The sequence below is a fragment of the Taurulus bubalis genome, assembly GCF_910589615.1.
Source record: "Taurulus bubalis genome assembly, chromosome: 20".
NCBI lineage: Eukaryota > Metazoa > Chordata > Actinopteri > Perciformes > Cottidae > Taurulus > Taurulus bubalis.
The window spans coordinates 13,449,706-13,521,794 of record NC_136608.1 but is presented as its reverse complement, the minus strand read 5'-3'; the positions used below and the strand labels follow the sequence as shown (position 1 = coordinate 13,521,794).

General features: G+C 42.8%; 2 protein-coding genes across 2 annotated transcripts; one reads left to right on the top strand and one right to left on the bottom strand.

The window, feature by feature from the left end:
• Nucleotides 1-9,986: 9,986 nt before the first annotated feature.
• Nucleotides 9,987-11,495, top strand: chrm2a (cholinergic receptor, muscarinic 2a; the record flags this gene model as incomplete). The annotated part of the gene is made up of 1 exon (XM_079235841.1): nt 9,987-11,495. One exon carries the CDS (start codon nt 9,987-9,989, stop codon nt 11,493-11,495), a length of 1,509 nt encoding a protein of 502 aa, XP_079091967.1.
• Nucleotides 11,496-18,301: 6,806 nt separating this feature from the next.
• On the bottom strand, nt 18,302-57,129 carry ptn (pleiotrophin). Its single transcript, XM_079236327.1, has 5 exons — nt 57,041-57,129; nt 29,823-29,917; nt 28,923-29,096; nt 26,239-26,400; nt 18,302-19,079 (listed from the first exon to the last, which is right to left on the bottom strand). Exons 2-5 carry the CDS (start codon nt 29,914-29,916, stop codon nt 19,024-19,026), a joined length of 486 nt encoding a protein of 161 aa, XP_079092453.1. The 5' UTR covers nt 29,917; nt 57,041-57,129; the 3' UTR covers nt 18,302-19,023.
• Nucleotides 57,130-72,089: the final 14,960 nt, after the last annotated feature.

Sequence of the window (72,089 nt, the reverse complement as noted above, 5' to 3'; positions counted from 1 at the left end):
TGTCCCGTCTGAGTGACGCCTGGCTCGACAGGCCCGTCAGGTTTGAACGCTTTGAGTTTTGGTCACGGCGCACATATTACGCGGATCAAGGTCGACTCCCTTGAATTAGCATCCGTCAGATTTATTGACGGCAACACCACCGGGCGTCAGGGCGCAAGGTTGCTGACAACGATGCTGATGGCCGCTCGTGTGTCGGACTGTGGCACATTGTGTTCCCCGTCTTATCTGACTTAGCTGAAGTTGCCTCTTTACAAAGTGTGACACAGAACCCCTTCTGCAAGTGAACAACCACAGAGATGCTTCATACATCAGTGGTTCCTGGACCGCAAGTCCCTTAACGCTCCACTGACAGTTCGTTATAGTCTGCTGGCTTTTGGTTCGGCGGTTGCATTTAAATAACACAGGAAACTAAAGTTTGGCGATGTGAAATTGCTCTAAACTAGTAAAAAAAAAAAGAAGTTAGACAGGCACGGAATGCAGCTCTAGATGAATGGATGTTGTGATGGAGATCATCTTCTGGCCGACTGCATCATGTGAGAGCTTGAACAAGTACTGTAAAGAGAACAACCTGTCCAAGGGCAACATAGCTCTGCTTTTTGTCACTAAACTTACAAGAGAAAGATGGAGTGTGTTGGGGATGGGCAGCCACACACCGAAACAATGACGGGGAACAAATCCAACAGGCACAGACTTTATCTCGTTCCCTTCGCCTTCCCTGCCTTTTTTTTTCTTCCATTTTTGCTATCTTTCTTTATCTTAATGAGCACCACAGCTTTCTATCGAGGGACGGTGCCAGTGTGATACATCACAGGCAGGACACATGCAGGGGGAACAAGCACAGAGCTGTAGCAGGGTGACGGTGATGCTGGCAGAGCGATTAAGAGTGCTTAGACAGGCATGCGGATTCACAGAGTGCGAGCAAAAGAGCACCATTTTGCTCAGGCAAGTGGCACCCATCATCTCCTCAAGATGAAAATGGAAAAAGGACTTCACGTTGTATAAGACTTAGCATTAGGTTGTTTTTTTAAAGCAGGCGCAGACCAGGAGTCATGACCACCTGAGAGGATTGCATTTCAGTTGAGATCTAAAAGCAATGAGCTCAAGTCAACACAAAGGGCAATTGTATTGAACTCTGAAACCTACATATTATTAAAAAAAATAAAAGTTCAAAATCAATCTGCAATCCGCGTTGAATGTAGTATTTAAATAACCCATGCCCTTTAAAAATCCAATCCAGGAAAATTTAATGGGCTGAAATATAGACGGCAACCTCAGTATTATTTGAAGAATCTACAATCGAACATAACAATTGTGCATGTAGTGGCTTTAAATGGCTTTCTTCAGTAACTTGACTCGCCAGATGGTTTGCTTACACAGAACCATCTGAAGAGCCGTCATCAGAAACTGTTTGGAAAAGGGTAGGCACTTAAAAGAAAAATTCTTGGCAGTTGACTGGAAGAGTCATCTGTTAATAAAACTCTTGCCGAAGCGAATCCGTGTCGTTCTTTTCTCTCGTTCGCATGACTTGAAGCCCGACGAGATGGATTCTGGTGTGATATGAGATCCCGCGACATGCGTGATCTCCTGGTATTATTGCGAGAATCCAACTTTTCGGGCTTCAAGTCATGTGAGTCTGTCCGGCCAGACAGCGGACGGACCAATCAGTGACCTGTGGAGAGCAAAGAACGACACTTTTCCCAGACGTTTTTACATCTCCTGATATTGCGAGAATCCAGCTGTCGTACAAGGTAATTTCTACAGGTTAAATGACCTAAAGCTACCATATTATCATGCGTTCAATAGCATGAATTCCTTTTTAGTAGATCAATCAAGAGTTCTCTTGAGACTGAAATTGAGACCGCAATGAGGCTCGACTATACAGTCCAGGTCTGTGTGTCGTATCACATGACCTTTCTCCACTGATCCCCACTGCTACAATACTGACAATGTGCTCGACACCTTTTTGAGAAGCAGTTCAACCTTTCTCACATTGAGAGTGACATCAGCAGGCTCATGTTCTTCCCACCGAGCACACTCGAAGGGTTAGTTGTAATTGCTCATGGCCCGAGTTAAAATGCCTGGTCATAAAGGCAGCCTGCCTGGAGAGCTGGTGGCACGGTTCGTAGCGCTCGCTGTGCAAAGTCTGAGAGCTCACTTGCATAACACGATCTCATTACTCAAAGGCAACGTTACGCCACATTAATTGAAGGTGACCTTTCTATTTGTTTGCGGCTGCGTCAGTTTTTTTTTCTCCTTGCCGTCTCAAACTCCTCAACAAATCAGAATTGAAGCAGATACATTTCTCTATATTACACCTAATCCATTCCTTTTATTCAAAATTTCCATACCAGGCGATGCGACACTATACTGTTGTTCTGTGGTGGCGGCGAAGAGCAGGGTTTAATTGAACAAAGCCCGGGAGAGGAAGCCCCAGAGCAGCAGCAGCAGGGCTCTGCTTCACCTGCGTGAGGCGATTACTGAGCCACTACATAAATGCAGCAGTTCGGTGGAGAGTGCCTCCATGTCTATGCTCTATGTGAAATCGGTAATAAGCCAGCAACTGCCAGGAGAGACTAGTGGGGCCAGCTCATTGACATGCATAGTTTGAAGAAGCAGGAACAGCAGGGGACTCCCGGAGGCATTATAGAAAAGGAAACAGGCTACATTGTAATTCTAATGGTGGTGTACATTACTTGGGGAAATGCTCGTAGCTGATCGCAACAACAGGGTAAGACATCATAATGCCACATACAATGAGGTACATTATAGTGTTACTGGCTTCATCAGCAGTGGCTCTATTTCCTTTGTGTTTTATCCGAATCAGAGCCTGGAGGTCTGTCAAAGATAAACCGTGAGAAAGGCATTCACTGTAAAGTGCAAGAACATTCATCAATGTTCTAGTTTTGCCCCATGAGAGACAGCTTAGATAATCAAAAATGGGCATCTATATAAGAGAATAAATGAAAATGGAAATACACTTATTCAAGCTGAAAGGATTTCCCTACACAGACGCCGTTGCATTACATTATTACATCCATAGAATTACCCTTTCACAAATATGCAGGCTGTCTGCTGCTGGCAATGTCCTGCAACATTTCGCCAGGGCAATAGTTAGCTGCCAGATGTTGCTTAATAAGTCTGTCAGTTGACTTGTTTCATGCCTACTATAAATGCCCTTGGTGCCCAGTGGAAAAATGTTTGTCATGTTTCAGCTAAGCGAGACACCTCGGTCCATTTCAATGAGGATAAAGTAAAAACAGGCAATGTCTTCCGAGCCGATGTGCATGAGGGTTTTAACTGTTATGGATTTTGTTTTTTAAGGCCTTTTAGATCAAGGTTGCTGATATTGCAGATATTTGTGCTGATATTGGAAGCACAGCAGACGTTCCTTAAACTATAATAAGACACTCTCCATTGAGATTCAGATTAATGGAATAGTACAAGGTAGGGTAGCAGCTCATACGTCTACTTCTTGAGAAGCAATTAGGATTAGAAATGTGGAAATCTGCTAATTAAAGCCAAATCAACAGTTGATACAAGGTGCAGGGTCGGGGGTACGTTTTCTGTCTGAAATGCAACGTTTAATGTGAAGTGAGAGGCGAGATAGTGAGCGTTTGAGGAGGTAGCGTGACGGTGTTTGTCAAGTCGGCGCTGCTGCAGGGTCTCTCTGGATGACAGGAGAAAATTGACTCGTCTCCCTTACTTTCCCAGTTCGCTTGAGGACTGTTCATTCATTCATTACTGGCTGAGCTCCAGTGTTGTTGTTGTTTTTTTTGCAGCCCAGAAGGCTGCTGATTTTTTTTCCCCAGACAGCGCGGCTTCTGAACTGTCATCAATGGTCAGAACTACGAAGGTCCCATTGACCTGCGTCTGTTCAAAATAAGCCTCGCCATTTTATATGCTCGGCCAAAACTCCATCTTCAAGTTGTGTGTATCTACCAGATTTTTCGGGATGAATGTGGCAGCTTACAGTGAATCAGAGTTGTTGGATAGGCTGCCTGGCAGAGCTGCAGAGGTCGTATATATGACACTGTCATTTTTCACAGATGGCGTGGAGGCTGAAATAGCAACAACAAAAAAAGCAAAAACTTGGAATATCAATAGGCTGATCTCTGAAGAGGGGAGGAGGGGGTGTAGCTAGATAGAGGGCACCTTAAAATGACATTCCTGTAATGCTGAAGATAATTTGCGGTAAATCAGTATGAATGTAGTTTCTATGAAGTGGCACCTAAAGGTCACATTGAAAGAATTATGAGCATCTTGCTGTCATGACGCAGGACAATTCATCTAGAGAAATAAAGAGGGAGCCGAGCAGTCACTTGGTCTTGATTTGGTTGACCATATTGAAATGGAAAATAGAGAAGGATCTGGCCAAGACTAGTATTCACACACCCCTCTTGCTGTATTCATAATCGAAATATAGCCATGCAAATTCTCCAGTGTACGTTTTGATCTCATTCCACTCGCTTGGCTCACAGTGACACATGGCCACCTCCAGGTTCTCTGGGGAATCTCTGGGGAGTCTGACTGTTTGCTGATTATCATAGTTGTTTTTTCCAACCGCTTGAATGCCATTTCCTGCTCGTTAACTCTCCATTAACTTCATATCCACTTAACTCGAGCACTGCCAGAGAGGTCTGGGTTTGAGAGTCGGTGTCACACCTGCAAAGAGGTTGTACTTCTAATTGCATAATTCATTACATTAACATTTAATAATAAGGTCATTGTTAAGTTATTCTCCTGGTAGGGGCATGTGTGTGGGAGGGCGACCAATACCAACTAGAATCTAGATGGAATTGGGTTGATCTCTATCTGCAGGACATGCTGTGGAAATAATACCCAAGGACCCAATTGAGATCCACTGTGTTGGATGAGTGGGACCCATGTCCATGTTGTTGGTGATAGATGCATGCGTTCTATGTGGGCTTTGGGCTGTCTCCAGTTGCCAATCTGTGATTTTCATATAGAATCTAAAAGCACTTTTTGCTACTGATTCAGCGACAGGTGTGCAGCAAAGTGTGAAGCAGCTGGGGTGCGGGTTAGTACCTCCAAGTGTGAGTCCTTGGTACTGTCCTGGATAATACTGGATTGCCCTTTTTTTCAAAGTTGGAAATAACTTGCCGACATCCAAAGGAAGTTTTTAGTGTAACCCCCAGCTCATTTAGGTTGGAAGGAGCCTGTTGTTGTGACCTGAATGCCTCTTGGGGGTATTCCCCGTGGTGGTATCCCGCTACCAGGTCGCGATCCAAGAGGACACTTTCACAGACTTTGCTGGAGCAATTGCATAATCTTTTCTGGGCAGGGACCACTATGCTGGAGATTAGAGCTTGGGTAGGAGAACGTATGGCCCACTTTGTTTAGCCCACTGCCACGCTGACCCAGTACCCAATTATATGATTGAAAACAAATGCAGAAATAGCTTTGATCATTCATCTCTGTATGAAATATTTACACTGAATTTCTACTGGCATGCGTCAAGATCTATCCCATACAATCTTATGGGATACCCCTGAGACAGTTGGGGGAGCTTGAGGAAATTAATGCAAATGTGTAATTATACTTCACCAGCTACAAGATTTGGATCATTTTGTAGCCATGTTTTATCAGAACACTGAGATGGCTTGTGGGTTTGATAGTTATCGGAACCTTTTTCATTTCCTGCTCACCATTTTTTTTAACCATTTTTTTGTGTCTGTGTATCTCAGCGCTTTGTCAGTCTCCCTGTCTGAATAACGGCCTTGTTAGAGACTAGTGCGATAGGATGAGCCAATATTTACCTCAGCAGGAACTTAGCCTCACCACAGAGTGCAAACAAATGTGGAAGAAGAAGACCTTCCCCAATGTCATTTTAAATTGTGACTGTTGTAGTTACACCACTTCTCTTATCATTTGTCTAAAAATGCTCTTTCTCTACAATACGGAAGCCTTGGGCTTTGGATGAGCAAGTGGAGTGGTGATATATTTTTCCTAAAAACGTCCTTATATTCATGAACCGTAATATCAATTGAGAGAAGAAGCACGGAATGGATCTGCACCCCATGTGGAGCAGCTGTTCTGCAGCAGTGATTGGTTTTACATTCCAGTCATGCTTCTCTGCAAACGGCAAGTAAACGAAGGCCTAACCCTGCACGCTCCCATGGAGAGGGCCAGCAATGAAAATGCATGTAATCATTGAAAGCAGGAGGCAGGTGCCCTGGGCTTTTCCTTGGATCAGTGCTCAGAGATGGGGAATGGGAATCTGGAAACAAGGAAGACAGCCAAATGCATCAGTCTCCAATAAAAAACAAGGTTTCTTATATTTCTGCTTGAAGCTACATCAACAGAAAGCTGACAGCTGTTGTCTTCCCCTGACGAAACTGGTGACCTGTGTAAGTGGTTATTTAGCTTCAGATAAAAAGCAAAGCAGTTGTTGTCATTGGAACAAAAATGCAACAACTTAGTCTTACTTCGGCACAGTTTTGCATCCGACCCTCATGGAGTCCACGACAAAAGACAGCGAGGACAGAAGTTGTGGAGAAGAGGTTGGACGTTTTTCTGCTTCCCAGAGGGCAGAAGCAATTTTCAGCTCTAGTGAGCCAGCTCCAGGAACACCGAAGTCTGAACACAAAACAATATTCAAGCTCATTTATTCACGTCCTCCCATGGCAGCCACTGACTTGTCTGACTTTTTTCTTCTTCTAATACATTAAACAAAAAGGGCAGATCTAGGATTGCAGAATCTACCGACGCACATTTAACTCGGCGCCCGAAGTTTAAGAATAAGTGCTGTTTGTGTAAGTTAGTCCATTAAGAAATGCGATGAGGAAAAATCTGAATATTCATCTCTCTCAGGGTGATAATAATAGAAGTGTCACTCATGTTGTGCTTGTGCTCTGTCAGACGCACTGGCGCTGACTGCAGTAGTACTGAGACTTGCAGGTACACGCTCCATGATTGATAGCTATGCTAAGAGTGCCACTGCTGCTCTCCCCAGGCGATGGCAACTGCACTCGTGCTCAGCAAGCTGGCGTGCCAGCATATTTCTACGAGTCAACGCTGAAGCGAAGACATCTTCCTTCTGTTCAGTACAACTTCCCTACTATTGCTCACTGTATCTTAGGGATATGATATAAAGTGTTTAAACAGGAATCCAACGTTCAAAACTGTAAAACTACAGGGTGTCCTTTTAAAGCAGAAGGGTATGTTTGCAGCAGACTACAACAAAACTGTAATGTGAATTACGTTTCAAGGGAATGTATTTTGTTGCGGATTAAGTGCCTTTTTACTTATCGCAAACGTTTCTAATGATACTCCATGTAGGGAGTGGACGGGGTGGATGGGACAAACAAACATAGGGCTTTCATCCAAGAGACCACTCTTAAAATAAAAAGTAAATATGCAGTTATTTTAATTTATGTCTGTATTTTAATACGTCGCAAACGCAGTAATTTGTGTTGCCTTATCCTAACGAGGTAGTTTTTGTGTGTTTTTGATTTACAATTTTAACTGCGCGTTCAAAACTGTGACCTTAATGCGGCAGCGATAATCTGTGATAAAACGTTTCCCTTGAAATGTAATTGAGAATGAAGTTTAGTTGTATAAGAACATCATTTTGTAGGATGGTTAGCAGAAGATTGATGCCAACACGGCTCACAATATGTGGCTTTAAAGTCTAGTCTCCCCCGAGACATTTTCAGAAAACTATGGCTGTTCAAATGAGCTGGAAAGGATTACTGCCGGGTCGCAGCTTCCGCTGTGTTGTGGCAGAGATTTCAGGTGCGGGACGAGGCTTATTGGAGCTGGAGGTGGACAAAGGGCACTGGGTAAGTCATCTGCCTGCACTGTGCTATGGCCATCTACGCTGATCCACTTTACTTTTCTAATCCACTTGTCTCAAGCGAGCTACAAGTGTGTCCCATTTGTATTGTTGGTGTTTTTTAGTATGAATCGGTGGACTTAAACATTTTATGGGGATTAGTCCAGCTTAGCTCCATGCCTAATGCAATGATTAGGGATTTCTGGCAAAGCAGATAAGTGAATGTTCACTAGTTACTCAGCAACAGCGCTCAACTGTTAAAGACCTTAAGCCGAAATGGCAAAGTCTTGGACAAGACGGCTCTCCAGCTGCAGTAGTGTGTCACCCATAACACTTCATTAACTTTGGCTACGGGGTGATAAATCGATTTTCACATTGAAAATCTGAGGAAATCTATTGTCACCATCAAGTGAGAAGGTTGCATACAGCATGTTGAGGAAATGGTCTTCTTTGGCAAATGAGTCGGCTTTATTTCCAGGAGGTCTACCCTTTTCAAATGTAGTGTTCACCTTTCAACTGATCAGACAAGTTGGTTCTATTGTGCATAAATAAACTACACATGTTGATATATGTACATGGTTTCTTTGTATTTACTTATTTGACAGCATATTGTTCTTTCTCAGCCGAATATTACATCCAAAAAGTTTATGATTTACAGGTTGAAAACCACAGGCAGAATAAAGTTTGATTACAAAAGAAGGAGCTTGAGGAAAGAGTTTAAGCATTTCTCCAGCCTGATGACTTTATGTCAAACTGACAAGTGATAAGCCTCCAAAATGTACCATGAAATCTGACCTACAGCACCAGAAACTGCTCCGAGAGTTGTGGCCCAGCTAAAGACTCGCAGCAGACAAACTGCATTACTCCTAATACCAAACGGCTTGTGAAGCGCAGAACTGAGCAGTGTACAAATCAAAGCCTTCAAGGTCTACAACACAGGCGAATGTTTAAGGTTAAAAGCGAGAACTAGTGGGTCACTTGGGGATCAAAAGAATATTTTATAGGCCCGTATGAAGGGAATTTTTGAGTGCACGTTGGAAATGGACCTTTGAAGTCAAAATGTCTGCCCCAATTGTGTCAATAATTCCTTTTAAAGATTTTTATTAAACTCTTGGATATATGGACTGTGTGAGTGTGTGGTGTGTAATTACACTTTTCCCTCTCTTTTTAAGAATATACGTGCATAGTTTTAAAGAAATATATATATTCCCGGTAGAGAGAAGATTGCATCAACCCTAAATATAAGGGCTTGGGAACACTTTCAAAAGAAAGGAAAAGACCACAGTCGAGTCATTAGGCGTTATGTGTTAACAAATGGATCCATCAAAGGGGATCGGCATACAAAAGCATGGAAAGAAGAACAGCTTTGAGCACTTTGCATGAAAAAATAAAGAGGCAAACGCATATATCATACATCACATGGATTTCTACATGGAGAAATTTGTTGCAAGTGAGAAAAGATTCTCTTTCTCTCAATGGTTGAAATAAATTGTGCTTGATACTAATCTTCATTCTGATATTTGTCTTTGACTTGTTGCCTCATTTCCGTGCATCTCATCTTTCATCAGCCATTCATTTAGATCGTGCTGTCCCTTTTTAGTGCTGTTTCTTTTCTCAATAATGAAGCAGGTGTCTAATGGGGAGATGTTATTCATGCACTAATTGTGAAAAATATCTACACAATATTGTCACTGTTATTTGATGAATTGCTTTTAGATTAGCTGAAAGGTTCCATTGCTCATACGGTTGGTTTGAAAAGACAATATAGATTAACATTTTGTATTGTAGCTCTGGAGCATCATTAATCTCCTCTCACACCATTACACGTTGAAAGATGGCATCACTTAAGTAGCAAAATGAACAGATTTGAAGGAATGTGACTGAAACAACTAACTGAATGTTAAAGTGCTGTTGATATCCTACGAGAAGGTTTTTTTCTGTTATTCTGAGTTTTTGTCATTATCTCTCTGAAATGTACTTGCCTAAATTCTTGGCTTTCTGAAGTGAGAAAGGTGAATTATTCCTTAATAGCATAATATAACCATAGTGCTTTACCAATGACCCTCTTAAATGTGCCATTCAGTACTTCTCAGATGACTAAAATATTTTGTACCTGATTGCAAATCTTCTCTTTTTGTTCTCTTGTGTAGGTTCCGTCTGAGTAGGAGGTGGCAAGAAAAGATCAAATGCCATGGATGTATTCAATTTCACCTCCTGGAATGCCTCCGAAGGCAACGGCACCGAAGTTGTGGGAGAAAGTGAAAGCCCCTACAAGACTGTGGAGGTGGTGTTCATCGTGTTGGTGGCCGGTTCCCTCAGTTTGGTTACAGTTATTGGAAATATCCTGGTCATGCTTTCCATCAAAGTTAATAGGAACTTACAGACTGTCAACAACTATTTTCTATTCAGCCTTGCATGTGCTGACCTAATTATTGGACTGTGCTCTATGAACTTGTACACCGTCTACATCGTCATGGGGTACTGGCCCCTGGGCCCGGTGGTGTGTGACTTGTGGTTAGCCTTGGACTATGTCGTCAGCAATGCGTCCGTCATGAATCTTCTCATCATAAGCTTTGACAGATATTTCTGTGTCACCAAGCCCCTTAGCTACCCTGTCAAAAGGACCACCAAGATGGCGGGAATGATGATTGCAGCAGCCTGGGTCCTGTCTTTTGTCCTCTGGGCGCCAGCCATTCTCTTCTGGCAGTTCATTGTTGGTGGGCGGACTGTGCCGGAGAGGGAGTGCTACATCCAGTTCTTCTCTAACGCCGCAGTCACTTTTGGCACTGCCATCGCCGCCTTTTACCTGCCTGTCATCATCATGATTCAGCTCTACTGGCAGATCTCCAGAGCAAGCAAGAGTCGCGTGAAGAAGGATAACCGCAAGCCGTCTGGAGCCAATACAGAGCCCCTGTCACCTGGCCAGAGGGGGAACAACACACCGAAACCCAACAATAACAACGTACCGGGGGAAGAGACAGCACGTTTGCAGAGCCAGAACGCTGACGATGGAGCTAGCCAGCATGATGGAAAACTGCAAAATGGCAAGGGGCCTTCCTCGACCACTGCTGAGGGAGATCCCGAAGGAGACGACGTGACGAGGGAGAACTGCACCCCTGCAGAGGAGAAGGAGAGCTCCAATGATTCAACATCCGGCAGTGTGGCTGCGTCCAATCAGAAGGATGAGGAGGCCACACCCTCGTCCGCTAACGCCAGCGCCGAGACCAGCCAGCCACTCCCACGTCAGCGGGCCAAGGCCGGAGGCTCCAAGCTGACCTGCATCAAGATCAAGGCTAAATCGCCCAAGGGCGACTGCTACACACCGTCCAACGCCACCGTGGAGATCGTCCCGGCCTCAGAGCGGCAGAATCACGTGGCCCGGAAGATTGTGAAGATGACAAAGCAACCACCCAACAAGAAGAAGAAGGCGCCGCCGTCACGAGAGAAAAAAGTGACCCGCACCATCATGGCCATCCTGGTAGCTTTTGTTGCCACCTGGACTCCTTATAATGTGATGGTGCTTATTAACACCTTCTGCTCCAGCTGCATCCCCAACACAATGTGGACTATTGGATACTGGCTGTGCTACATCAACAGCACCATCAACCCGGCCTGCTACGCTCTGTGCAATGTCACTTTTAAAAAGACATTCAAACATCTTCTCCTCTGCCAATATAAGAATAGTAGATCAGCCAGATAAATATGGGCCACTTAGAGGGACGAGTTGCCTGTGTGTGCCATTCATGTATATGTGTGTGTGTGTGTGAAAGAAGTCCGTGAGCAAGACTGCAAGTGTACATGTGAAAATACTTTCCATCATTTTAATCCTTTGTTTTCCAATTTCTCTCTCAATAACCGGTTGTAGCACTTTACACACATTCAACTGTTGCCAGTTGCTTTGAGATGTGTCGTGCAAAAGCAGCATAGATTACAAAGGTTGGGGAAAAGTTGAGCCGTGAGCTCAAAAGAGGAGGGAGTATAAAGTAGGGAGCACTTAGTAGTGACACTGAGCAGATTTAAAAAAAAAAAAGAAAAGATAAAGAGCGGAGGAAGATCTGCACTGTACGAAAACACAAGAGTTCAAAAGGGAAAATAGGGCTGACTGAATTTCCAAACTTAAAGCTGTTTGAAGTTCAGTGGACATACCTGTAGATAACTGTACATATCAGTGTATACTCAATATTTATGTGTGTGCACATGTGGGTGGGTGCCGGCTCGGAGTGTGTGTCTACACCCACCTGTGCCCGTCTGCCTGCCTTCTTTCTGTCCGTCTGTGATCCTCTTCATGGCACTTCCAACCAGCAACATGTAGAATAAAGTGAGGTAGCTCGTGTCTCTCACCTGGAAGCTATCCCATCTACTAATGAGCCCATGTGGGAATGAGTTTCCATTAATACAGAATAGATGCATAAAAATATTAAGGCTGCACTTCAGCCAAACTACAACAACACATTTTCTCACTTACCTCTACTGGTGGTGTTTAACTGTGCGTCTTAGGTTGCCTTTATTTAGCCAAGTATGTCTCCACATTTCTGCCGCCACCTTATTAATACATGAATGCAGTTGTGCTCGCGGCATTTCTTTACAGAAACAATGTCCTGACTACGCAGTCGTCACTGACAAGAATGTTTCATTAGAACTACTTTCTAATGAAGAAATAGTCCCCCTCACTTAAAATTCACAATAAGTGAAATATACGTTTTTTCTTTATAGGCTATTTTGTGCCATAAAATGTTGATCTAGTGAATGGAAACACACTCAACTACTATTCTGAACCCCCATTGGATTTGAAGGAACACTTCGACATTTTGGGATATACATCCATTTAATGTCTTGCAGAGAGTAAGATGAGAAGATTGATACTACTCATGTCTGTAGATATGAAGCCTGGGTACAGTTAGCTTAGCTTAGCGTAAAGGCTGACGGCAGGTGGAAACGGCTAGCCTGGCTCTGTCCAAAAACCGTAAAACAAAATCGGTCTACCAACACTTCTGAAGCTCACCCGCGTTATGTCTCGTTTGTTTTATTTGTAAAATAACCGACGTGCAAAAGGGTTTATGTGTGGGACTATTTCTTTTCTTTTGGCAGGGAGCATACATTGCCTGAAGTCTTGTCGTCAATGTGAGGAAATCACTGCACCCCGGCCAAGAAATAGTCCTTCACGTAACCATCCTAAAACCAGGATTTGTTGTGTTCACATTTTGGATTACAACCAGCCGTATCATCGTAGAGAATAACCAAAACGCTGTCAGAACAACGGCGAGAGTTATGACTAAATAGGAACGGGGCGTGAGATTGTTCAGTCACACTCTTTGATTTGCCTGCCGATCACATGACGTCCCGTCAGCTTTTACAACTGCTGACGGGACGTCTGATGTCTATTTAATGGTGGTTTATGAAGACGCCCGTGTTTGCTTCCTCCTCGGTGAGTGAAACAGGTGGCTGGAGCTCAGAGCTGTGGCGCATTGCTGTTTGTGGGAAGGCATTGTGTGGCGTTTGTGTGGATGAGGGAGACATCGTGTGATTCTGCTGATTGATGTCACAGCGTGTACTGTATTTACTGTACTGATGATGATTGTGAAGGTGTGTGTGTGTGTGTGGGTATACATACTGATGTGTGTTTGCTCCAAGAGTGGAGTTTACTTCTAATCACAAGTCACGACCTTGTGATTTTAAATAAGGGCTATTTCCGCGTGTTAACTGTTCATGTTTTCTAACCCATCACCTTTTTTTTTTTTTTTTTTTAAATAACAGCCGTGTTAATTATCCTTTTCGATCATTCTATTTTTAGATTATAAATAATAAATGTCATTTAATTTGGAAATAAATTTGAAAATATCTATTTACTGTAAGACACGTTGCGCGTGTCATCCATCATTTCAACCCATTAGTCAATTCTCAGTTGCATTAATGTATGCTCACCAGTCGGAGTGATGAATATGCAGGAAGTGTTTGCCATCATGAGGTTGCCACAGTGGCTGGTAGGGGGGCTTTGCAAAGAATTACGCCTGCACCGAGTAGCTCCTTAAGGCTGTCTCCTAAACAGAGATCTGGGACAGATCCTATAATGAAAACTCACCATGAGGCTGATCAGATTATGGGACGATGTGGAACACCTACATTTGAGATTAAAGATTGCCCATTACACGCTCAGCTTGTGCTCGCATACTACGACCATGCCCCACTTAGTGCACTCAGTCCTGATCCTGTTATAGTCTCTACCTCATATATGAGGTCATGAATGTAATGTAAATATCACATATATATATATATATATATATATACACATTCGCTTGCTCTATTGTTAATTATCTTGCTCCTGCACTCATTCTCGCCTTGCTTCTTGCTACTGCATATTGCGCTGTGGAGCTCCTCTGTGCTGGATGAACAACCTTGCCCATGCATTCAAATCACAACGTAGCATTAAGATAGCACACTGATATTAACATTTCTTTGCTGGAGACCTACAGCAAAAAAGCTGTGTTAAATTACCAGGAATCCATAAACTCTGGATGCATCTCCAGCATATCGCCGAAACCCTAAAATGATACTCAAAGTATACCTAAATTACAACGTAGCACTACCTTATCACAAGTAAACATTTTACTGTACCTAATCTGACTGATTTTACATGTTTAAGTCAACGTACTATCACTTGTGTTTTTTCTTATTAAATAAAACTTAAAGGGCCAGCGTGCAGCATTTAGGGGATTTATTGGCAGAAATGGAATATGATATTAAAAGTGTGTTTTCTTTACCTGAAAATCAGAGTCATTCTGTTTTCGTTACCTTTGAATAGCATCCGGCGGTTTCTACAGTAGCCCAGAACGGACAAACCAAACACTCGCTCTAGAGAGGGCTTTTCACGTTGCTTAGGTTTCCCCTTCGGCCGCCGCAGTATATCCCTCCACGCTTGGCACATGGGAGGAGTTCCAGTTTGCCTCACCTCGCCTGATGCCTCCAAATCCCACACAGTGGCCATTTTTAACAATCAACAACTCGGCCAACCTGTTTCATCAAGTCCGTGTGGACGTGGTTTGATCAGATATGATTGTTAGCAGTGGCAGTTGATGGTGGTCTGGCAAACATGAGCAAACAATCCAATAACAGTCATCCAATTTGAATATATTTTTAATTCTGACATCCCACCGAAGAAAATGGCAACACTTTGAGTAAATGTACTTTCCAGCACTCTTGCACGTACTGTTTGTGGACGGTCGTGTTTATCTATCCGAGCAGTTTCAGGCGGCAACTGAGGCATCCATCCAAGTCCGACATCCAACCATCCGTTTGGGTGATAAGTGGAGCCGTGTCTGTCTGACATCCGTCACACGTCTCAGTAGTGGGTAGAGAGCCTTCCAGAATATCTGATTAATCTTTGCTAAGCTGTCGTTTGAGTGATATCAGCAGGAGAGTAAGTGGCTTGCAGCTCCAGCGGTGGTCCAGGGGTCCCAGTTTGAGCAGCTGCTTAGGTGTTTGATGGAAGGTGATGGCAGTTTATCGGCTCCTGGAGCGGGGGGATATATCTACGGCATGCACTTTAAACCTCCGGAGCGAAGTTCTCGCTCCTCCCAAACTTGTGTTGCCAATTCGGTGGACAGATGAGAACAAAAAGACGTTCTTGTATCAGGCGTTGTCGGAGGGAGGGGTGATGTGAGAGAATGTGGGCTTATGATAGAACAAGCGTTCTTTGTTGACAGCGAAAGAGAACGGCTGTCATGCATGTGAGGGAGATAACCCCCAAGGTGTACAGTTTGTACGTATGAAACAGATAAGCTTTCCTTTGTAGTCATGGCTTCAAGGGGGGAGGAGGTGGAGGAGTTGGTTTGTCAGTGACAAAATCCAAAGCAGAGCAGGATCGCGCCGCATGTGGAACCATGTTTGGAGAAGTCACAGCCGTTGCTGGCGGGTCAGCCAAGGGTTCCCGCTGCAGGAATTTGAGTGTCCCAGACGAAATCTGCCGCCTGGTGTAAACACAGCGTGACGCGGCGCTGTTTACCATCCCTCCTGTGCTTTTATAGCGTCTCATTCCGGTGTTGTGCAAACAGAATCCTCCACCTCTCGCTTTGCAGTCATCATCACCTTCACCATCATCATCATACCGGGTCCATTCTAATGCACGCATGCTCACGCGTGCATGAACATGTATTCCGGCGTTCATCTGTCTCGTATGACTCGCATAAACATCGTCTCTATTGTGATCAACGGATCATAATGTGCCGTCAGAGCCAGCTGGGCTCCTCTTCATACGGCTTATGTCAAAGGGCTAAACTCCTTCTACGGAGTATACGTATGACATGTAACGTTTATCAGAGAGGACTTCAAATGTAAGGTTTCTCTGGCTTCGCTCTTGGCGGCTGCTGCTGAGAACAATCTCTGCAATCTTGTGCAGCCGTGCAGAAGCGAGCGCGCAGCGGTAGCTCGTGCACGCGGTGAGAGTATTATCGGAGAGGGGAAAATATATATCGCCAGATTGTACGGAGCAATTTGAAGTGCCTTATCCAGAGTAACATAAGCAAATTGCTCTTTTATCTTTAAAACCCCCCGCTGTGTGTGACGTGTGTCTGTGCAGAAAGTGGTAGATGGTGCTACAGTGGGATATAAAGGATATTGTGTTTCTCAGCTCTGAGCTCCCATCACTATAATTTCCATCCTATCAGCTGTCTGATTGCAGAAGCAATGGAAGTGTGGACTGAACAATCTAAACCCATCATCTCAATGCCTTTTGAAATAATTAATTTAAAAAAGAAACCTACAGAACAGAGTCACAGCAGTGACTTATTTCTATACATCCTGGAGGCCCTTGCGGGCTATTTCCGGAGATTTTTCCATCCAGTATGTGTGTGCGTGTGTGTGTATTCACATTTGTCATACATGCTTTCCGGTGTGTGTCTGCTATTATAAAGAGAGCAGTGCTGACATTGGTCTGTGTGTGTGTGCGTGTGTGTGTGTGTGCATGCAGCTTGCTGTGCGGTGTTTTATTTTTTCTAAATGGCCTCCTCAGCATGAAGACATCAGATTGGCACACATCAGGGTAGATGCACAATGTGTGGTTGTCTATTCGTGTCATAACTCCCTCCTCTTTGAACAAGTCTTTCAATAGCAACAGGCTTCCAAAGACTCACTTAGACACATCTTTGCGTGGTACTGGGACACATAAATACATTATATTGTACATTTTCTATCACATTTATCAAAGCTGTTTCTTTTATCACTGTACAAAGTACAAATGTAACATGACAAATTCAAATATGAGCAGTGTACAGCCAGAGAGTTTCTCTTTTTTGTTTTTAAAATGTATTTGAAATCTATAAGGTATGAATATTATGGGTATTGGAAGTGTTTCAAATAGATTATGAGAGTAGAAGGTATACATATAAGTGCATTTCTGGGGGCATGATTTACTAAGAAATGGATTCTTGCCTTGAAAAATGAGCGACTGGATCCAAACGTTTCAACTTGGGAGCAGCGTTCAAGGGGATTTCAAGAGTGACTTTTGCAGCCAGGAAAGGGGAGGAAAAAAGAGCAAAGCTGGAAACCCGGACAGGAGGACTGGAGCTAAAACTATTTTCCAGTGACCCAGAGGCCCAGAGGCAAAGGCTTCATTTTGATTTCACCTGTATATGTATGAGGCCTCTTGCTCACCTTGGGAGGAAGCTGGCCGTCTGCTATGTAACTGGACACACTTTATAACTTTTGCAATTGTATCATCCTGGGGAAAAGTTTTCTTTTTTTTTCTTGAGGAGCAACCAAAGTGTCGAGGGTTGAGTTGTTTGACCCGTTTTCAGCTTCAAGGGTCACAGTAATCATGTGGATTTGAAACAAAATCAGTAAAAAATAAGAAAAAAATGAAGAAAAATCTGTAGCCTGCTGCAAGTGATAAATGTACATACAAGTGCAAACATTTTTCATTTGCTTATGTATGTAGATGTTCTTTGTGTATTCACTCACTGTGGCTTGTGGCTTCTCTTGCAATAGGAACAATACATTTGACAGTCTATTGTTTGCATTGTATATATCTATATGATAATATATTATATGTAATTCGGATGCGGTACATTTGTAATGTACATACACGTCTTTAATAGCTACTATCTGAATGTTTCCTCCACCCAAAAACCCCTCATTTATTCTCCTCTCCCCCTCCCCCACTATGATACTTCCTGTACAGTAACAATGGTATTGATTTCCTTTTTGATGCATTCTTGATTGATTATTTGTTCTGGTCAATGAATCTGAGTGTTATTATCGCTGGCCACCCATGACACTGTAAGATGAACTGCATTAAGTGGTTATATTGTGCCATTTTCTCTCAGAATGGAATTCAAATAAAGATATATTAATGTGTTTTAATTCTTTTGAAATTTCTTGTTTGTTTTGGAATGTGAGGACGCACAAGGTAAAAGAGAAATATCTTTTCTGGCTTCTATTTTTTATTCCTTTATATTTTTGGAAACAGGAAACAAAGGGATTGTTAACTCCAATTGAGGACTACAATTAGGGAGCACTTTTATTTTATTTTTTTATAGCCAAGAGCTGGAGAGTATAATCAGAGGGTATAAATTGAGGTACAACAGAGCAGCAGGAGGAAAACACACTAAAAACAGTAGTAGTTTGCATACTTGTACATATGCTAAGCATGCAGCCTCCAGTCAGATTACATTTATTCTTACTTGAAATGGAAGAAAAATTTCATAAAGCATAGAGTAATGGGGGGAAGCATTAACCATTAACTTGAGACACTTGAAAGATTGCAAATGCATTTTTTTTGTTGTTGCACAAATTAATTAAGTGAAGACGTTCAGAGCTTCCCTTTTAGCAAGCTGCTTCATTAAGGCGAGGCATGGACCGAAGAGCTTTCCAAATTAGAGTTAGGCTATGCAGCTGTAAAACAAATCCTATCCAATTTGTTGGTAAGAAAATAATCCTAAAAATGACATCATTAGGTAAGACACTAGAAAACAAATATCTTCCATTTTTCATTATTCATCCCTACCGCTGACTATTACATCTCCTATTGCAACATACAAGTTGTTTCTTATCAGGTGCTAGAAAGAAGAAAAAGTAAAACATGTTGTCACTAAAAGTCATGTTTCCACTGGTTTTGTCAAAGCTCTATAGGCTCCTACTGTCAACCTACAGGACACACAAAGAGGAACCGTGTGGAAATAGGGCAGTGGACGTCTTTCCACCCTCTTCTTCCTTCCTCCCGGGGACACACAACCTCATCAGTCCATTTGGGTGCGCTCTCGCTTCTTGCCTTCCTTCTTTTGCTTCTTTGCATCTGCAACAAACAGAAAAGAAAGAGTTGCAGCACACTTTCTCTGAACAGAGGTGGTGTGTTTTTGTGTGTGCAAATAAACCAATCCCATTGTCTCCATGAGGAGCACATATAGGCTCCGCTTCAGATTGTAATAATCAACCGTATTGACCGCGTGACACTGCATGCGGTCCCTACTCTCTCCTGGGGATTGATTTGTGGCCTGGTGTGCTTTATCAACTTCCTGCAAGAGTGAATTGGTACCTGGCAGCCATGACAGGAGCCACGGTCCATGGCTTTCCCTTCCGCTCTGGTGAACAGGAAGAGAGCACAAGCTACAGCGGTTTGGCTAGCTAGCGCCTGGCTAGCTGTTTTGGTGGACTGTCAATCTGCTGGGCTGTTTGTGTTTATCTGCACACGTGTCTGTCCGTCAGTTTTATTCTTCAAACGTATTACAAGTTACATGAGGTTACATGCCTCAATCGACATTTTAATTAAGTTGAATTAAATCAAATACAATTATGTTTTGGGCTGAATTGAGATGATTACCTTCGAACCAACCACTTTTTCATGGAAGGCGTTTTGATATGTCACAGTATAGGAAACGAAGCAAAGTTGTAAATAATAAAGTTAGCATTGGTTGAAATTCATTCCAGGGTCCTAATAATGAAGTTATGCCTTTCAGAACTCAGTTCTTACTGTTGATCACTAAATGGGCTGACAACACATCCTCCTCCAGTCTAGTTTCAATATGAATGTATAATACTCAGAAATGTTTCAACATAAAAACATCAAACTACTACTTCAACACAAAGTACGCAGTATTCATTTCAAGATGGTCCACATTGGGCAGATGGAAAGTGAGGTATAGGAATGGATCAAACAAACGCAGGACTTTCACCAATGAGACAGCTGTTCATGTCCTGTGTGTAACCAAGTCAATTTGACTTATTTACGTATCTTAACCCAAACCCAAAAAAAATTCTAAGCCCAACCAAATAGTTTTGTTGTACTTATATTAGAAGTTTATTTTTGTATGTATGTATGGAAAGAGCAGAAACTGAAACACCCTCCCTGACACATCCAAAACTGACGGTAGACAATTCAAATTGGGTGCTGGAAAAAAGTGTTACTGAAAAGAAATGTTATTAAAAGGATGCGCTAGCAACTTCTGTACCTGTGTTTGACCATCTTTAAAAAAATATATTGTAAGGGTGACTGCCACAACTAATCTCTAACTATAAGCTTTGTTATAATGACGTTGTTTCAGAAGTAAAACTAGTGGAGGTCAAGCAAATTTAATCAAAATGCTCTGACAAATACAAGTAATGTATGGAAAAGACATCTTGGTTCATTTAAAGAAGAGATACAGTGTTAAGACCTGAATTACTTTTAGTTTGGAATGGATTAGCTTGAAAGGACACTTCCACAAATTCTCTAATGGCATGCTGGCGAGCAGTTCTGAACAGCGACCAATATGCTTACTCAATGAGGTTTCAACCTTTTAACATTCTGACTGTGCACTCTGAGGAAATCTTTTTAGAAATCTGTTCTTGTCACCTCCGCTGCACACTTCCACGAGCATTACGATTTTGACGTGCAAAGCGCTCTCACCCATGCAAATACGGAAATGGCTCTTCCGTCCTATTTATTTGCTTGTTTTCATTTGTTTGAATGTTTTTTCTCTCACACTGTTGTTTCCGTCAGCATATTCTGCTCCCGGGAGAGAGATGGCAGAAAGGATTCACTCTCATCTTTCTCCATATGTGAGATGTGGGACTTTTCAGGCTGGAGTACTTTCTGCTGCATTTGCACATCACATGGCAACGCTCGCTCTCCTCTCTGCCTCTGACACACAATCATAATCAGGCCGTTGCTGCCTTCACTTGACCAAATCTGTCCTGAACCAAAACACGAGGACTACATGTTTAGCCAAAACTGAGTCGAGAGCAGAGCCTAACTTTTTATTATACATTTACTCATGTACAACTGTGAGGTACTTGTACATTTACAATTCTATGCCACTTTATACTTCTACTTTCCAACATTTCAGTATTCCAGTTAATGTGTTTGACACATGTAGTAACTTTTGCGATGCGGTGCTAACCTTCTTATATTGATCACAGTGACAGTGATCAACAGTATATATGGATCAAAAAGCTTGAGACAAAATCATTCCTATGCAAATGCTGTTTGAACAATTTTCCAATAGTAATCAAGAAGTCCGCTTACAGTATTAATTTTCAAACTTGAGAACATACAGTATAAAAAAAACATTTACACTTTAGTCCCATAATGCTTTGCCTAGTGATAACTCCCCTGCTTCCTGCTGGCTACTTGGTGCTAGTGCCGTGTGCAAACAAAACAGCCTAAAAAGAGATTAAATGAAGCTATTACAAGTTCATATATGTTACAAAGTTTGGCTGGCCAGCTTGCAAACGTCAAACCTTCTTTTCTTACATTCACAGCTTCTGCAGTTACGGCTCTCTGCCGTTTTTGGTAAGGGCAGAAATCAGGAGTGAGCGAATAAATAATCAAACTCAGCGTGGCTCTGAATCTTCGTCTTTGACTTAAAATCCGAACACCACCTATCTGTCCGGGAAGAATGACGCAAACAAAATTGCTCCAAAGAAATTCAGAGACGCCAGATTTTAGCTACAAACGCTTTTGTTTCACCTGAAACCAACTCTGGCATCCAAACACTCCAAACGTGCCGCTTTCTCCCGTTCTGCAAAAAGGAGAAGGCGGGGACCTTGAGGTTCCTACAGGCATTCATAATGTTTCATTTCTGTCACTCTTTGTTCTCTCTTTCGCTCCACGGGGGTCTGTGTTTCACCTGCGCTGGACAGCAAAGACACGCAACTCTGAATCTCAGATCGCTCCCAAGGCGCCTCTTAGCATTGTCTCCTCCGGAATCTGCAGGTGACAGATTCTGCCTCCATCGCAGCAACCTGCTGCAGTCAGGGGGAAACCTATCTCCCAACCCAAGGTGGCTGTTCAGAATTGCAGATTTTGGCCGATTTGGCAGATCTCCACTCCCTGCCGGGCGGTGGGGGCTCTCCTCTCTCTATCGGAGTCACGCCAAAGCCAAATGTTTCTGTTTTTTTCCCATAAGCTCTATGATCCCGCTGCTGTGGACTGTATCTCTGCCATCCCTCGACACAGAAAACCATACACAACTCCCCTCTCTGCGCACACCTCATTGTGCACAGCACCCCCTCTTTCTTTTCCCCAGTAACCCCTTTGCTTCCCAGAGCTTATCTTCCAACTGGCAGACGTAGAAAAATCACGCCACGCATCATGCAATCACATTGCTCCGAAAGCGAATCTCTCTCTCTCTCTCTCTCTTTCTCCGACTGCTTCCCTTCATCTCGGCCACTGTCATCCTCGCTCTGCTTCTCTGCTGCCCTCAGCTCTCACACCTCTTAGGCTGTCACTTTGCATCCACACATCTGGCCTTCATTGCAATTGTTTCACGCAGGTACGCAGCGTTGCAAACCAAACACCTTTTGACGCACACATCAGGTATATGAATACATACATTTTATTTACATTTTTAACATGATAGGTTCATGATCTACATCTATTCCCTGCATAATGTAACGGCGGCGTAATCAAAGTGTAATGTGGATGCATTCATGCATCCTTTTTAAAGGGATTTCAATGTGGAGCTTCTTGTCTTCACACGAGAGCAACTAAAAGGGTCTGATGATTAAATTCATCAAATTGACATCAGGTTCTGTATATTCACTTTATCACGCTAGGATAGCAACAGCAAAAAAAAAAGACTGATGTATTTGAGACCTCTCTACAAAGCAACATTCCTCACTCTCGCCCATTGCATTATGGCATAGGTTCCATCCCCCACAGCTCAGGACAGAATAAACCAATGTAGAAAATGGATGGACATTAAACAACCAGTCCTCCAAATTCAAAAGGAAAATGTGTTGTTTGTCATTGCCCAAGAGTGATGATTTTGGTTTGGGGTGCTGATGCTGTTGCTTTTGTTAGGAGAACTACAGTAGCAGCCCATTCTCACTCCCAACTTCAAATTGGCAGCTTTGTCAGTGGCTTTATGTGTCTAACCATGACTCTACGTGGCTGTAATTATGGTGGGGTGTAACCTGTTGAGCCTTTTATATCAGGAAAATCAAGAAAAAATCATGCTATAAATCCCCCCCCCCCAAAAAAAAAAAAAAAAACATGTTAGGTATCAAATTAAAGATAAAAATCAGGGCTACAATAATATATAATCCCAATGTACAACCTCTAGACACAACTCAAATAATAAATAGGATTAGGGGTTAGGTTTATTAGGGTTAGGGTGTGGGCTTAAAGGGTTTTAAGGTGAAAGTCAGGGTTTTTAGTAGAAAGATAAATGGATGATGGGTGGTTGGGTTGAAAAACACAGGACTTTCACCCAGGAGGCCGCCATTTGTGTCCTGAGTGAAACCAAATGTTTACTTATTTTAAGTTCCGTGCATCGTTATTACGTCGCATAGTTAACGTAGTCTGCATTTCGACCAAACCCACATTCTTTAAAAAGTTATTTACTGCTCAAATTGAAGTTTAGTATTAAAATAACGAGCGGAAACTGACCCGTACTGTACAACTGAGGCTAGAGGGGTATGTAGAGCGCCACAGTTTGACCAAGCTGCCATATTTGCTAAGTTGGGAGTGACCTAAGTTCCATTCGCGTCTCTTTATATGTTATCGACAGCATCCTGTACTCTCTATTTGCTAAGAGTGGGACAGCCACAGATGGCGATTACGGTACAGCGCCTCAAGAAACTTCTTCCTGTCACAATGCATTAATGATGTGCTACCGAGTGAAACATTTAACAGATTCCTCCTTTGAAAGTCAAACAGAGTTTTGGCACAACATCTTAAGACAAACCGTCGAGCAGACAGATATGTAACAGTTGGCAGCACTGCAGCTGCAGACATCCTGTAGTAAAACAATAAAAAACAATAAAAATTGCAATGTCTGGCTTCACCTGACCTTGGCTGTTTGATGAAGTGACAGTAGGGTTAAACAAACTCCATGTGCAAACCTCTGTGTGCATACATGTCATCTGCTGAGTGCGATAAGAGGCGCAGTTTATGACCGTTGGCAGAAATTCGGCACTCATTATAATCCTGTTTGGACAATGGGACAGTCACAGCGGGTCAGATACATCCTTGCTTACAGAATTAACAAAGGGCATCGCTTCACTTGGAATGAACCAAAGGCTTTCTTATCACCACTTTTACACCAAGCAGAGGGTAATACATTCCACATGGTGGTTATAATTCTTGTTAATATTCTCCTATTAGCCCAGATCTTGTGCATTAGCCCAAATCTTGTGCCGACTCCACTTTTTTGATAACTGCCCATGTCCCGTAGAATGTAGGAAGTAGGAGCTCCCTGACTTTGATTTCTTTGTCGTGACCAAAGGACGCTAAAAGCATGTAATTACAGCTGAATAGCGGGTTAACCTATTCACCTCTGCTTGAACACGGACACTCACTGCTTCGGTTTAGCACTTAAGTAGGAAGATTTCCATCATGCTGATGTGAATGTGACTCACAGCTGACATTGCCCGGGATTACAATAATTCGCGAGGGTTTGTGGGATAAAGATGCAGTCAATCTGCAATGTTCCCAGGAGACCGGATAAATACATTCATCAGAAAGAGAAGACGGCATCTCTCAAATGCACGCTGATGAATGTACTGATGCTAATTCATCATAATTCAAATATAATTCAGATATTTGACCTGTATGTTATAGCTAAAACACATTCAAAAAGCGGCATGAAATATCCAAGCTTGTCACCGGGAAGCAGTGAAGCAGTTCCTCTGAATACACAGAGACGCATCAGTGGTAAACATCCCTTCAGCTATAATTAATTAAACCAACCAACCAATGTATCATTCCCTGTAACTGTTTACAGTGATTTGACAGTGCAAGAAAGTACTGGAGCGCTTCTTCATGTAAATCCCGACTTTGTCTTTCTTTTGATCCAAACCGACTGACACGTGATTTCTCAATAAAACGAAAAAACAAAATAACATGTCCAGCTTTCAAAACTAGTCCAAAAAGACAACTGTGTAGCATCAAGGGTGCGATGTTAAGTTGCAACAAACCCCCTGAGAAAGACATTTCGAGTCAAAAGTCTGCGTTAATCGAAGGCTTGTTTGGGCTGTTGCTAACGCAGTGATTGTTCTGCGGTGTCTCGGTACCGTTTGTGAGCAAACCCAAACAACCCGTCTGCGCAGGCATTCGTTCAGATGGACTCAGGTGATCAACAGATTAACATGAGTGGGAGAGGATTGTCTGGGCCGTCTGTTTGTTTGACATCTGGGCCAAAGAGAACACACAGGATATGCGGAATAAAGTCGGCAAAAATACCAACATTGATGATGTTATAAGAGAGAGACTGCAGCAAAAGAGCTTCGTACGACTGTAGATCAGTGAATAAACTGCGACAGCAATATTTCAAGGTACACAATTCCTGACAGAAGTGGCAGCGCTTACAACAAAAAAGTTGAATTTGCTCTTTCTTCTTTATAGCGAATACTTCATTTATTTTTTGACCTCTAAAATGTGTGCACTCTCAAACCGAACCAGACTAAATAGTAGGAATAGGTTTTATTAGAGCGCTTTATAATATTTTGCTTTGTCTCAGGTGAATACTCTTATTCCGTCTGTATATTTCATTTAAAATTGCTACTGTACTCTTCTCTTACTGTTTTTACTACTGTTTATTGTTATCTTATGTATATTACTTGATTGTTTTACTATGTATTGTGTGCAAGGCTGCTGTAATCCTGCAATTTCCCCACTGCGGGACTAATAAAGGATTATCTTATTTTATCTTATCTTAATGTCATCAAAGTTTGGTTTAAACAAAGATCAAAGTGGTACTTGGATTTCTTTAATAAATGTAATTGTGCCAATGTGTTTACCTCTCAGGGCGCACAAAAGAGTCAGTTGGTACATTAGAAGTTATTCAAGGCATCAAGTTGCCATCCTTAATATTCTGACTCCTGCTTCCCACGATCCCATCCCCATCTTTTGTTGGAGTGCTGAGAACCCCGCGTCATATTTTTGAGGATGCGGTGATTCATGAACTGTTGCCGACAGCATGTCCGGCGAGAATTTCGTTCTATCGAGTGATGATTCATTCCTCTGGGTTTACCTTGCAGCTTAGTCTTGGGGATTTTCCCACAGGGCTTGGTGGCTGTGACGGTGGCGGCGCAGGTCGCATCCATGAGCGCTCGCTTCAGCACGCCCGTCCTGTTCTTCTTGCCTGTCGCCAGATCGCACTCCCCCCATGCCTGGAAGTCGTACTTGCACTCCCCTGCAGCACACACAGAAATCAAATACTTCATTAGGTACTTTTTGTTCAGTGAAGTAGCTTTGAGGAAGCATAGTACAGGAGAAATCAGGCAGAAAACCGGGTAAAATTGGACACAATGCAGCATCTAGATGTGTGTTTAAAAGAAAAGCAGTCAATTGCAATCAGTCAATGAATCAACCCCTTAGAGCCAGAGGACTTGTGAGTCATACACTTTGAATGGCTGTTTGATGAATGCTTTTTAATTAATGCCGTTATCCCCTTCCTATCAATAGAAACTGTCCAATAGCCACAAGACCATATCATGAGACACTCTTATTAAAATCAAAATAAAAGATGCTCATAGCTTTTTCCTAATAGCAGCAGATGGTGCTTCGCTGTTCTGATTCTGTATTTCCTATATATATATATATATACATATATATATATATATATAATGAAACCTGCTAACAGATGAATGCAATCATGGCCTGGCTCCTGTACATCCTGGAAATAATAAGCTGATACAATCTTGGCAGCAGAGAAGTGAAAGTACTTTTATCAGCACCTGTAATAAATTGGCTTTCATTTGATATGAAAGCACTTTTAAACTCCGCCTTAAACTAAACCCCAAGAGGATGCAAGCAGTAGCCAGTGTATGTTATGGAAATGTGTTTGAAAGGGTGTGTGTGTGCGTGTGTGTGTGTACTATATGTCCATGTCTCTCACATCTCCCTCCATTATTTTGTTGCCACTCTAGTCGGGCTCCCTTGAGGCTGTGACACTCGTTCGTCAGCTTCCTCTCACATGAAAGCATTGGACCCCTTGTCACTGCCTCTGAGATCCCCAGGTGCTCATCAGAGGAGGGGATAGAAAGGGTGAGCAGGGGAGGGAGAGAGAGACAGGGCCATTGTTGCAAGAATCCTACAGGGACTTCCAGACCATCCAACTTTAAAAACCTCCGCCTCTGTGATTTGTCTCAGAGAGAGAGAGAGATACCTGGCAGGCTCCTGGGAGCTTCATAGGCAGCCTATGTCCTCTTAAAGGTGTCATATACATATATAGATTGTAAGGCTGATTGATTATTTAGAATCGTGGCCTGCCCTTGAACATTTTCAAAACCAGTTTCAAATACTTTAATAAGTAGAAGAATTTAAGGTCGTCGTCTGAAAGTAGTCAAAGCTAATGATTGAGTTAATTTGTTCCCTTTTTTCCGTGGTCACTTTTCAACATCAAAAGCCATTTTGTGGAACTTTGTGTCCATTAATTTGTGCAACACTGCACATATTTGTACGCATGTATCTGGAGTCCAGAACGATTCTCAGAGAAAACCCTCTGGTTCCAGATTGACACTTTGTTACAAGGTTCTTGATATGATACCTACAGCCACATAATGTTAATGTTAATACAGTATTGTGATTCATATCTGAGCCACGATTTTATTGCAGGGTCTCTTCACACCATTTCAAACACGTTTTGTGTGACGTGGGCAACAAATGTTGCAGTGGTTATTTATCTTTTTTGAATTGCAAAAAAATCCTCAAATCACACCTAAAATGCAAAATCTTACCAAGTGTCATTGGCTATTTAGTTGACAAAATATATGATGCAATCACCTAAAAAGTGAAATATATAGATATTGGAACTTTTTAGTGCATCTTGAATACATTGTTGCTTTAAAACATTACAGGCTTTAAAATAAAATGAAATAGAGCTCAAAATGAGTCCTCCCAGCTAACGTCAAGTTCGCTATTCATCTTGCAAAGCCTAAATATTTCATCTTATTCAAAGAAATCCTACCCTAGTATGTCAAAACATAAAGATTGTTTTACTTATTACAAGCAAAAACACCTTGTATTTATTGTGTTTTTTTAACTTATTTTTGAAGTAACCTTTCTCTCATTGTAAAATAAAAAAGCCCTCTACATGTACAACACAAGAAGGGCCCCTTCTTCTCTTTTCTTTCCTTTTTTGTTTTGTTTTCTCTTCTAAAGTAACTTCCTATAATTTAAAGGCCAGCGGCATATAAATTAGTGCAACTACTCAAAGTTTTGCTGCTATAATCTATATAGCCAGTTAGCGGGACCCTGATTTCCTGCAGTGTGTTCATCACTCGTGACAGGCTCATTGCAGAGCAGCCTGACAGGCCTTACTGGGGGAACAAAAGTCCCTCAGGCTTGTCACTGCAAGACATTTCAGCTGTGAAGGCTGCACAGTCTCTCGCCCAAAAAGCAAAAGACAAAGCAGGATGATTATTCCTGCGTTTTCCATGTCGATGTATCACTTCCTCAGCAGACTTTTTTTTTGTACCTCTAATTAGCCAGTTTAATCATTCCCTATTGTACAAATGGGACCATTGTTTGTGTGAGTGACAGGCCAGCATACATTATGAGGAGATGTGGGGTGAGCGAGGGACGGGAGCCGTGCAGTTATAGGACGCATGTGTACATACGCCACACATATTTCTACCAATTGTTCTAGTCACAAATATTATTTAAAAGTTGACTTTTCAAATTGGTTAAGAAATGGCTGTGTCCTATCCCGACCTCCAAACTTCTTCTTCCAGTTGCAGGGGATCTTGCAGCGTTGGGTCTTGATGGTCTGCTTGCAGTCGGTTCCGGTGCGTGTTCCCTCCCTAGTGCCGAGTCCACAGTCCCCTTCGTTGGCTACACACACACTCCACTGCCAGTCCCCACAGTCTGACTTGCGCTCCTTCTTTCCTGTAAGATCAAACATACACCAGTTATTGTTTTTTACATTGATGACGACAAGTCCTTTCTGTATAGGCCCACATTATTTATTGTACTCTTTTTTTCCCCCTGGATTTTAGCAAGTCATGTATTTATGGATTTAAGTTCTCGGTCCAGTCTCACAGCAGTCAAGTCCATGTCAAGTATGAAATATGAATTGTCATGACAAACATGGCAGAACAGTCTCACATCTACGGGTCTGGTTATAACGAATGTTTTAGAATCTGTCTAATCAATCTTGCAGTGTCTATATATATTTACCCCCTCTTGAACTTTGTAATGTTATTTTAAGGCAGATGTAATGAATTTAGTGTTTATGCTAATTTTCAATTAAAATGAACTTTGTTTACTTGAATATAAATTAGCTAAATGTTGTTTGTTACCCAAGTGGGAATTATCTGACTTATTTTGCTTTTCTTGTAAGTTATTGCTTTGTGTTTCTGCTAAATTCTCAAGGGAGACCAATTACTTCAACCCCAAAGGCTTTTTCCATTTTCAAATATTTTCGAGAGCTGTGTCCAACTAAATAAGCTGTTAAGAGGAATATTTCTCGTAGTGTGTATTTAATGTTGAACATCATGGCGCTGCTGTTTAATATTAATATACCGTGTAAAGGAACTCTAAACCTGCAGATATAGATAAGTCTATTGATGTTTCAATAGTTGAAGAGTCTGTCCCAGGCTTTGCAAACCTCACCTTGTTTCTCTGCCTTGCCGCCTTCAGCTGCCATCACCGTTAGCACCAGGAGTGCCATCACGGCCACCCGTGTCCACTGCTTCTGTCCATTCATACTGAAAGAGAGACGAGACAGTCGTTAGAGCGGAACCCTGCTTTTTTTTAAACAATTACAGCGTTATCGGCCTGTGCTGTTCAGTGCAATCAAGGAGCCTTTTCGGAATGGCAAGTGTAACTTGTCCACTTAGATGTTGATTAATGATCTGATTGTTTTAAAAACACAACATTTCGAGAATATCTAAAATGTGCCTGACTTGACACATTCAATTGTTTGGTAGAACAGACGAGGAAAGCAATAGTCCCAAGTCTCATGGGACAGAAGAATTGCCTGGGGAATTTCCATCTCTCGTCTGGTGTCATTTCCACTGTGCTAGATTCCAATATCAACATTTTGATTGTCTGCACCGTCACTACACCGTCAGTCAAGGATGTATTTGCTGTCAATCTCTGTGAAACCTTGTCAAGGGTAGATAAAGTCCAACACACAAGTTTGATTTGTTAAAACCTAAAAACGATTTTGTGAGTGAAGCCAAGTCAACCCTTGCTGACAACCTAAGATTGAGGCTGCAATGTGGAAAAATATTGTCTTTAAAGAAGCGTTTGCTCCGATTCCACACACATTTATGTTTAGATTGTTTTTGGGAGTTGATTGGAAGGTTTTGAAGACATGTTCAGTATTGGTTCTTATACTGACCTCAAAAGTACCCTGACTATTGGGTCATTTTCAGATATGATCAATGTTTTGTCAGTGTGTACCCATGTTGAATACTTTGAGCAGGACCCCATTTTGGGTGTTTTATAAGTGGATCCCTGTTTTGTATGTTTTACGAGTTGGTCCCCGTATTGCATGCTTTACAAGTGGGTCCCCGTATTGTATGTTTTACGAGTGGGTCCCCATTTTGTATTTTTACGAGTAGGTCCCCGTTTTATATGTATTTTGAGCGGGTCCCTGTTTTGTATGTTTTACGAGTGGGTCCCCGGTTTGTTTTATTAGTGGGTCCCCATTTAGTTCTCATGAAAGGATCCCTTGTTTTGCACACACACACACAAGGATGCGGGGATCCAACAAATATTCTTGCCAGTGGTTTCACTTTTTTTGACAGTAATGACCCTAACATGCAGGCAAATATTATGTTATTAGTATTCCCTTTTTAGCTGCCAGAACATGCAGAGGTTTGTAGTTTGAGAGAGTTATGTGTGAGGTCCAAATATTGCGCAAGAAAAGATTACGCCTGCTGCCAGAAAGCGAGAAAAGAGCTAGATGGAATAAATTGCCACTGTACTTTGATTTGTCACACAAAAATGTGATTAGTCGTCTGTCTCTTTGTTTGCACAAAGCTGCTGACATTTTATAGCTGGTTTAAGGTTTTAAGAAATCTAATATCCTCCATATAATCAGAGTCAGAAGTTCCTTTATTATTTGATCCTCCAGCTGGTTCTGGATCAGCAGAAAGCCGTTCCTGTCACTATCACCAGCCTAATGCACTGTGATAGAAATGTTGCAGAAAACCCACTCAATTCGACTTTCCTCCCCTGCCCTTTTTTAGAGAGAAATCTTCCTGCAGCCAGCGCTCTCTGAGAGCAGAGACAGCATGAGACTGAAGCAATTACCTAGTCCACGCCAAAAAAAGGCTCCTCTGAACTCACATTCCTGTCGAAAGGTTGATCCTAGTGGGTAAATAATATCCATTTGTCATTTTTAATTAATCTTAAGCTGGTTCTGAGCCCCTCCACCCATTGTTTAAGGAACTTGCATTCCCAACTTTTCATTTCACTCTCTGAAGACTTCACACAAGTTAAGTCTGTGTATAGGATGGTGAAAGCCTCTGAAAACTTAAATCAGGTATTCAAACCTCATATTTAATTATTGAATGTTATTGTTGTGCTTTCTACCTAGGATTTAATGTCTCCCAGCGCATTCTTAGAAACTCATAATGAGCCTTATGGCAGCGCCTGTAGTCTGCCTGCCAGGAAGAGTCGTCTGAAACCTTTACACGATTGAATTTATACTTGCCGACTGTGGCGGCGAGCAGGCAAACCCTGTTTTGATTAAATACATGAGAGTCTGTCTCAAGAGGTTTTTTTTTTATGTTGCCTTTTTTAAGAGATTCCAAACAATTCATCTCCATAACCCAAAAAAGGAAGGAAAAAAAATCTGTGAATCCCAACCGTAAGAAGCGCATATAATGAGTTCAGGGAGAAAACCCAATGAAAGAACCCAGATAAAGATCATTTCCAAGAAAAAAGGCATTGTGGCCTTTCAAAAGATAAGAAAACCTTTTCCTCAGTTAAAAGTGTTGGCTTCTTGCTGCAGTGCAGGCATGAAAGGGGACAGGGTTGATGACTTTGAGTGAGCACTCCATACAGTGGCTTAAAGAAAGAAAAGTCTTGGAATGGAAGTGAATTAACCATTTCCTCTGAAGCCATAGAGTCCTATGAGACGACAGGTTGCTCCTCCTCTTGAGGTCAATACATGAAATGGAAGTCTCTCGCTGCCATGTTGCTCCTATTTCCAGAGCATGACAGCATAATGGATGTCTGGGTGGATCGGAACATTTGACTATCAGTCGGCTTTGATAAGAAGCACTGGGAAATGCCAACTTATTGGACATCTTTTCCATAAGTGCTCTTTCCCTCTTTTTCTTCAATAGTCAGACACACCTACAGCTTGACACTTTGTGACAGTGAGTAGAGAACTCTTTTTTTTTCTTCCAAGTATTAGCTCCTTATTCTCATGACTCATATCCCCATAATTTGACTAAAGCAATGGGGTTTTTATATCAGATCAATTCACTGCAGGACACATCATCCTTAACCGTCACATGTTTTTTTTTTTGTCCTGCAGGAAATTTGTTTAATTTCAGGGCAATACTGATGAATTTTGCAAACTTCTTAGACATATCTCAATGTTCTGCCAAAAGAGATACACCCAAGTAGCCGGGCACCAAAGAGAAAAGGTATCATCAATCATCGCTCAACCTGTCCCCAGATTCTAAGCTAGATATTTGATGCAGGATATTGCTATACCTGAAGGTTTAATGAGTTGAAACTCTTCAAATAAAAAGAAATGTAATGCCTCAGACCTTGTAGTATGAAGCAGTTTCTGTTGCTTTTTAGGGGTGTCGAGCAAAACTCAATTGCAGTTCATGTGACATCCTGCAACAAAGATTTATTTGAGACTTATTTGAGACACATACATTACAAACTAAATAACTTCAAAGTGTTTTGCATATTCACTACTACTACTACTATTATTTAAACTATTCATTCCAATATGCTACCAAGATAGTGTCCGACATTTTATGGGTGAGAAACGTGTGCCGCATTATTGATTATTTCTGATCTGGCAATTATTTCCTTGATTAATCATTTACTCAATGAAATGTAGAACAGATATTCAATTTTAAATACCAAACTGCAAAAAAAGCAGCGAATTATCCCATTTGAGAAGTTGGAACCAGAGAATGTTTTTCTGTGGATCAACTAATCGATTAATCATTTATCTTTTCAGCTCTATTTTAGATACTTGCTGCTGAAATATACCACACTCTTAAATCATCTGTCACGCAATTCTGCCTAGATTTAGAAGAAAAAAGAGAAATGGTCCTTTTAAGAGAGAATGAGAAAAAGAAATGTATAGCATGTTTTACTCTGGGGAGCCAAAGATGATCACATTCAGCAACTGCTTGCAATTATAAGGTCAGAAACAGAATGACGTCTAAGTGTAGAAGCGAAGGCGGCAACAGGAGAACTGAATGTTTTGTGAACTTTGAGGGTTTCTTTAGTTGAAACATTAAAAAACATCCAGTGATCAGCGTGTGGCTCATGAGCCAGTGAGAGTTAGTCCTATCAAACCCTCCATTTGCCCCATTGATCCAGACACAGCTGTGGGCTCCTGCTGAAGGTAACGAAGGAGGAAAGCCAATACTGCCCACAAATCAATGGACCTTCAGTGACTCCTTGTTTGCTCCAGCAAATACACACAAGACGCTCCACCACTCTGGAGCCCAGACAAACACCAGATCTAAAACGCTCCCCATCTCTCTCATTACTGACGTAATGCTGGCCGAGTACATGAAAGGAGAATCTATCTATCGGCCTACTATCGGATCCGTTGCTTACAAAGGCAGGAGGCGATGGAGGCGGCAGGAATAAAGGAGTATGCCGTTTAATGAATCAATTAAAAGACCCTTGATGGGGTGAGTCACTAGTGTTATTAACTGTTCTGGCTGAACAAAAAGGATTTTGACAATTACCACTCTGTGAGGAATGGATTTTAGTTTCTTTAATTTAAACCATTACTCTTTCAAATTCATGTTTTTATTCAGAGAACTAGTCTAAATACATGTGGGGAGCATGTCATTAAAAAAAGCGCCCCTCTGTGGTGTGTTAATGATGAACACAAATATTATCAGAGCACACATGTATGCTTCTAATATCACTTAGCTGCACATGAATTATGGATGTTTTTTTAATAACTCTTTGCCCCTGGAGGTACTAAATCAAAGAATCTAGTTTCCAAGGCAAGTCCTTCCCAACTCACTCAGTACGCAAGACTCAGTCGATATGAGATGTTCCTGTTTTTAAGGATATTTATTTTTTAAGGATATTTGTGTCCTTTGACTTGAGTGATATGGTGCTTTAAACCCCTAAGCAATTTTAAAAAGCATCTAATGTCATGCAAGCATATCCAGTTTTAGTAGAAACTTTAATCTATATTGTATAAAAAATGGGTGAAAGAGGCTTGTAGTGATGAGCCTACTGAGAATATCACCCAAATATATCACCCAAATCTTTAACTCTGGTTTTATGCAGCTCTATCGCAGGTTTCAGCTCATTATTTGGCTGTACAACTCAGGACTTTGAAGAAGTTGACTTTGGTTGGCATAAGCCTTAATATAAGTTAAATGGGTGTGTTATATGGAAATGTATGCCCCCAATTGGTCAAAAAGAGTCATAAGTTGTGTTTAGACTACTATTCTTAAGATAAGCACGGAGAAGCATCCATACTTCATGACAAAAATAGATCTAAATATTGGCAGAATGGCAGGTCAACGTGTATAAGGTTGTGCATTGATTCAGACTTACAATACATAACTATTGATCTATTTCAGTAACAGGGAACAATCCTGATTGCAGGACAGACGGGAACAAGCCTCCGTGCATCATCTATCTCATCTGCAGAGTAATGAGAGGGATGGCAGCCAAACATGCTCCAAGGCGTAAAGGTTCCTGGTCAACTACAACAGGCCAAAAAAAACATAATTCCCCAAATGCACTTTGTGCAAAGGAGAAAGTTGTGGCTGGCAAAGACAAAACATGCTGCAATAAGCACGTCTTGTCTTGTGCAATAAGCTTTTTCCCCTAATCTCCCGCTAGCCTTTCCGTCTTTTCATAGCCACTTTAAGTCTTGGGGGTACATTTCACACGAACGTGTAATTGGAAGGAGAGGGTAGTTTGAAGTTGCGCAATCACAGTTTCCTTCCAAGTGATGAACATTGGTCTCCGGTGGAAAAAGACCTCACAGGTCACATGGGTCTCTTCCACATGCCAAAATGGACCACGAGAGGAAAGAACTGACCATTTTCACCTCTCTCTCTCTTTGCTATGTGGAAGGTAAGCGTCTGACTCACAGGTCCCCAGCACATGCCTGGAGGAAAAACACAAACACACACAGCTGAGGCAGAGCCAACACAAAGTGATGTAGTCGTAACAGTGATGTAGAGGAACCTGAACCAAACAATAGACACAGTCTGTAAAACAAGGAAGTAGCTGCTGGTTGCATCTCACTGCACCTGCACATGTCACATGCCAAGACTGAATGAATGCTAATGTTGCTCCAATGTCTGCTGGAAAATATGTAAATAGGTCACAGTATGGTAGCATGTAGACCTTGTTTGTTGCCCCCTAGCGGCCAATTAATGATAAATGCTGCTTTAAGAGCTCTCGTTTCGAAACTTAACAGCTACTAAAAATCTCTTTTTGCTTTTGTCCAGCAGTTATATGCTATATGAGATGACCTTTTGGATTCCATTCCCAGTCATATCTATTTATAAATATAGGCAGGCGTATTGCATCCGTCGATCAATCTGCATCTTTTAGCAACAAGGGAGATGTATGTGGAGCCACAGTCCTCTGTAGCTCCGCGTTGCGCAACATTCTAAGCCCGCCCACCTTCCAGCGGCCCAATCAAATAAGAGTAAAAAAGTGGAAAGACTCTGACGTGTGTTAAACTGGGACTTTGAAGTCGTCGCATTGCTGTTGTGATGTAGACGTGTACTCCAGGGTGTGACATCACTTGCTGGGTGTGGTAAATGTTCAGTGAGAAAGGATCATAATGCTTTCCAGCTTAAAAAATAAATATTGTTTACAAAAGCAGACAAGAATGTAAAGTCAAAGAAAACAACGAATTACTGGACGGGGGAGCATAACCAGTTGTGTGAAGTGTTGCAGCGTGAATATAGATACGCATATGGTAAATCATATAAGAGCTGCTCCGTGCAGTAACACCTCCAGGATAATGACGGCTATTGAAGAAAAGTGAATCATTTCTCACGGGGCCCGCTGGACCACTTAATTGAGGCGCGCCTCCATTTCTCATGTGTTAAGGTGCAGATGATTAGAGGAAAATGCCACACATTTTCTGACTTGTGTTTTGTAAAAGGTCAGACAGTGGGGGAGAGAGTGTGTGGAGAGGGCCCCCGCTATCTCTCAGAACAGCCCTGGAGGAGCCCACAGGGAGCCGCGCTCCGGCACAAAAACAGAGTGTGTGGCACTTTGTGTGTGTGTGTCTGTGTGTGTCTGCCTTTTTTTTTAGGCCAAGTGTTGAGAAAGTGAGCTCAGTTTGCGGTTTTAGAATGATGGGCTTGTTTAATGATAAAAACACAATAATAAGAATGACAAACAATGGCTTTGTGAGAGCACCAGAGCTGAACCAGCTGAAATTGAAGACTTCTATTTATGCATGAATGCCTCCAGTACGCTGATCGTATTATATTTACGCCTCCAAACACCCACTCGGTCGCTTATCTTCCCACTCATCTCCGTGCCCCCTTTTTCTTTATTAGTAGCACTCATATGAGGACATTATGAGCCTTGTGCTGTCACTGGTGTACGACAAACTCCAGTGGTTATCAATTACCCTCCTTTTTTAGGATTATGCAACTGCAGTACCACAAAACAAGACTATATTCAACTTCATTTTTTAAATGCAACTCCACTCCACTCCCTCTCTCTCTCTTTATATCAATTCAGCGTTGTCATATTTCAGCCTTTTTTTCATGTGAAAAGAGGCACAAAGAGAGCCAGGGGAGCCACACAAGTGGATTAAACTTTCAATAAGGCCTTCTTCTCAGTGGAGACAGGTTGGGAAAATACCGCAAACAAAACGAACCTGTTTTAGCACGGACTCAAGGGGTAAACATTCCAAACAAATTAGAGAATGTTCAAAGCTAGGACGCCGTAAATGATGGCAAAATAGTCGGAAGGACTGCCACTGTTTGAAGTAATTTAGAGTTTTCTCAAAACTTTTGAACAAATGGACCCATATTCAGCTTTACTCTGTGCAGTGTCACGTCACCATAAACACGTTGGTGATCTTTATGTTTGAACTTTAACTGATTCATATAAATAACTCCAAAATGCATGTCCATCCAAAATAAAAAGTTTCAAACAAGGTCCCGATAAATTGCCACAAGTGAGTCCCGTTCATATTTAAGCTTAAATAAGCTATATAAACTTATATAACTTGCAATAACTGTTTCTGTAACTGAGCTACTGGAGGCCTCATATTCGGTTGATTGCAATCTGCAACCTACACACTGGTGGGACTTTAGGGGGCTCAAAGGGGACCCACAGCATAGTTTTTAAATCTGAAATTGATTGTGTGTATGTAAGGAAATGCAGGTAAAATATTGGTAAAATTCAGCTAGTATTCTGCTACAAAGATTGTAAGTCTGTTCAAATATTTCGGGGTTTGAACGAACTTGAGTTAATTTGTCTCACGGCCAGGTCACGGATTCCTGGAAGGCATCTCCTGCTCTCGTACAAACCGGTTTGACTCGAGCTGCGACAATATTCATGGAGTATTTTGTGTTTTTCCATGTGCGAAATGTCAGAACTAAAAGAGTTCACAGGCTAAACGCTGACAGATGTGGCAGCGCATTGAGAGAATCCGCTGTTCATCCAGTCGTCTGTTCTCATGCCGACCATTAATCTTCCCTCCTGAATCACCTGTGCGCGGCCTGGCTGCAGGCGACATCTTATCGCCGCTCCTCGTCCTCGCGCTTGTCTCCCTTTTTTTGGGCGCCTTTTCTGATCGCTATATAGCTGGGCTTGTTCCCCTTTTAGATCCAGGCCCGCCGTTAGCATTAGCAGTCAGCGCCTCCCTCTCTCGGTCGCCGCCTCCTGCCTTCTCATCCAAAGGCGCCAATTTATAAGGTGTCTGTCTAATTGAATAGGCAACATTTATCTTAATGCCAGTGTGCTTCTGTGTGTGAGTGTTCCTCTCCAGAACCTGCTGAAAGCACCTTGACTCACTTGTTCATTAAAGTGTGCCGGATGAAGAAGCCTTCGCACACACAGCGTGAGCAGCTTTGTCCGCCTCTTGATTAAGCCGTCCCCCGTCCTCCTCTCTTTTCCATCCTGTCTGCCTCTCTCTCTCTCTATCTGTTCTCCTCTCCGCTGTATTTCTGTCCACTTCAGCAATGCCATTCATATCTCTTGAGTTTTTAATTTTGCCTGTGAAGAGACTGCAGTTGAACAGCAGTCACGGCTTATTAAAGAGACTCCTTGAAAAGTGACTGTGGAAGGGAGGTAAACAATGTTGGCGCAGATGTGGGCCCGCCACCATCATCATCATCATCATCATCCTCGTGTTCGTTTCTGCAGATTTCACGGTTTGTCCGTAATCTTTTAGCCACTCAATATGTCATGATTTGTAGATTTCGGCATTTTCTGGGCCGCCCCCCCCCCCCCGACGCAGCGTTCAGCATACTTAGTTCAGCCTGAGGATTCGGTGCTTAAGATTTGTTCATCCATAAAGCGAACACCTCATCTGCACAAGAATGAGGTGGCCGAGGTCTATTTGGAACTGCATTTACAATAAATTCCAATAGTGAGGTTTGAGATAAGTGTTCATGGCTTAGACAAGAATAAGAATGTCCAGAGCAACTTTTCAAACCACTCTTGCAGAATAATCCACTTCTGCTCCGTCTTGCTGCTTCTATCTCGGTCCTAATGCACAGCGCTCTGAAGCTTACGAAAAAAGGTCCATGCTAACGTAGTTAAAAGGAGTTAACTTCAACATAGCAGTGCCAACCTATACCAAATTATTTACCAAGTTATTCTGTTCATCTATAAAGGTACATTAAACACAATAAACAGGCTGATTAAGACACTCCATAACTCAATAAGCTCAAGGACACGACTCGTGTTTTGGATCTTGTTTCACAGAAAAGTTGACTCTCGAGAAGAAAACTTTTTCAAATGAAGTTGGCATTGAACTCCCTGGAGTTAAAGTAAAGTGCACGGAATAAAGGTTCCCCACACACTCGCATCCAGCCTGCCACACAGAGAGATCACAGAGGAGGACGGAGAACAAAAGTGTGACTGATGATGACGCAGTCGTATCAAAACGCAAGGACCAAATCAATAAAACTTTAACTATCTGCGAGCTCCAGAGCTTTCTTTGAGCGAGAAGCTGAGAGACTTTCTGCTACTTCAAAGTCTGAGCGCGCATCCGTCACCCTGATCTGCACGGCCGTGTTTATTTCATTGTTTCTGTGTGGCGACGGAGCCACAAGCATCTGTGTTGTCAGTGTCTGTGAACAAACATGTGTTTGTTTTTTTGGTGCACGTTATTCTGACATATATTAAAACACTGTTATTCCTTATGATCCAAATGTTCGTTATAGTGCCAATACGTTACAAGTGTTGCAATACGTAGGAACCCTACAACTTGCTTTCAGAACCCCTTCATTTTTGTAGTCCCCAAATGAGTTAATGTACAACCAAATTCAAAATGTTGGTACAGTGAGCAATCTATTAACCCTAATAACCCTAACCCTAACCCCTAATCCTATTTATTGTTTGAGTTGTGTTTAGAGGTTGTACATCGGGATTATATATTATTGTAGCCCTGATTGTTATGTTTAATTTGATACCTAACATGTTTTTTTTTGGGGGGTGGGGCATACAAGCGGCCGAAATGAGCTTCCTCCGCAGGGTGGCCGGGCTCACCCTTAGAGATAGGGTAAGGAGCTCGGACATCAGGAGGGAGCTTGGAGTCGAGTCGCTGCTCCTTCGTGTCGAAAGGAGTCAGCTGAGGTGGTTCGGGCATCTAGTCAGGATGCCTCCTGGACGCCTCCCATTAGAGGTTTTCCAGGCACGCCCAACTGGTAGGAGACACCGGGGAAGACCGAGGACACGCTGGAGGGATTATATCTCCCGGCTGGCCTTGGAACGCCTCGGGATCCCCCAGAATGAGCTGGAAAGTGTTGCGGGTGAGAGGGAAGCCTGGGTCGGCCTGCTGAACCTGCTGCCACCGCGACCCGACCCCGGATAAGCGGCTGATAATGGATGGATGGATGGATGGGAGGGATTTATACCATGATTTTTTTCTTGATTTTCCTGATATAAAAGGGTCCCCCAATTGGGGGACGCTAGGGCTTAACAGTTTAAGATGCCCGCAAACCCTCAGTTTGTTATGCCAGTTATACATTTCTGTTAAGCATACCATTTGCTCTTATGCTCTTATTTTTTTGGGTTTATGAACAGCCAAAATTCCTGGTTTTGCAATTTCTTTGTAACCTTCATCATATCTTCTGGTGCCCACATACCAAAAGTTGTCTATAATATGCATTTCTATAGACAACTTGTTATCTAAGTCTAAAAATGTTGTAGCACTCCAATAAAATGTATGATTTGTTAAAAAAATATGCTGTCCCAGCCTCACACACAAAAAATGTGTGCTTAAGCCTAAAGTTATATTCCCAAAAATCGTCTGCGGACACCATGAGTCTCTTTATACGACCACCTGTAGCATCGAGGACGTGAACTCAGCAGTGGAATAATCCGATGTGGACGCCCCCTGTTGGCTGCGTGATACTAAAATACTTTTGTTTCCTTTGTGCAAGCTGACTCTGATGCTAATTTGAATGATAAAGACAGCCGGCTGAGCGCTCGGTATACTGTACAGCCTCGGATTCAGAGCAGGACTCTGGTGTGTTGTATGCAATCCAGAGAGGAGATATTGCTCATCCTCCGGATTTAACCACGATTCCAGTCTGTGATAACCGACATCCACCACCTACACACGCCAACATCTCCCCACAGAGGTTTACCACCCACTTCCCCCCCAAAACCAGGCGTCGCACTGCGAGGCCGAGAGGGAGCACGACTAAAGCTGCCGGTGGAGAGATAAGGCCTCCAGTTACCTGTAATCCCACACCAGTTTCTCACAGACGATTTAATGGTCGGGATTAACCGAGACGGAGAGCGCCACAAACAGAAAATACTGTCAGTGCTTCATTTTCGAGGTACACTACGAACTCCTTTCTGTGTTATTCCTGCAATCTATTCTCAAGACATGGTGTTTTTCTTTTTTTGCACTTTTCGCCTGCAGTTTGAGCTGATACAGGTGGCTCTCTTTCCCTCGGATCATCTTTTGTTTATTTCCAACAGACCAGGGACCCAAAACAAATAACAGTGTCAGTCAGTCAGGGGCAGGGCAGTCACTTCTATGCCTCCGAGCTGATCAGGGGCATGAACCTGCTGGTAAAAACTGATCTTAAAACGTAAAAGTAAATCGCCCTTTTTATAGGAATTGAACAGGTAAGAAGTAAAACATATGCCTAGCTTTAGTATAATAATAAAAAAAGATACGCCCACGCGGTCCAAAGATCTATGCCATTCAAAGCCAGCCATCACTCTTCACTTCAAAGTGCCTTGGACATTTTAGTGCAGAGGAGCTGTGTGTGCAGAGTGTGTGCTGCTCCCTGCAGTCAGAACGTGACATAACCTTCATTAATTGGAGGATGTTTTAAAAAAATATATGAAATAGATTGTGGCATAGTGGAAGCTTCGGCCAGACATACCTGATTAAACAGGTGTATGCATCAGAATGATGTTGACTTATGTGAGGAGGAAAGTTTCTGTCAGCACCACATACAGCACGTTGCAACAAATCCCAAAACAGAATAACTACTTTTTTATATATTTGGTAATTCCGCTTTGCGGCAGGCTATATGCGAGATGAGAGAAGGTAATCTGTCAAAGGTTTCACGAAGGCCCCTCCTCCTTCCTCTTCTCTCCTGCTCCTCCTCCCCTTTCCTCTCCTCCTCCTTCCTCTCCTCCTCCTCTTTCCTATCCTCCTCCTTCCTCTCCTTCTCCTGCTCCTCCCATTTCCTCTGCTCCTCCTTCCTCTCCTCCTCCTCTTTCCTATCATCCTCCTTCCTCTCCTCCTCCTTCCTCTCCTCTCCTCCTCATCCTTCCTCTCCTCCTTTCTCTTCTCTACTCCTCCTTCCTCTCCTTCTCCTTCCTCTCCTCCTCCTCCCTCTCCTCCTCATCCTCCTCATCCTTCCTCTCCTCATCCTTCATCTCCTCCTCCTTTCTCTTCTCTCCTCCTCCTTCCTCTCCTCCTCCTTCCTCTCCTCCTCCTCCTCCTCCTCATCCTTCCTCTCCTCTCCTCATCCTTCCTCTCCTTCTCCTCCTCCTTCCTCTTCTCGCCTCCTCCTCATCCTTCCTCTCATTCTCCTCTTTCCTATCCTCCTCCTTCCTCTCCTCCTCCTCTTTCCTATCCTCCTCCTTCCTCTCGTCCTCCCACTCCTTCCTCTTCTCTCCTCCTCCTCCTTCCTATTCTCCTCCTTCCTCTCCTCCCCCTTCCTATCCTCCTCATCTTCCTTCCTCCTCATCCTCCTCCTCCTCCTCCTCTCACATGCTGCCTGCAGATCTCATCTTGCGTCTTGAGGGAAGCCGGGGTGACAGCGGCGGCAACATTAGCTCGCGAGGTCTTGGCTAAGCTGCGCTGTCACCGAGACGCGCGCAAGATGAGAAGTTTTGACTGTCTGACATCGACGCAAGACAATAACTGAGAGAGCGTGGGCGGGCTGTGTTCGCTCACTTTGGCAAAACAAATTGTGCCGGACAGTTTCGACAGCTCTTAGCACTATTTTGAGGACATGTGATGTCGTGTTTACAGTATTAGTGTCACACTGCTGGCATAGATAGTGGAGAATATATACAGTACATGCTATATATATTTACCTACCACGTTGAAAGCGGCGCTCTCCGGAGCCCACGTACTGTGAATCAGAGGAGCTTCTACTCTTTATCCCTTCTTGGAATAGGTATTGCAGGTGCAGGTCTATATGGTCTCTGATGTAGAATAACAAAGATACCGTATGGTGTATTGGTTTTGCTGAAGTACTTCGGTCCTGCTGGTTCCCTTGTAGCCCGTGTGGCAGTTGAACAAAGCTCGCCTGCAGATTACGAAAGCCTCACAAAGGCAAACAGTTGTACATTTCCCTCCAGGCGGAGGCTCACCTCGGATCACACGGCAGCAGTGGAGAGAAATAGTAACGCTTCAACATCTATGTGACGCACGTTGCAGACCCCCGCAAGCGATGTCCAAAAAGAAAGCCTATTGATTTTAAAATAACAATAATAATCTGTCTCTACAGCCCTTTCAATCGCAGCATTACCGAGATATCCGTCCAATTTCAGGGATGACTGCAACCGAGCGAGTTTAGGTCTTTTAATCACTAACCTGGGCGATTTGGTAAGAGGCCTTCACGAGTGGTCATTCTCAACTATTTTCTCCTCAAGGACGTCAATCAGTGACCATTCAATTTGCACCACATGTGCCCAACATGTGTGGAGTCCCCCGTCGGTTCGATTCCCATCTCCAGTTTTCTGTGTTTGGTTGGTTAGTATTTATTCACACGCTGATACATAGATATATAGATGTATACTTTATTCATCCCTAAGGGGGTTTTGGGTGCACCGTTCGATAACAATGTTCCTCTGCTGCTTTGGTTCGGGATTTTCTTCTCTCTGCAGTGTTTTTCTCCTGAAACTAAAAGAAGTTTCCTTTTTTTTTCCTATGAATAAAATGGTTTGAGGTGTGAAAGAGTGCAGAAAAAACAATGAATAATGAATTAAATCTTTAATTTAAATGTCTGAATGTCATAAAAAAAAAATGTATTTATTCAATGCAGACATGCAGACAAACTTATGTCAAGTGTTCTACCTTTTTCTCTTGTTTTGACACAAAGAGGTGACTGTGCATCAGAAATAATGGATTTTACTTCATTCAAGTCGCAAAATCTGTCACAATTTGAGTAAAAAAAGAAGGTCTGCATGAGTCATTTTTGCAGAGGAAAGAGCATCACTCTTTCTCTCGGCAGGATCACACCTGTAAAAAGAGGCTGTAAAGTTGCACGGCTTCAACCATAAAGGTTTCAAAACTGAAGATAAATCACTGGTCACTCCTCAAGGCTGTTAACAGTTTCAGCATATTCACACTGTTATGTTCCACACCTCCCCTTTGATCACTAAATCAGTACTTCATTTCTTTTACAGCAGTAGGTGGGTGTTTGAAAGAAGGTTTTAGTGCTAAATGATGATTAGAATTATCCAGTCCCACTTCAATTTTCCTCATGAACGGGGGGGGGGGAGGGGGGAGAGCATCTTATTTCCGATGACTCAACCACAGAAATAATCGCACCTATTCAGTCTATTTTTCTTCTTAATGTGCGGCAGAAATTAGAAGCAGGGGACTTTTTTTGTGTGATATTGGTTTCTTTTGATTTAACTGTCAGTAGAGGGCTCTCATGATCCATCCACAAAGGCCCTGACCTCTCATCTGCACACTGATGCAGGAACTGTATTCAATGACACCCACCATCAACGTCCTTTCATGGAAATATTGAACGGTCGCTGCGTTTTTCTACATCAAACCACGGCTTTAATGTTCACCTTACTTCACTGTCAAGCACAATTTGTCCCTTTGTTACCTGCTGCTCAATGTTCCATTGATTCCCTCACAGGGATTCTGCTTAGACTGGACTATGATATCCACACTGTGAGGCATTCAAAAGATGTTTTGCTGTCATTTTGAGTGGATGACCTCATCAGCTACACACTGGCCTCTACTGGGTGAATACATTATTGCCTGAGGAAAGGTAGAGATGCTTTTGGGTGAGAAAAGACCATTTCAAATATGTTTTTTTGGAGATGGAGGATGTCAGTCGCATTAGGGGTTCGTGTGCATGTTGATGGGTAGTTTTAGAGTATGCAGCGGCAGAAACGATAAAGCCGAATTTCTCCGCTGCTCCTTGTGAGCCTGCGCGTCTTCTCATCTCCCCAAAACACTCTTTTGGCAGCCTTTGAATTACCTGCTCTCCTTCCTGCCTAAATTGTTCAAATACGTTAGAAGTTGATCAAACGGAAAAGGCTTTCGGAGCGCATGGCCGACAGAGCTTTCCCCTGTGGGCTGTTGGGGATCAGACATGAAAACAGGGAAAGAACAAAGGCTTGTCGGGACAGTTAAAGACGCCCGGACCATAGAAGCCCATCAAAATTCATTCAGTGAAACAGGCATGAAATACCCGACTGACTGCAGGAAACCCTCAAACATGTCAAAACTCTTCTGTCTCTCAGAAAATATATTGAGCCACGGAGAAACTTATGAGACTGGAAGCCTTTTACTTTACTTTCTCTGGGTCAAAATATCATGATACAGTATCTCCAAGTCGTGCTTTACCAATGAACACGGTCATCATAGTCATTTAGAGTGAACGTCTATTTGTGGTGTTGAAAAACAAAATGTTTTGAAAAGATTTGACTTCTCAAAAACATGATTTTAGCTTGGAAATAGAAGTTAAAGCTGCATCGGCCAATATTGTTTTTAATAATCACTCAAGTGACTGACAGTACCAAGGAGTTATCGCCAGACTCTGCTTCAACGGAGAGTTATCATCTTTAAGCCAACTGTTTTCTTATTACAACCCACAATTATTCACTTTAATCAACATTGTTTCCAACCTGCAGCTATTTTCAGCTTAAGAGCTCTGATTAACCCACTGCACACCAACTGCACAACACCAAACAGCCGGCAGACAAAGTAAGCGACTAGCTGGTGAACACAGTGGAGCATTTAGCAGCGTAAAAGTCAGATATTTGCTTCAGGAGTCGGTCGGTGGAGACCAAAACGGGGCAAAAGTTCAGTGAATATTGGACTTAACATTCACCAGGTGACTGTAAGGGGACGATATGTCAGTGTTATGTTTACAGCTTGCTTTGCTGCCCCCAGGTGTCCAAGAAAAAATATAAATTAGGAATTAGCCCTTATTAAAACTAACGATTCATTTTGCGGACAATGTGATATGTGTACATTGTCTGTGTGTTTAACATATACAAACTTGCATTTATGGTTTTTCTGCGCAAAATGTGAGAAAATGTTTGTTGTTTAATCCTCTTACGACAAAGAGACTTCCTATTTTCGACTTGTTTACTCCAGTTTGCAATGATAGTGTCACTCAGTTCCTACGCTGCCCGGCTGTGTGCGACCCTCAATGAATCAAGCATCGCTAGCGACGCACTATATCCCAACACCCAGTGACAGTCTTATTTCCAGGCATCAAGGAAGGAGGGGTTAAAGTTATTTCCCGAGAACGACGGACAGAGGAAGATTGGACATCCCTGATCTGTCAAGGACATGACTTTCGGCCGAAACAAATCCTTCACTTTTATTGCATTGTCTTTGGGGCCATTTGGCATGAGGAGATGGAATTGGGGGGGAGGGGGGGGGGGGGGGGTAACCTCGGCGCATTGCCTTCATCTAGCAATGTCTTCCACTGCTAAGTTCCCCTGGACGAAGACAAAGTCCGGTCCATAGCCTGTAGAGTCTGGGGATACTCGTACAATTCTTCACGGAGTCTGGCCTTGCTCTGCAGACCGAACTAGTGAGCTGAAACACACAATTATTAGACCGAACAGTAAAAGACGACGCACTGTCTGTGTATCTATCACAGAAAAGCAGAAAACAACTTTAGCGATCATCTTTCAAAACATCTCTAACACCAGCTGGCTGAAAGTTAATTGAACACCTGTTTTCCCAAAGAGAAATCTTGCCTTAACACTTATCTTAATAAACATGTAAATAACTTTTTGTATGTGATGTCCTTGACTTGAAAAGAGAAAAAAAAAAGAGGGAAAAAACGATTGTCATGTAATTGGTACCATGGTCTCAGGGGGATGCATGTGCCTGTTTGTGTGAGTGTGTGAGTGTGTGTGTGTGTGTGTGTGTGTGTGTGTGTGGTTTGTGTTTGAGAGAGTTTTAAGTGGAGAGCAGTCACCGAGGAGGGCACGTGCAGCACCGCAGAGATGCACCGCCTGAGGTCCTCTGACGTCAGCTGGAGAGGCTGATGGGAATTCAATACCCAGCATCCACACCGTCTAATTTATTCCACAATAAAATCGACTGCAGCTTGTTTGTCTGCAGTTCCATTGACGGTTTTCGGGGGCCGATGAACGCCATTGGAGTTCACCGCAGATTCTTCAGCTAAAGAGATTTCTGTGAATTTTCTTTTCACAAATCTGTTAAGCCGCTAAAACGAGTGGAGAATAACTGAAGAAGAAAAAAATGCATAACTAAAAGTGAGCATGAATTTAAAATAGAATAAGGCCACAGTTCATTTACTGTGTAATGTGCTGCAGCGGTGTTATAAAATAGGACATTGAACAATCCAATATTCCAATAAGCCACATAGACTAAAGAGAGTTGAAGCAACGATTCTCTCGGAAAAGCCACAGTGGGATAATAAATAAAAAAAATGCTCCTTTCAAAATGTGCCATTGTGCAACCAAACTCATTTCGTTTTGTTTCTCAAACGCACACAATGCCGTGTTTGCTGATGTCCACCTCTGAAATCCATCCCATTCACCATCTCCCTGCCTCTGCGGTAAGCTATTTCCATCCATCAGGAACGCAACCCACCAGATTTACTGTGTGCCGGCTGTTGTCGTCGTCTACATTCATCTGCACAAAACACTATTTGCTCCAGCTTTATTTACAAAACCATGAATGCGGCGAGACTATATGCGACACAATACACAAGTAAATAAGGGAGCCCATTTCTGCTGCACGGACAGATCCGATTATTCCCGTTCCAAAAAACGAAAAAATAACTCTGAGTTGCCGTGCGAATGCCAGAAGTCCCTCTCTGACACGGGCTGTGCTCAGCTGTGGGGTGGGTGTGGGGTTAAGGGCTGGAGGGAGGGGGTGGGGAAAGTGGCTCTTGCCCACAGTCACAGCCCTGGGCATTAAACACGACCTTTCAACTTGCCACTGAGCATTAGACCAGTCAGAGGAGACGCCGAGTCCTCGTGTACAAACACTGCAGAGTGGCGGGCTGACGAGCTCTTTAACTTTAATGTGAGTCACACACAAGCCTCCGCAGTCAAGGTAGTTTCACCCCCAACGTGACACACAGTTGATTCTCTAACTCGAGCGCCGAGCTGGTTTGTCTCTGCAGAGCGAACAAAAAGTCAAGTGCAATTCTCCCCGATAAAAAGTAGAAATGGAGCGTTGCTGGCACGGAGTTAGAGTTCTGACAAACATTGTGTCGCACAGACGGCTCACAATAAAGGGAATAGATCAGTGGAGAAATGAAGCAGATGCTCATCACTAATTAATGCACAGCACAAATTGTTGAGGATAACACAATAAGGTTGACAAAATGTCAACACATTTCAATGTGCACCCTCTAGTCCTTTACATGGCAGCAGTCAGACACAATAAATGGATCTTAGGTATTAGATTTGGAATTAATAGACCCTCAAGAGAGCCGCCGTGCGTTATTTCATCGACCATAAAGGTCCAAAGTAGTTTTGGATGCCAGGTCAGCCTCCATCAAAAGTGGCTATTAAATGCCATGCTCTCAAAGTCAAAAGGCAGTGCACTGATTTGGGGAACCAGGTTGGTACAAGAGAAAAACACCGCTGAGATCGAGGACCAATTTCCAGCAGCGGTGCTTGACCCCAATTGGCAGTGTGGGTGGGTGGGAAGCTGGTGAGGGATCGATCTCCTCTGGTTGTTTAAGCCAAGAGCAGGAGATAGACGCATCAATGAGTTCAGTGAAGGGTGAACTGGCAGTTCGAATGAAGGCAGGACTGATTTTCTCTATATCCCCTGATGATTATGTTTAAAGGTCAAATGGTACAAATGGCAGAGGTTAAAAATCTGAGCTGCAAGAAAGGGTACTTTAATGCACTAGTTCAGGGTGCAAGCCTTTGTGCTCAAAAACCAGTGGGACACGTTTTTCTAAGAGGTGGCCAGCTGGTCAGGTGACATCTCGTGGTACTTTTCCGTCCACTTGCCATTTTTAATGTGTGCATAAGGACCCGAGTGGAACGACAGCTCAAAGGAAAAGGACAAAAACTGAGGTGGAAAGGTTGTTTGGCAATGATTACATTGACATGCAATATTCCACTATTATGACAATATTCTGAATTTGATCCGGTAAACAGCATATTCCATTTGGCTTAATTCCTAATACAGCTGTGCCTGTAAAAATGTGGGATTTGGCGATATTATTGGGGTTTTAAGAGCATTGTTTGCACATGAACAGCGCATTTGGAATACATTCTCAATTCTGATTTTTACTGCAATGAGCAACACACAGCCTCTCGCCTGTTTACAGTCAGCTCTGGGAGAGATGGATGCCCGAAAAACATGTCTGCACGGAAGGAGAAAGCCGCCTACTTTGGAACCTTATAAAAGACTTGGATGTCAAGGTTTTTTTGAAGGTGGTTGATGGAATAAAAAAAGGACGCTGGGTTTTTCCGCCACCGCTTACATCGATCACAGTATGGATGGCTGCATGTAAACAGAAATATTAATGGAATTTTCATTTTCATGAGCCATTTTAACAGTAGAAGTAGAAATATATATATATATATATATATATATATATATATATATATATATATATATATATATATATATATATATATTTACTGTTATATGCTTCTGCATGGCCCAATAAATAAGGAACAAAAAGGGCATGGGGTGTGAGCTGTCACATCGCTGTCTGTATACCATGAAGGCTGATAAAAACACCACGTGGATCAGAAGAGACAAATTTATTCATTAAAAGACACAAATGCCATCTCAGCTGGGATGCAGCAGTGCGACGTCTGAATGTATCAGTTACTCATGCTCCATTAATTATATAATCTTGTCATCTCCTCATGAATATATACATATAATAGGTAGTTAAAGCAAATATGCACTGATTTACATTTGCAGACGTCTTAATGGAAGCTGTCAGAGATTCTGTCGAAGCCTCTTAATGTTCACTAGTTGAGGTTTGTGTGCTAGCTGGAGGATCTTTCAGTGATATACGGCCCGGTAAGCGAAGGTGGCAGGTGTGTGAAGAGCAGGCGTCTCAAGGGTGGAGAGACTCCCCCTTCCTTCCATCAGACAATGCGTCGGGCTGTAGAGGGCGTCGATCTAAAACGAGGGGGCTAAACATTGCGAAATCACATTGTGTTGTTGTGTTCCCTCTCCCAGGCCGCAGCCTTGCACTGTACTGTCCTCGCCGTGTCCCTAACAGCATGTGAATTGTTGCTTTACTCGCCCCGCTAACATTTCTAAACTCCAGCGGAGACAGAGGGCAAGGCCAGAGCCCTGGCCTGGTGTTTGCGGTCAGATGGAATGTGAACTCCGTGTGAGAAAAAAGAGAGGAATTAATAATGAGGCATCCCCCCTCTGCTGGTTGTTTGTTTGGACAGACCGGCTGTCTCACAGCACACGCTGTGGATGGAATACTAATGGTGATGACTAATGATTCTCTCTCCCTTTCTCCTTGATTCCTTCACACTCGACTCTCCTCCCTCATCCCTTCCTTTTTCCCCCCGTTCCCTGCATGTGGATGAAACTTTAAACTCTCGAGTCAGAGCTTCGAAATGCATGATTCAGTTTCGACTGAGGGGACAGCTGTGACATGCACGCACATGGTACGGTATTTAGGGCAAGTAACAAGTGCCTGAATGTTTTCCTCCTCGGGGCTTTGTTGAACACACCCCCACCATTACTGATCCTGGTTTCTAATCACGTAATGGTGGGTGGTCATAAAACCATCCCTGGTGTTTGCAACCATAGAGTGGGCCTATCTAATCCTCTGCCCATCCATTTTAGTTTTTTAACTTTCCGAATCGTTCTCCGGAATGTGGCGCCTTGAGGGAGAAACAGGAAGACGTCCCAGAGCTGCAGAATCTCTCCACTGGGCCAGATTAAAACCTGCTGAGATTTAGCCAAGGATTAGATGCCCCCTTTGGCAATTGGGGGCTGTTTAAACTGTTTAAAATTATTTTGGTATTAAGTATTAAAGACGTGGAGCTTTAAGCAGCCTGGTAACCTCAGTTCGGCCCAATAAAAAGATCTGTAAGACGGAAAGGGAAGCAATTTTCTATTCTGAATCCATTGAAGAGAGAAATGTAGAAGAGCATATACATTACATAGTCTCCACGTTGCAAACAAAAGGTGGACTGGCAAAGTTATCCTTCTGAATGATGGTACAATGATGATTTAAATACATAAAATGTATCAAGAATTTCCCCCGATTGTTTGTGAAGAGTGCACAATGGTTTTAGCGTATCCAAGCCCTTCTAATCAGAGAAGTTTGTCATCCCTGTACATATTTACCATTAGCAATCCAATTAGCAGCGGGATCGGGATGGAGATACTAAGTGGCAGACGGTGTTCCGCAGCGATGCTCGCGATCAATTTAACTTTCCATTTAACATCAGTGGCCACATCACAACAAATCCCTGCATCCCTGCGAGTGTGAGCGACCTGCCGCTACACGTTTCTGAAAGCTTCTCCCACCTCTCTCTTTTATCACCGCTCACGCCTTACAAGAATAAAAATTCTCCCCCTGTAGAAATGATTATAATATCGCTAATAACTCCACTGGCCGGGTCGAATCCACTCCCGGCTACATCGCAGCCAAAGAAGCGGCTCTAAGTAAAACGAGATTGCATTGATTCAGCGAATAGATTACCGCATTTAGGTGGAGCTTTGGCAGCATATTTGCTGTATGTTATTTAATGGTCCCCTCAGGTTTTTACCTCTGAGACATTAAGCAGGGCTTTGGATTGGGGAGAAAGTTATCTTCGTCGATTTACTTTTATTTCTGCTGCACCTGTAATCATCAAAAGAGGGACGAACGAAAGATTGACAATATTTAAAAAAAGGACGATTTCTATATCTCCCATTGAATTGGTGTGATGCTAATATCCAATATGATCTTGTTTTTCTTTTTACTGCCCTCCTTTCAGTGTCTAGCTTTCTCTCTGATGACATGGTTTGTGAGAGAGACACGATCATCCCTCAGTTCATTAGAGGAATACAAACACTACCCACTCCCCTGTGCTTCACACTCTGAAGCCTGCACACACACAAACTAAGGAGAGGGGGGCACCCTCAGGACCTGTATTCCCTATATGGCATTTGCCAAAGATATACAAATGCAACATCGCTCTGTCCAAAGCCTCCACTGCATTTTGTACTCGGCGTGAAGTGTTTAAGCTGCTTCTGAGATAATCGAATGGAAAACAAGCTAATACGCAAATATGCAAGCTCCCTTTGGGCTCCTTATTTACATATCATAAAGCTGCTCAATAATCTTTTGGGTCAAATGGCTTTTGCGTCATTTTAAATCAGTCACTCGTAGTGATGAGCCCACAGAGAATTTTCACCCAACAGCTCCATGTAACCTTTTAGCCTCTTTGAGCTAATTACTGTGGATTCGCAGCTCCCATCGACCTTGTTTGCAACAGCAATAGCAAAAACTCTTTTTCAGAAACAAAATCCAACTTGTTCTTTCTCCCAGCACGTTGAATACCGCCTTTTGGTCAGTGCACCTCGGCGTCTGATACGACGCACCAAGGCACCCTTTATTTTCTGTATGAGATGCTTCGGGCTTTCAACTAACTAGCAGCAGAGGCAGTATGAGAAGCGATAAAGGAGAGGTCAAGTCAACAGTGACTTATTTTACCTTAGTTTTGTTACGTAACGTATGTATTTAACTAACAAACAGACTTCTTTGAACCCATTCCACAATCTTTTGTGAAACCTAGCTAAGTACTTTTGTTGCACAAGTACACTTGAGATCTCAGTAATCCTACATTGCGAGACTATGCAAGTAACAGGGAGCCGGTCCTCTTCACAGAGTCCACCATGTTGCACCGCCACGGTTCTATGGAACGTACCAAACATTGGCTGGAAAGAGAGTCTGTGGCGGTACCTGAAGGCCACGGCAGTTCTCTACTACGCTACGCTTGTGAAACTGCGGTAAACGTTAGCCGCATAGTGCAAAAGCGAGGCGTTGCCAGCCGCCGTCTGATTTACGTACATGAAAGTTGTGTTATCGTGGTAAAGATATTCTCTGAGCAAGGAGGACGGCGTTACTACGGTTTTGCAGTTGTGGAAAGAGAGGCCGCTAGACTGAGGTGAGTGAGGCAAAAACCAGGTAAGTGAGGCAAAAACATTGCACCGAATGAATGTTGAAAGATGCCTTTACAATATTTTCATATCTCACACTGATTACCTGGAATAGACAGAATACATTACACATACATTTTAAAACCGCGTGGTTTGCAAAAGGTTTACATTTGCAGAAACCGCTAGCATGTTGATTTAAATGTGCCACAGGCAAACACGGCAATCAATCACATCCAATTAAATGTTCCAGTCCAACATTACTGTATGTTTACTTGCTCAGTAGGTAGAGAACTTATGTTCCAACCCTGTGACCTTAGCCCTCTCTTCTCTCAGTCACCTACCAGCAGGCCCGGGGACAGTTTGGATGTACGTGTGTGTGGGTGGGTGGCTGTGTGACTGAATGGGACACTAATGAGCTGACTGATTACAGTGGAAAGCCTCGGGTTATCATTAGCTCTCCGAGGATCAAACACCAGATCAAGCCAACAGCAGGGCGGAGAGATGCAGGCCTCAATTAGATATTTGTTTTTTCCACAGGAAAAGTAGAGAAATTTCGTACACATCTAAGGAAGGAAAGAAAGGAGCACCTTTTTTCTTTTCTTTTTTAGGGCACGTAGCGAGATGGCGGAAGTTTGATTCTGATCAAAGAGCGACGGAGAGATTTGCAACATGCTTCAAACACTTGAGCACGAACACGAACCCTGACTCGTGGATTTAGATTCATCCACTAAAGCATTGGTAGCCCCAGCAATGGGATCTCTCAGACAATCGGGGACGAACGCCACACAAGAGGAACAATCTCTCATCACCAGGCTTAGAGGGTTTTCGCAGGCGGCTTTGATTGTCTCGCTCTTGGCTGTAATGAGATCTCTGCTTGCTTGACGTCTCCATGAGAACGCCTGCATTTCCGCACGTTACTATTAGCAGATTGGTCAGGAGCAGACACCGCTCATCGCCACAGCTGAATAAAAACATCAGGCCGGTTTTCAGGTGACCTGTGCTTCCCCTGAAGGTCTGTCCACTTCAACACAACTGTTTATTGGAGTTTTTATTATTTTAATCGATCAATGAATGAGTATGTTGCACACACCGAACACCGACGATTTAACAAAACATAGGACTTTCAAATAGGAGACCAGTGTTCGAGGCCAGGGTTATTTTGAAGTGGCATGTTTTTCCATATGTATGTTACATTGTTTAAGTTTTATTTAGTTTACATACTTATTTTAAGCACAACCATGGTGTTATTCCTAAACCTAACCAAGTAGTTTTGTGGCCTAAACCTAAGCAAGTTTTTTTTAAATTTTATTCAGAAAGATAACTATGTGTTCAGTCGATTGTATGCATCGTGTTGCGATTACTTGTCATCTGAAACTACCTCTCTGCCTGTTTAAAAAGCCGCATGATATATGATTTGGTAATGGAGGGAATGCTTCAGAGGAAGGAAATAACATTGTGACATAAAAACTGGTGCTATGGATTATTAGACACTGTTTACCAGGCAGGTGAGGGTTAAATAAAATAAACTTCTGAGTTGCATAATGGGAAGTGTTTTTGGAGCTTGGCCTAGAACTGAATATCAGGATAGATCCACTTATTTTTTTTTGTAAAATGTCACTTGTGAATTAAAACCTGCTTGATTGTTTCTTGCTCCGTCTCTCAACTTTTAGCCCTTTCACCATGTTCCTTCTACCAAAATAAATGGTGGCCAAAACCAATAAAATAAGGCCAAATTTGCATGACACCAGAATCATCCTTTAGGGTTATAAATCATTACCTTCTCAAGCTCTACTTATTTACAACTTTTGACGTTTTTGCGACAGGACGCCTACAACTGGATGCAATAAAGTATGGTTCCCTGACAGGCCTCTCTACTGGCATCTCACCGCTCAGCTTTTCTTCCACTCCTCTTTTTATCCCGTGCTCCCTTTCTTTGGAGGCCCTCTGGACCCCATCAAGGCTCATTCTGTTCATCCCACATGTGAGGGGTCAGTGCATACCCCACAAGAATAAACCAGCCACTCAATGTGAGGATCTTTGTGTATGTCCTCATCCCCCTACCCTCTTTCTCTCTCTCTCTCTCCCTCACTTACTTGTGCCCTATAGATGAGAATTGGCTCCATTCACGGCTCTTCCCTCCCCCCTGGAGCGGACTTCTCAGGGCCCTAACAGCGCAATTCTATGCCTTATTGCTCCAGCTCCTCCATGGAGAGCAGTCTCGTCAAAGCATTTGTGAAGACACAGAAGGAAATGAACTGGCTTTGTGTTCGGTCTTGACATATAGGCGCGATCACGTGGGGAAGTTTGTGGGGCAAGCGTTTAACAAGAGAAAAGGGCAGTATGTGTAAAATGTCTCTTTAAGTGCCTCCAAGTGGCAAACTTGGTTCGGAAAATGCCAGGACCTATTTAAAAAATGAAGCAGTTTTATGAGTTTGGCCCTGCTGGCTGTCGTCCAGCTTAATCCACATTGTGTTCCGACTTCCTACGGACCCAAAGCTGGTTTCTCAAGCTCATCTCCACCTCGTGTTTAATCTCCCCCAGCTCTTTCATTAGGACCACACCATGTGTTGATTCTAAAGAAATGAAGCGGACACCTCATTTTGAGCAAGAATGAGCCGGAAAAAGCTTTTGTCCACACCAGGAATGCCCATAAGACAGAGAGGAACACTGTTTGGTCTGACTCGGGTTGCTATACCAGGGCTGAAGAAAGCCATGGCAACGCAAGCAGAAGGTCTGCCGGACCACATAGCGCTGATACGAAGCGGCTGCTCTGGGTTTGTCATTCCAGTCAGGCCTGACCCAAATTACCACATCCCAGGCAAAAGTGGCCTACTTCAACCAGCAAACATGCACTGACATGCTTAATTGGGCTTGCATATATTTGGCCGATAGCGATAATAAACAAAACATATGGATGTTTGAAGTCTAATCACTGAGGAGATGGCCCTGTTAATGATTTAATACCACAGTTCACAGCCCATGGCTGCTGGATTATTGTGACTATCCGATTGTTTACCCACTATGTCTACAAGCCACTTTTCCATCTGCAGTTATAATTCATAGCATTTTAAGCGTAATAGTCTTTTATGTTTTCATATGTTTATTATCTCTTATCAACAGCCTCGGGGCAAAATCTGCTTAAAATGGGAAGAGCAACAAAAAAGCGATTAGGACCATGTCTACAGAAGCGTTCTGGTAGAGCATGAATTGGTAAAACAAACAGGCTAAATATTAGAGAAAATTACAGAAATTAAAAAAACATTGTTTTGCTCACCGAAGAAACTTTAACTGAGTTTCTTTTGCAACTTCACACAAAATGCTCTTCTTGTGAGATTTAAAAAAACAGGAACACAACAGAGGGGTGATATTGGCAGCCCTGGAAATCACATAAATCCCACCCCCAACATACACACAGATACACCTACACACACACACACACACACACACACACACACACACACACACACACACACACACACACACACACACACACACACACCAAAGAATGGCCTTCATACCACCTGTACTGCCGAGTCTCTCTGCCCAGAATACAGTTGATCTCCAAACTTTTCTGCTCAAGTAACAACCTCACCATCCAATCACACCTACCCACCGAAAGCCATGCATCCGTAAGTGTGTTACCAAAAAAGAAGAAAATAAATCCACTTACTTTATTTTGGAGGTCTGGTAGTTGTATATCAGAGCTTGAAGAAGTATTTTCTCTAGGCTCTTTTCATCTGCACCTCTGCCCCGCTGTCCTGCCTCTCCACTACTATTTCTCTTTGTGGGCTGAGCGTGCGATAGCTGTGTAGTTTTTTTTTCTTCCTTTTTTTTTTGTGTGTTGCATGGGGTGAGGGGAGGGTGGTGGGTTGGGTGTTGGATGCCGGGTTTCCTGACTCGTGATCAGGAGCTCATTACCCCCAAGGTCACTCCAGGGACGCCCCTGCCTGGCACTCACTGGGACACCAGAGAGGAGACGTGAGATTGCCGACGAAGAGTGTGAGAGAAAGAGAAAGGAAGAGAGCGGTTAAGAGCCAAAGTGCCTGGGAGCTCCACGGGGACGAGGAGACGGAGCCGAGAGAGAAAAAGTGATGCCCAGATACACATAAACAGAAAGAAAAGGGAGACGGTGGAGAAACCCTGATCCAAACGCTAACAGAGGGGGAGATATTCAGGAGGAGCGAGCAAACACAAAAGCTAAATGTGTCTGTAGGAGCCTTGGATGAGCTCACGGAGGAAGCAGCCCAGGCAAACTACACAGAGTTATATAAAATATCTTGTTGATCCATGGAAAAGTGAGTCCAACCACAGCAATCAATAGAGTATTGACAAGCACCAGCTGGGCTCTGCACTTGTTTTTCAGCTTTTTAAATGGGCAAGCACTGCAGAAACATATTGTCTGTGTCGTGTGTGAATGACATCTTGAGTGTATATCTCGAATTGTTGTTTTTGTCGCACGGTTGAATGGTTGTCTAACATTATTTGTTGTTTCTTTTATATGCTGGGTTTATGGTTGTCTTAAACTATGTGATCACAGTGGATAACGTTAGCGAAATCACTGTTTTTGTGATGACATAAAGTTAAGTCAGTGAGATGAACATTGTGGCTGAAACATATAGTGAACCAATCTGTCAATTACTTATTTGATTTGTTTCATTGAGAATGAAACATTGATTTTTGGTGTATGGCTGCTAGTGTAAGCATTAGCTCATGTAGCTCGCATTAGACATGTTGTTTAAGATAGTTTATTCTGCAAAAACACACATAGATGCCAAAATCAAACATAGAAGTTTGTTAGGATTCATCTTCTGGAGACCTTGAATCTCTGAATAAAATTCCATGGCAATCCATCCAACAGTTTTTGAGATATTTCAGCACAGACCAAAGTGATGCTGCTATCCATAAAGCTATGCATCAGCGTGGCACTAAAAACACGTTAAAACTTGTGTGGAGGATGAGGAGTTAGCTACCGGCACCTTTGTCAGATGGGCTGAGTAACTACTGAGTAATTTGTTTGACTCATTGATTATTTGGCTAATTATTTCAGCCCTAAACAAAGTACCACAATCCCACTTGATTACATGTCTGAGTTGCTAATTTATCACCAAATTGTGCAGGAACAGTTAACTGTTTGAAATGAGGCTCCTTTTAATTGTCAAATTTGAATTTAGATAATGAAGCTAAACATCTGTGTGCCAGTGAAATCTATTGTCTCTGTATTTCTTCTTCTTTTCTTCCTTCTCTCATGTTTCTAGTTCGATCCATTTGAGCTCATGTTTGTGGCCAGATATGCTTTTAGAGGGCGTGTGGTAATAACTTGTGTGTTGTACTCTCAGGGTGTTTGGAATGGCAGATGGCTGGAGATGACCCTATAGACCAGCGCTGGCAGTCTGCCACAGCTGGACAAGCCTGGATTGACAGATTACAGCACACACAATCAATAAAGTCTCCCATTAGTTCTGTCCACAAAGCCCTATGTACAATACTGATGTCTGACCCCCTCTATGTAGTCCACACACAGATGCATGGCCCTATATTTCATTTTATAATGCTGTCTTTTCTGGCTCAAATTATTGATTGAGTGGTTGGCATGGACTCATTCTGCACTAGAAGAAAAATAGCTCATAGTGCCAAGAGAGCAGCTCTTTAGCTCATAATTTTAAGATAACCCATTTTAGTGCCAGCCTGCTGTTGAGGTGATACCCGGAGCTATTCACAATGTGATTATAATGCACCATTTCACTACTTTAATGGTCATTTACAGGTGGAAGCATATTGAAGAACCATTAAAAAGTAGGATGCAGACTCAGTGTCATTAATTCTAAAAGAGGGGCACAAATTAGCATTAATGGTCACCAATGATCAGCTTCGTTCATAAAACTAATACCAAAATCTTCCCAGGGCTGTTTTAAAGTCAAAGATGAGTCAGTTTTTTCTCAATAAGTCTCGTCTTTAAAAGCAAATTGCAATTCTCTCTGATTACCATTAAAATTACACAAAATTACACAAAAACACGGACGTCTCCCAGATGGGATAACGTCATGGTAGCAACCTTTCAATCACAAGGTAGCCGCGCACAAAAGCATATCCTGATTTATTATCTATTTTACTTTATATGGGAACATCATTTACGAAAATGAACATCATGATGTATTAAAGAATACTTTAAACTAGCAGTTGAGACCATAAACTCATGTTTACAATGTTTACTGAGGTAATAAATCAAGTGAGAAGTAGAGGGCCATTTTCTCAAAGATATACAGTAGAGTCGCCACTCCTGGCATCCACGTTGGTTTCCACGTTACCTCAGTAGTGCTAGGTTTAAGTTAGCTCTAAAATATTAATAAAAGCCTATCCTCCATGTGTCGAAACAAGCTTCAATCTGCGCAGTGATATGGTCAGCCACAAGCCAGGTGCCTTTTAGTTCCATTATACTCAATAGAAGGAGACTAACACCAAAGTAACTTTGATTGATAAATAGCAATACAGGAACAATTGGATTTTGGGATGAACTGGCCCTTTTCAGTCTTAAAATCATCTTTTCCCTCCCACTACTTCTTTCAGGTTGATACATAAAATGATGATCAGGGTAAAGAGGTGATCTGTGAGACAGACACAATGTTATACATGTCAAGAGACGCCTCGAACACCCTTTGCCTTGCAACTGAAAGCTTGTTTTGAAAGTCCTCAAAGGTTCTGTGTTGAAAAATTGCTGCAAAATTGGCAAGCAATAGGCCAGCAGCAAGTAATGGATGATTTAGTGAGGAGCCTTTAGGCTGTTTGGTACATCTGCCCCAGAAAGATATGCCTCATCTAAAGTCTATAGTTTAAGCCAGAAATAAAAACATTGATTTTTGGACAAGAACAAGCAGTTGAACAAAGTTGAGAATTAAGAGTCACCCCAGTGCACACATGGCCAAATAGCATTAATAGAAAACTACGTTTTCAGAAATTATGCAAAAATGGGGAATGAAAGTCTCCATATTCTGCATAAAGGCGTTGTCTTTTTTGTAATATGTACCTTGCACTTCAGTCCATTGTTCGCTCAAGCTGCCTTGAATGTTGGGATGCAACTGCAAACACTGCAGCTCCACATGTTCAGCATCATGTTGCACTGTTGGGGGATTTCAGTGATGGTCAGTAATTAGTATGACTCATGGCCCCCCGCCAATAACGATATACCATTTCACTGCTGCCGTCTCATATTCAACTCATTAATAATAGATTTCATCCATTTGCACCCCCCATCTCCCCCTCAGTCCTCCCCTAATGGTGTGATATGCTTTAGTGCCATCCACCAGGAACTTCTCCAATGATATCACTTCCCACATTTGATTAAATGAGATATGACAAACGATAAAAGAAAATTATGAAAAAAGATCCTCGATGGACAAGAGATTTTCTGTTCAGCTGAAAGCAGAAAAAGGGGATCCAGAAAACAGTTTAAAACTGATTTAACAGAATTTGAGTGAAACACAATCTTTATATTGAATCCAACAGCTCCCTCGTTATCTTTTCTCACTTTAAACTGGCTGTTGTCATTGTGAGGCTGAACAAAGCTGGGAATGAAGTCACTGTTGAGCCCCACTAACCCTGTTCGCTTGACTATATGTCCGCCTGCAGCCCAATAAGAAGGCGGCACTGACTGGGCCTGTTTGCGGTGAGAGTCTGATGAAACCAAATGAAATCAGCCTGTCGAAGTCAGCCACAGTCTTTTTCTTCTTCTTTTTTAAAGCCACAGATCCATGGGCTCTGCCCCTCCATCCCATCGCTCCCCGACACCAACACCACAAAGTATCCACACAGATGAGGGAGCCGGAAAATGGTCAAAAAGTCCTTTTTCCAAACCTTTCTTTCATAAGCTAGTATTCAATTTCTGCAACATGTCTGGAAGGAAATGGAGATTGCATTTATGGTTGTAAGAGGAGGAGAGAAAAGAGCTATGTCTCAGAGCAACCTCAAATCACTCAAAAGGTGTTATATTATTGGAACCCTCAATAATATAACATATTCAGGAGTATAGTGCACATATACGTTTTCTTCACCGTTCTTGTGCATTGATTTAACCCTTCATATGAAGAAGATGAATGAGGTCGAAATGCAGGAACAAAATGTTCTGGCAGTGATTCACAGAATGTACCCCGCAGGCCGCGAGTCATATCAAACACAGGACAAAACACACACACTCGAAAACATCTGTGGGGCCATGACCGCCATTTAAATCTGTATCCGGCTAAATACTGCATGCAGCTGTCTCCCCGACACCTATTTAAACAAGTCAAGTTTATTGCAACCTCAATCACCAGTTTGTCTCAGAGGGCTTTGCAATACAGCGCACAGTACCCTCTGTCCTTGCACCCTTGATTCGGATTGTGAAGTGCTCCACAAAAAGAAATCTTATCAGGAAAAGTGAAGAGACAGATCTCAGGATACAGAGCCAGGTAGAAACAGCACTATTGGTATTAGTAATTACAGTAGAGTGCTGCAAAGATGACGGCTTATTGTAGACCACCCTTGATGTGAGCATTGCCCTGTATCCCTCAACAAAAAAACAAGATACCACATCTGTGGCGAACATATTTTATTCAGGAAAATAATCTTTTGAAGTTTGAATGCATTCAGAAGAACGTTGAACTACAAACAAACTACACTAGGATCACATGACAATCAGTGCCACATAGATAAAAGCAGACTTGTGTTCGGAATGATAACGTTGTGTAGCCTCATATAGCAACTTGTATGCAATCGCCTTTTTTAAGAAACATAAAAGCTTCAAAATTCACGCGAGGGTCTCAAAACATGGCAATCTCATATAGGCTTGTGTTAACCTCAGACCTTATTTCAATCATCTAGCCAAAGTGCAACTCATTTACCAGTTTTAAGTCCAATATTCACTGCCATTGTATCTCTGTTTTGGTCTCCACCAACTGTTGAGAAGGGCTGAGTATTGTTTAAGAAATTCCGTTAATACTTCAATCGATACCCATCAAGTGAATGGAAGCTGTGTGTGTGTGTGTGTGTGTGTGTGTGTGTGTGTGTGTGTGTGTGTGTGTGTGTGTGTGTGTGTGTGTGTGTGTCTGACTGGCTAGTGATGCTCCGCTATGTTCACCAGCTAGTGGCTAATGTTGCCTATCTGACATTGGTGGGTTTATTAGAGCTTTTTCCCTGAAAACTTGATTGATGAGAGCGATGAAAATAAAAGTTGTGGGCTGGAAAACCAAAACAATGAGCTAAAAGAAGCTAAAACACTCCTAAAACGTAAACCTGAGGAGAGATTTTACATTACACCAAGTCATGTGTTCATTGTGTCTGTAAAAACACTGATTATGTATTACACACTCTGTGAACGAATGTAAAGGCCATGTGTGTGGGTGGATTTGTGAGTGGGCATGTTTTGATTCATAATTTTTTCTTTTTTTATTAGTTGTATTTCCTCTCATTTTTTACTTTACGTTGTCTGTTTGCTCTACTTTCCTGTGACTTTCTTCATTATTATTGTAAAACAGATCAACACACACACACACACAAATGAAAATACTTTGCTGATCCCTGTATATTGTGCATATTCTTCAATAAAGTATATTAAAGTTTTAAGAGTCGATTCCCATCCCAATTTTATGAAAGCTCAACCTTTATCTCTTGATAAAGTTTATAGTTCTCATCTATTCAGCATGAGGTAATGAACGGTATCCCATAATGCCCATTTAATATAAGTAGCTCAGTTTCATTAATAAAGCATAAGCTCTTGGTTGAATATTAATATGTATATGCCTGTGCCCTAGCTAATAATGGTAAAGAGATTTTTACTTTCCAAAGACTATCCGGGGCATTCCCCGTGGAATATGATCGACATGTTTTCTTTCTCTTTTGGCAGCCAGCAACTTCAGGCGAGACTGTTTCACATTTTCGTTGAAAGGCAACGTAAGGAGCCATAAAGGTTTTACCTCTAATGACCGCAGCTGCAATTGTTATTCAGTCCTTAGTGCAGTATTTAATCTCCATTTAAAATGTATTTAATGCTAATTAATCATCAAACACATCAGCAGTGTACTGGTGGAAATGTATTGATTTGCAAGATAATTAATTCAGATTTATTGGCCTGATACTTTAGTCTGATAATGTGGTTCCCTCCTTTGGGATCCCCAGGGATCTTCAAGGATGTCAAGTTTTCCATTACTCTCGGGTGAGGCTGCTACCAGTCAAACAAATGGAAATCTGATACAGAACAGGGTTCTTTTTTACTGTGCACTCTCACTATTTAAGCTGAATTTGAATGTGACTCCAACATGTGCTCTCCTATGCTCATGTATAGGCATGTCACTGAGGGCCCCCGTCCTGGCTGCCCTGTTTCAACACCGCAGAACTTAATTTATGACCGACAATTAATCTGAAGGAGCCAAAACACTCCGGCGTGGCCAGCGGAGCGTGACAGCGTCGGCAAAAAACTGCTCTCACCCCGATTCGTCTCCCAGCCGACAGTCTGGACCCGTCGCTCAGCGTTTATTTGCCTCCATACACTTCCACCCCCCAAAAAAACTCATTAATCTCTAATGGCTTAATTCTGTGTTTCCGCTATGGCCTGCATATGTTCTCATTAATGGCTTTTCAAACTTGAACTATAGAGCAGAAGAAGGATTATAAAATATTATTTTCTTTAGAAGAAAAAAAAAAGGCTTAGATTGGAAATAGAAAATGTACTTGATGCTTCTTGTAGTTATTTGATGGTGAGAGCTGCAGATAATCACAGATGAGATCTGGTAGGAGGGATGATGACAGAAATTGAAAATGTATAAAAGCTTCAAGCGAGCCATAGTTCAAACAAAAATTAACAACTTGTGAAAGACACTGAAAGACACGGGCCGAACTAAGTTTATAGAGGGCGAGGGGATTCTTCGCAGCACAGTTTGTCAGTTATTAAAAGAAATATCCACAGCTGGAGGGAAAAACAAACTTTAGATGTTGGATCTCGTAAAGCTTCCTATTTGCTAAATGTTTAAATTCAAAAAGTCAACCGGAGGTGATCAAATGCCAAGAAAGATGGTCCAGAAGTCTGCTTTAAAAATACTTTTCAAACAAGATACGTAGTTTCTGGTGTTTTGTTCTTAACCGCTGTTGAGATTATGGATTCTCCCTTTCCCCTTTGGGTATTTGCTCTGCTGAAATAAACACAGCCTTCCATATTTTATTCCACAGAAAATACACTCCTCCCGATGTCTCAAAGGCAAGTCAACAATCCAAACTTTCAGTTGTCAAAACAAACCGAATTCTCCAAAAGAAAGAAAGTGCACGCATGGTACACAATAGCTTTGAGGCCAATTAGTGCGAGAATTGCTGTGAAGACGAAGAAAAAAAACTACAGAGACAGAAATGAGGGTCGGAATGAGATAGATGAGGAAAAACTTAAATGACATATCATCTGTCCAGTTCTGTTTGTGTCATCATCCGAAAAAAAAAAAAAAAAAAACAGCGCTCTGTGGTTGTGCTGGGGGGCGACTCGGTGTTCCCGGCAGTCACCTTTAACAATAGGATTAGTGCCAAGCTGAGAAGCGGGGAAGGGAGTATCAAAACTGTGCCTGGGATCAACGCTATCACTGATGGAGACTGAACACCCCCCCCCCCCCCCCCCCCCGAGGAGCACTCGTCTTTCTGTTTGATTTGTTCTCAGTCATCTAGTCTGCACCCGGTGGGCTGTTTGCTTGGCACTTTTATCTGCCGATTGAGAGGAAGAAGGAAGCCAAATGTGGCCAAAAGCTGAACCCTCCCACCTCCTCCGGAGGGGAACGCTGAAGGAAAGCGGCGCCGACCCCGATCACATCGGGGTCACCCTTTTGCACACGCCTGATGCTGCTGCCGCTTTGTCTCGACATTGCACAACATTGGATTCTGTATGTGATGCAACTTGTTCCGACCGACACCTTGCTTCAGATTTTTATTTTTTTACAAAGATGACCTACCTGTGGATACTTAAGTGAATTTATATAGAAGTCGATATTCTCATAATAAAACACCTCTGTCTCACTCCAGCTGATCACCAGTTGTCAGTGTTTGGAAGGGGCCCGCAGTCCCAATCGATGAGAAAATAAATTACCACTCGCAACCTCGCCAGATGACTGAGGAGAGAGGTTGAGCCGCAGTCGCAATTCAACCCTGTTCCGCCTTGAGAAATACCTTCAGTATCTGGGCGATAGGCACCATATGCAAAAGTGATGGGTTTGTCTCAATCTTTTTTGACTCGCCCTTCGTCGGTGGGATTTAGCGAGACAGCTAAATTGTCTGTGATTGGCACCGGGGCCCCTCTCCCTCGTTTCTCCAGTCGCGGGCTTCTCTCCGAGTCGGCCAAGCGTGTGAACACACATCAGCTTAGCGAGCGTTGGTCCTGCCCTTTGCAGGTGCTCACTGTCAATCCAAGGAGGTGGTAAAGTAAATAAAAGTCCATCTGACAACAAAGCTCGGGCCATCTGCAATCAGCGGCGGATTCTTCCTGGCTCGCTGAAAAAACAAAAAACAACAGGGAACTGTCGGCCTTTTAATAAACGGGATTTGCTTTAGTCTATACCTGCGGTATTTTCAAAAGTCAATTTATTCCCCTCTGTCAAAAAAAAGTACTCAATCTTGATTAAGGTGACCTACATGTTGGTAAACAGGAGGCACATTCTTCAACTTCTAAGAAATGATCGTGATGCTGAGAGGAAGCCGGCAGCTAGAGAGACGCACCGACATCCGGCTCAAATTAGAGACGAGACAAAGTAGAGTCGGTGTAAATAGGGACTTAACTTTGATCGCAGTACTCCAAGCTCATTTTGATTAGTATCCATTTTTAATGAAGCCACATGCAGCAGCCTCAATGTGCAATGTGCTTCAGCAGTGAAGTGTTTCTCGTGGATGGAAATGGTCATTCTTGCAGAGATAAAGCCTAAGGATTAGCCTTTGCACTGTAGTGCAAAGGCTAATGCTTACTGATGAGTTTCCATCTATCACCGAGGTAAACCAATGTTGTGTTCTCATTAGCAGGCATAAAATGTGGTGCATTACAATGCAGCCTCCCAAATGGTCTACATTATTGAAATTGGATGAGTGGGTTTGTAAGTTTAACCACAAAAGCAACATATTTTATGCACTTTTATTTCCCCCAAAAACTTCTGACTGAATGCATTTTTTTAAAGATAAGCCTTTAACTTTTTTTTTTCAGCTAGCATGAATATTGATCACAGCATTAAAAATTGACCATTTTGAGCTATTTGCATTCACAAGTTAAATGTTATGGCCGGCGCCATGTGAGAATTCACCCGAGCAAAGCAGCCGCAGTGATATGTGTTTCATTTGTGTTTTATATGGGTCAATTTCAGCCGAGCAGACGGAGCAGAGCGCCAGCCCCATTGATGTCTGTATTACTGTCTCCTGGAATACAGATGAGAATGCGTCTGGATCCAGAGGAGCGCTGTGATTTCTACTTAATGAGGTTGAGAAGAGCCCCAGTCCTAGCAGGTTAGGCCAGACTTTTTTGACCTTTAACACCCAATAACCATCAGTCACAAGAGCCTGAAAAGACTGCAAACAACTGACCCAAGCTGGATCATGTGTATCACTCACTGTGAAGAGGTTTGTCTGTCTGCATGGCAGAGAGGGCATTCCCAATTTATCTTTATCTAGATCCATTTATTTACATCATTTGAAACAATGGACTGTACTTAAAATGCATGAAGAGGAGGAACTTTGATACACTGTTATAAATAGGTGTTGTAATTGGAAATAATTGAGGGAAAATAAACTGGAAAGAAAGAAGAAAAAAACATGGTGCCAACATATAGTCAAAGGTTATTTTAAAATTAACTTATACAAGTATTTCACAGAATTACTGCAAACATTTCTCTCACACTCACATTTTTTTTTTTTATTATTGAGTAAAATGTATTTTCTAATTCCAGTCAATGTGATTTTTAAGTTGTTTTTTTGATGATTTTGATATTCAAATTTATTTTAAAAGCCAGCCAATAGCTTTTGTTGAATGGCCTCTGAGCAATTACAGAGCAATAATGAACTGGTAAAAAATAAATTAAATAAAAAATGTCAAGTAAAGGCCTTTACAAGCAGAGGTTGCGACCAATAAACGCCACTGAAATGTAGGCTTTTATTTTGAAAGAACCAAAGGAGTAAATCTGTCTTTGCTGCCTTTGTAATGGCTGGACAAAGTAATAAAGTTACCATCTTGGTTTGGACTACGTAGCCCCCGTGTGGTCGCTTCATAAACAATAAGCGTGACTCGGTCGGCTCTAATTGGCTGTTCTTGTTGTTGTTGTTGTTTTCCCGACAGAGGAATCTTGCAAACGCCATTAGGAGCACTAAAAGGAGGCAGAGGAACCTGCTTTTTTTTTTTTTTTCACAAATGATCCGTCTCATGTGAAGTTAATTTCATTAAAGCTACCAACCGCGGCTTTAATACTCCCCATCCAGCTCATGGGGTCTCTGTCTCTCTCACAGCCACTACTCCTGTGGCCATAAATTCAATCGAATCTCCACTCTGCCTGTCTGCCGACATTATGATAATGAGACTTTACGAACCGCATTTGCAAACAGGCTCGTTGAGCTTGCACCTGAAAACGCAAAAATGCATTCCCCCTGACGGAGAAGCGTCTGTGCCACCGCGAGATTTCAAAAGACTCCTTCTCACCGTATATATATATACAAAAAAAGAAGAATATTCCACAGCCGGAAACGGCGTTGATCGATTCCGCATAACTACACGGTTATGTTCACAAGTGCTGCCGGACACTCAATAAGGCATGACCTTCACCGGTGGCACAGGGAGGGAGCGCCAACAAAACAATTATCTCAGCTCTTTTCCCCGACCGCTCGCGATACATCATTGTTTTATCAAAATCGAAAAGGCCTGACTGGATACAGCTACTCCTCTGTCCGTGGGTCGATGGCTGATTACGGCCACCGGCGAGGTCTAAGCGCCGCTCGTCGCAGCCCAAGTGCAGTGCGGTCGATACGGACGCACGCCACATTACAAGCCACATTATAGCAATCATATGGAGGCTCAATTATTGTCTCCTTCACATGAGCCGAAAAAGACGTAAAAAAAAGACGTAAAAAAGAAAAAAAGCTGTCGTCAAGAGAAAGACGTGTTGTGAGTGCTGATACGGATGAACCTCCTTCAACTCCATGTGACATTCATTGGATTTAGGCCATCCCAAAGTTATTAATATTTGAAAAGGAAGAAAAAAAAAAGAAAAGGACCACAACAAAGACTTCAAACATTGCACTGACGCGCCCACACTAAACCTGTGATTTTTCAAGTCGAGAACTCAGCCAAGCTTCAGGATAGTCTAGTTATGCAATTGCTATCATCAAATGCACTCAGCCGCGGCTTCATTTGAAGACTTCGCCGTGTCTCCTCTTCTTGAAAGGAGCCGCGGCGATAAAAGGAAGGTATCTTATCGGTTCCTCCGCTCGTTCCGCCATCTGCAATTTCTCCCCTCCCGCCCCCCACCTCCTGCTTTCATAAGCGTATTAAAATGTATGTTGAGACTTACAGATTATTAGTCCTGCTCATCTGACATTTAAATGCAGCCAATTCTCTGAGTCATCTGGGGACACAGTCCTCGTCTTTTACAAATCAAGACTAATAAGGTACAAAACCGCCAGCGTAATCCGATTCAGCGTACAACTTGAAGCATGAGATGCAATCAACATAGTCAGCTCTCTGGTATCCCGGCAACATGCCCCGTGCGCCTCTTCCCAAGCCTCTAAATCTTTTCTGCTAGCCTATACATAAGGGAGTAGGAGGGACAGGCTGGTTACCGAGAGGAATGCGAGTTCCTTTCTGCCCGGCAGCTTCTGCAAACAAGATGTTGATTTTCAAAGGACTCGCAAACCTCATTTTCACAGGTCAGGAATAAAGAATATGTCGGTGTGTACCTCCTCTGACTCAACCCAGGCCCGGGTAAAATAGTATTCAGGGCATTTAAGTGTCTTTTGTTCGGCATCTCAACTCCCAGTTTGATGAGATGTCTCTTATTTTGGTCCGTCTGTGTATTTTGGTCTCTTTCTAGTCCAAAACGAACACGTTTAGAATGCTTGTTTTCATGTCTTTAACCCAAGAAAGTTATTCAGATCACCTGTTGCGCGTGGTGTGAGGACCGGCTCCTAATTAGGAGTTGAGAGCAGCTTCACCTCGTTTTGGATTCAAGTCTTTCGGCCCTTCTGAGACTTCTTTGCCGTGTTTGTGTTTCTGGTTGAGGAAGATTTTTTTGAGCCCTCTAAAACCGAGCTGAAGTGAATATTAAAAAAACACATTTCCAATAGGCCCCATGCATCAGAGCAGACCTTTAGTGCTATTTGTGCAAGACTTTGCAAGGTTTGCAAGGCATTTTATTATAATCCGACAGACATACTTTTCATTGTGAAGACACTTGTGAGATTTGTTCTCAGGCTTCTATACCTGACCAGTAACCCCACAATGATGACGTAATTGTTCTATAAATAAAGCCTCAACCTTTTCTCATTTTTGGTGCATCTCCGACTATGGGCCCTTCCATCATAATGTGCACTTTGACCTTTTTCAAACCACCCAAAAATCACAAGGTTAGCGGTGTTATCCACTGAACCCAGAAGCCCACTGCATCTATATGGCCGTTCTAATGAAGTTTAAGGACAGCGAGGATATATACAAAACCGTGAATGTGCACAAAAGTCAGAATGTAAGCAGAAATATTCAAAGACAAAGGCGGCGTGAACACTATTATACTGTAGTCCCGCTGGAGATGCCAACAGCCCGGTGATTTCAGCCGAGGACAAAGGACTGCTGGGATAAAGTGGAGCAATGCGAGGTGGGATATGATGGCAGATGCGATGTGGGTGGTGGTGTTGCTGGTGTGGCAGCTTTAGTCTTAATGGCAGAGCCATGTTTCTGTATATTCTGTGTGTGTATTGTACGTCCTGTTGTAAGGACCTTTTGCGGTGCTGCCGACTGACCGGATTACAGGATTAGTGCCATCACAGACGGGTCGACACCTTTAAGTCGGGCGAAAGCTCCTATCCTTTTTCTGGCAATGCGGATTTATATCATTCATATCCTCCTTGGAGCTTTAGATACAAAATTAATATATTATTATAATCCCGCAGAATTATCAGTGGCTGAAATAATTCTGATGTGTGCAGCCCCAGGAATGTTAATTAACGCCGAGGTCACAAAAAAGTACGGTCCGGACCGCGTAGTCGATGTGTGCGATTGGGTTGTCGACAACCCGAGCGACCTCGTGTTTCTTTTTAAAGTGAGCACTGTATTCGGCCGCGGTTTTGCCCACTCTATCAGGCCATTTATCACTCACTCCTCAATATGCTTTTTAACACACACACACACACACGTGTACACATAGAGAACTTGCAGGGGTCAGTGGGGGATTGTGCAGCTCTATGCAGCAATCCATATCTTATATTTGCCCCAACATAGAGCCATCAAGGGCGCGGCATTTGTCACCCGGATCAGCTCGTAATGTGCATTATCACGTGGCAGAGGCCCTTTGGGTGTCATGCTGGTGGAGCGAGCACATCCATCTGTGCTTTAAAGAGACCCAAGCCTCCCTCCGCTACATGAAATGAGAAGATGCCGGGGGGCAATTTGTTCCTGGAGAACAAAACCCCCCTCACTGGCTTTCGACTGTGGTCCTGAAAGTGGATTTTTGATACACCTGCTAAAGTCCGACCATGATGCAGGTGCTGATCACAGTTAGTGCGAGAGTTGGGCGCGGGCTTCGAGCTCGATAATGTCGCCTCGCCATGTTAGATCCCTGGCTTCGGCCCCGCGGCCTATCTTGTCATGCCACAGCTGATTTGACACATCGATGGTGACAGGCGGCTCTGGCCCGAGCCGAGCCAAATGACCCACATAGAGACGCCCATTGCTCGGTCCTCCTGGCCCTGTGAGCGGCCCCGTGGAGCCTCAGCAGAGATCCCACATTAAAAAAAAGGCTACAATTCGATCTGTTTGATGTAATTGAGATTATCTTTTTCTATATAATGAATCTTTACAGGAATGAGAGCAATTTAATTAATATCCCACTTCGCCTCCTCAAGATGACATGAAATCCTCAGAAGATAAAAAAGAAAAAGAAAAAGGGGACACGTAACTCAATTCCAGCAGAAAAGGATTGTAAGCAATTTTCCAGACAGGGCGAACCATTTCCTGACATACTCTATATCGTTTTTGATAGCGAAGCAGTGGGGGAGGGGGGACTAATAAAGATTTGGGTCATCACAGACAGCAGATTCATCCGGCTAAAACAAAATTGTCATCACTCTGCTTTGCTGAGCTAGAGTTTAAAGGGAAGGGAGGAAGCCAGGAGGGGAAATGGGTTAGCAAAGAGATAGAGAGTGAGAGAGAGAGAGAGCAGCTGTGCGGTGGCGTATTGCTCTGTCCCTGTCAGCCCGGGCTTATTGAATTGATGTCACTCCTTTTTCAAACTCCAGTGGGCTGGGTCGCTGTGTGCAGGTGTGTGAGTGAGAGTGGAGGAGAGATACTGATAACTGTGGTTTTTCCTGTGCATCTGGAGGGCCTGGCGACCTTCCAGAGACTGAAAGAGGTTTTTTCTGAGCCCCGGGCTTCCCAGCAGCCTCTCCAATAAGATTGAATTCACCTCCAGTCCAGTGTGCATTTGTGTTTGTGGAAATGCCGGGGTGCTCATGTGTAGGCACGCTCGTGTGTGTGTGTGTGTGTG

Bases quoted from the DNA above. Each gene is read 5' to 3' on its own strand.
- ptn (XM_079236327.1), bottom strand. From the start codon at position 29,916: ATGAATGGACAGAAGCAGTGGACACGGGTGGCCGTGATGGCACTCCTG. The intron at 26,401-28,922 runs GTCGGGATAGGA...TGTGTGCTGCAG, and splicing joins CTGGAAGAAGAAGTTTGGAG to GGGAGTGCAAGTACGACTTC. The intron at 19,080-26,238 runs GTAAACCCAGAG...TGTTTGTTGCAG, and splicing joins CCCCAAGACTAAGCTGCAAG to ATGCAAAGAAGCAAAAGAAG.